This window comes from Ruditapes philippinarum, unplaced genomic scaffold, assembly GCF_026571515.1.
Source record: "Ruditapes philippinarum isolate M1 unplaced genomic scaffold, ASM2657151v2 ctg1957_1_1_1_1, whole genome shotgun sequence".
Classification (NCBI taxonomy): domain Eukaryota; kingdom Metazoa; phylum Mollusca; class Bivalvia; order Venerida; family Veneridae; genus Ruditapes; species Ruditapes philippinarum.
Window position 1 is genome coordinate 206,267 of NW_026857326.1, and position 66,361 is coordinate 272,627.

A 66,361-nucleotide genomic window follows, 5' to 3' on the forward strand; every position below is an offset into this window, starting at 1 on the left:
ATCATAGTGTCCCACTTTATGAAGAACACCGACATCTTACAACATTCATCACGCCATGGGGAAGATACCGATACAAAACCGCCCCACAAGGCTTACATTGCCTCAGGTGATGGTTACACAAGACGCTATGATGAGGTTAGTTACAGACATTCCAAACAAAACCAAGTGTATTGATGACGCCTTACTCTGGGCAAATGACCTAGAAGAAAGTTTCTTCCAGGCAGTGCGTTGGCTTGACGTCTGTGGAAGAAACGGTATAACACTAAACCCAGAAAAGTTTGTCTTTGGAGCAGATGAGGTCGAGTTTGCCGGCTTTGAAATCACTCGTGATGAAGTCAGACCCTGTCAGAGATACCTGCAAGCCATCATGGACTTTCCCACACCAAAAGACATCACAGACGTGCGTTCATGGTTTGGCCTTGTAAATCAGGTGTCATATGTTTTCAGTATGGCAGAGCGCATGTTACCATTTCGGGATCTCTTGAAGCAAGGCACTGTTTTCCAGTGGAATGAACATCTTCAGACATTATTTGAGGAGTCAAAAGCACAGATTGTAAAAGAAATAGAAGAAGGTGTTCGCATCTTTGACCCTGGTAGACCCACATGTTTGACAACTGACTGGTCTAAATCAGGTATCGGCTTCTGGCTCCTTCAGAAACACTGTAAATGTGATAAGACAGAACCTTTTTGTTGTCCATCTGGATGGAAGATCACACTTGTTGGCAGTAGATTCACTCATTCAGCAGAATCTCGCTATGCACCTATCGAGGGTGAGGCACTAGCAGTTGCAGATTCCCTGGACAAGGCCAGATACTTTGTATTAGGATGCAAGGACTTAACCATTGCGGTTGACCATAAACCACTTCTTAAGATCTTCAGTGACCGATCTCTTGAGGACATTTCCAACAATCGTCTGAGAAACTTAAAGGAGAAAACACTAAGATACAAATTTCGTATGGTCCACATCCCTGGCGTCAAAACATCGTGCTACAGACTGCCTTTCACGCCATCCTATTAGTGATGCAGAAAAACTTATCTTACCTGATGATGTTGCGCAAGTGACCAATCACAGAACTCCAGAGAGCCTCCATCTGGAAAATTCAAATACTCAATACATTCAAAGAAGTGGCAGAGACGGAAACATGATTTCAACTGCTGTTGCATCATCGAACACCATTGGCATGAAGTCGGTGACCTGGGATAGAGTTCGTTTAGCTACAGCCAGTGACCAGGATATGCTTCTACTGAGTGAGATCATAGAAGGTGGAATGCCACAGCACCGTCATGAAGTACCAGAATCTCTACGACAGTATTTCCAGTACCGTGAAGGCTTGTCAACCACTGATGGGGTTATTCTGTACAAGGACCGTGTAGTTATCCCGCAATCACTCAGGAAGGAAGTTCTAGATGCCTTACATTCAGCTCACCAAGGTGTTACATCCATGATAGCTCGAGCTGAGGACATCTGTGTTTTGGCCAGGAATCACGCCTGACATAAACATTCTTCGTGCAGGATGCCAACAATGCAACCGCAATGCACCGTCCAACCCGAGTGCTCCACCAGTTCCACCAATGAGCCCTGAGTATCCTTTCCAGTGCATCTGTGCTGATTACTTTACTTACAAAGGTAACCATTACCTGGTGGTTGTGGACCGCTACTCAAACTGGCCCATCGTAGAGCAGTCAGCCGTTGGAGCTCAAGGACTGTTAACTTGCCTCAGGCGCATCTTTGTTACATACGGATACCTGATGAACTTGCATCTGACGGGGGACCAGAATTCACAGCTACAGCTACAAGGCAGTTCTTAAGTGACTGGGGTGTGCATCATAGATTATCCTCAGTAGCCTTCCCTCACAGCAACTGCAGAGCAGAGATTGGAGTCAAGACAGTCAAACGCCTTCTAATGGACAATACTAGCTCTTCTGGCGACATTGATACAGACTCTTTCCAGCGAGCCATGCTACAATATAGAAATACACCAGACAGAGACACGAAGCTCTCCCCAGCTGTATGCATATTTGGTCGACCAATCAGAGATTTCATCCCAATTCCACCTGGGAAATACAAGCCTCACTCAACATGGCAAAACACATCCCTTGCCCGTGAAGAGGCATTGCGCAACAGACATATGCAATGTGCAGAAAGACTGTCGGAACATACACAAAGACTACCTCCTCTTTCTGTTGGAGACCACGTTCGGATGCAGAACCAAATTGGCTCATTCCCTCGCAAGTGGGATAAGACAGGAGTAGTAATTGAGGTGCGCCAGTTTGACCAGTACGTTGTGCGCATTGATGGTTCTAGACGTGTCACTCTGAGGAACAGGAAATTTCTTCGCAAATATGTTCCAGTTCAGTTGCCGCCAAAGCGGCTTAGCATAGACACTGACACTACGCTACATCGACCATCGTTTTCTGTTTCCCCTACTGTTACTACGGACACAACAGTGAAGCCTGGATTAACAACTCCAACGAAAACAGTCACAGTGCCAGAACAATCACCCGGGCCTGCATGCCCGCCTGCCATGGAAGCCTCACACGAGACACCTACTTGCACCCAGGTACAAAGCCCATGTCGTCAGCTCACATACTCTGAACCAAGAACTCAAGATGCCATCTCTCACTGCCAGATGTTTGCCACAGGCCCACCTTGTGCTAAAGCAACCGTTGTTCCATCGCCAACAGTTGAGTCTACTTCCACACCGCCACGACGGTCCAGCCGCATAAGACATGCCCCAGAATGGCAAAAAGACTTTGTTTGTGAATAAATGCACACACCATGAACTCTACTATCAGTGTATAAAGTGAATAAATGAAGACTTTCAACAGTCAATATTCTATAAGACAATGATAAATCATTGGTTATTAATATTATCATGTGTTTCTTTACTTTTAAGTTAAATATCAGTCTTTTTCATTCAGTTCATTATGTTCATAAACTAAATAGATACTGCCTGCCAAAAGACTTGGGGGGAGATATAGGATTATTGTCATAGTTTATCAGTTTATTATAGTTTCTGTTCTTATCATTTTCAGATCTTGATCATTGTGTAATACAGTTGAATAAAGATACTTACAAATAGATAGAACTCTTATTTAAATAATTGTTTATGTTATGCCATATATAGAAATGCTATCATTTTAATTCCTCAAAAACTTTATTTTTGGTATTTTGTTACAGTTTTTTTTAAACCCTAACTCATTTTCAACAAAGATGAACCATCGTTTACCTGTTTGCTCTCTCGGCAAGGGGTGTAAAATCATAGTGAATAAATATATTGTACGGAAGTCAAAATACCACTTTGTTTACATTTTTGCGACTTTTATGGTACATGACGTAACTATACTGGGCATTCAGCGCTACTTTCTTCAGTTGTTTAACCTATAATGCTCTACATACATTATGAAACACACGTTCGACATTTCTTTAAGAATTAAAAAAGAAATATGGATTTCTGAGGCATAATGTGTCTTTAAGATCATTTTTCTCAACTATTAATTAGCCTTCTTGTGACAACTGCATGCTTCCACTAATGCGACCAAGATAAACCGGCACACCCGTGCCCCTCCCCTGAATCTTAGTCTGAACTGTTCGCTATTCAGTTAATTATTACGTAATTTATTTTGAATTTTTGCCTAAAATGATAAAGATGGGCAAGTCCATCTAAGATATTAAGGGTGGTAAGATTAAATGAAGTTGACAATACTCGTCATTCATTGAAATTATAAGTAAGAATTATTCAGCCAAGACATTTAAGTCTGTCATGTGAGTTACATATTTCTTTGGGTTGAAAGCCAGAGAGTTAATGGTTGCAGAATTTTTTTCTATGCGGCAATATTTTCATAAAATGTGTGTTGCAATTTCTGGTTGCATTTCGGGAAATGACGAGAGCTACATTTGGAAAATATGTACCATCGGAATCGGCAAATATTTGCCTGAAAAAAAGGTGTAAGGTTTTACCAATCAGTAGCGGTAATAAAGGGGAAATACTCCTGTTAAAAAAATTGCTAAACATGGCGTAGTTGCCTCTCTTTATAAATGAATTTTTATGGTATATATTATGAAAGCATTTCTAGGATATCCAAACATCAACAACGATCATCTTTTAATTTATGTTATTCAAAATGAATGGTTATAAATGCCACCGAATATCTACGTAATATCTAAACACCTTAATTGCGATAAGAGACGTCAAAATACAAATGAGCCGCGTCATGACAAAACCAACATAGTGCGTTTGCGACCAGCATGGATCTAGACCAGCCTGCACATCCGCACAGTCTGATCAGGATCCATGCTGTTCGCTTTCAGTTTCTCTAATTGTAATAAAGGGAATCGTAATAGGGTTTGTAGGTGAACAGCATGGATCCTGATCAGACTGCGCGGATACCGGGATTCCTCGAATGTTAGCGCATCGCTATTTATCTTTGTCTACGATTCCTGACTCTTTCAGGCCTGAAGTTAAACGGGCTCCACTGAGTTTTATTGTTAATATGACGGGGCTTAAAAAAATCCAAGATTTGTATACCATTTGTTTAATGAATGTCTGGACCCATAACTTGTATGCAAGTTTTCAGCTCGTCCCCTCACCTTTTTTTCCTGAATAATCATTTTTATTGTGCAAAATGACCCAAAAAATGAAAGGCGTTGCAACGCTTTTCACTCAGACATGGCTAAGATTCGCACCAAAAATCAATTCTTAATTTAACCTAGGTATATTTCTTTGTTATCCTGTACAGATTTTTTTCCATTTTAATTTCTTCATTTGATATTTGTAAGATTTTCAATGTTTTTAGGTCTTTGGACCTGAGTGGAGTTCCTAAGTGTTGGGAAAATGGAGGAGGTGTTGGGAAAATGGAGGCGGTATGGGAAAATAGAGGAGGTGTTGGGAAAATGGAGGAGGTGTTGGGAAAATGGAGGCGGTATGGGAAAATGACGGAGGTGTTGGGAAAATGGAGGCGGTATGGGAAAATGGAGGAGGTGTTGGGAAAATGGAGGCGGTATGGGAAAATGGGGGAGGTGTTGGGAAAATGGAGGCGGTATGGGAAAATGGAGGAGTTGTTGGGAAAATGGAGGCGGTATGGGAAAATGGAGGAGTTGTTGGGAAAATGGAGGAGGTTCGTCAGAAACGTTGATACTTGCTTACTGACAATGTCATTGAATACTCCCTTATGTTTAAACTATACCCTGGGTGGATATAGGTGAAAATATGTGGCCTTCAAGACTTCAAAACATTTGTATTAAATTCAAAGGTTCTATTTTTATTTCTGTTACTCTACCATCCTGACTTTTCTCTGTATCTAACCATCTATAAATCGGATTTTCATGCCGTCTTCGTGGAGATATTCTTTCCCCTCATGGGCTCTTGTGACCGTGTGTACGTATAATGAATACGTCGAAGAACAGACTCCAAACACAAAGTATTCTGCAGAGAGGAACTGAGGTGTGCCGTGGACAGACAGCTGCGGGAGATGTCACATGACGGGCTACAACACGTGTTCGAGTCATGAGTCGAGAGATGGGACAAGTGCAAAACGTGCATGGGACGTTACTTTGAGAAGAAGTAATTTTAGGTACTTGAATTAATTAAATCATTTCCCCGCTATTGAATTAGTTCACGAATTTATTGATGCACCCTCGTAAACTCATTTCAAGTCTATTATATACTTATTGTTACACAGTCATTTATAGATATACTACACAGTCATTTATAGATGTACTACACGGTCATATAAAGATGTACTACACGGTCATTAATAGATGTACTACACGGTCATTTATAGATGTACTACACGGTCATTTATAGATGTACTACACAGTCATTTATAGATATACTACACAGTCATTTATAGATATACTACACAGTCATTTATAGATGTACTACACGGTCATTTATAGATGTACTACACGGTCATTTATAGATGTACTACACGGTCATTTATAGATGTACTACACGGTCATTTATAGATGTACTACACAGTCATTTATAGATATACTACACAGTCATTGAAAGATGTATTACACAGTCATTTATAGATGTAATGCACAGTCATTTATAGATGTACTACACGGTCATTTATAGATGTACTACACGGTCATATATAGATTTACTACACGGTCATTTATAGATGTACTACACGTCATATATAGATGTACTACACGGTCATTTATAGATGTACTACACGGTCATTTATAGATGTACTACACGGTCATTTATAGATGTACTAGACAGACATATATAGATGTACTACACAGTCATTTATTGATGTACTACACAGTCATTTATAGATGTACTACACAGACATATATAGATGTACTACACAGTCATTTATAGATGTACTAGACAGACATATATAGATATACTACACAGTCATTTATAGATGTACTACATAGTCATTTATAGATATACTACACAGTCATTTATAGATGTACTACACAGTCATTTATAGATGTACTACACAGTCATTTATAGATATACTACACAGTCATTTATAGATGTACTACACAGTCATTTATAGATGTACTACACAGTCATTTATAGATATACTACACAGTCATTTATAGATGTACTACACAGTCATTTATAGATATACTACACAGTCATTTATAGATGTACTACACAGTCATTTATAGATGTACTACACAGTCATTTATAGATGTACTACACAGTCATTTATTGATGTACTACACAGTCATTTGTAGATGTACTACGCAGTCATTTATAGATGTACTACACAGTCATTTAAAGATGTACTACACAGTCATTTATAGATGTACTACACAGTCATTTTATAGAGGTACTACACAGTCATTTATAGAGGTACTACACAGTCATTTATAGATGTACTACACAGTCATTTATAGATGTACTACACAGTCATTTATAGACGTACTACACAGTCATTTATAGATGTACTACACAGTCATTTATAGATGTACTACACAGTCATTTATAGATGTACTACACAGTCATTTATAGATGTACTACACAGTCATTTATAGACGTACTACACAGTCATTTATAGATGTACTACACAGTGATTTATAGATGTACTACACAGACATTTAAAGATGTACTACACGGTCATTTATAGATGTACTACACAGTCATTTATATATGTACTACATAGTCATTTAAAGATGTACTACACAGACATTTATAAATGTAGTACACAGTCATTTATAGATGTACTACACAATCATTTATAGATGTACTTCACAGTCATTTATAGATGTACTACACAGTCATTTATATACGTACTACGCAGTCATTTATAGATGTACTACACAGTGATTTATAGATGTACTACACAGACATATACAGATGTACTACACAGACATTTAAAGATGTACTACACGGTCATTTATAGATGTACTACACAGTCATATATTGATGTACTACATAGTCATTTAAAGATGTACTACACAGACATTTATAGATGTAGCACACAGTCATTTATAGATGTACTACATAGTCATTTATAGATGTACTACACAGTCATATATAGACGTACTACACAGTCATTTATAGATGTACTACACAGTCATATATAGACGTACTACACAATCATTTATAGATGTACTACACAGACATTTATAGATGTACTGCACAGACATTTATAGATTTACTACACAGCGATTTATACAAGTACTACACAGTCATATATTGATGTAATACACAGTCATTTATAGATGTACTTCACAGTCATTTATAGACGTACTACACAGTCATTTATGGATTTACTACACAGTGATTTATAGATGTACTACACAGTCATTCATAGATGTGCTACATAGTCATTTATAGATGTACTACACAGACATTTATAGATGTACTACACGGTCATTTATAGATGTACAACATAGTCATTTTTAGATTTACTACACAGTCATTGATAGATGTACTACACAGTCATTTATAGATGTACTACACAGTCATTGATAGATGTACTACACAGTCATTTATTGATGTACTACATAGTCATTTATAGATGTACTACACAGTCATTTATAGATTTATTACACAGTCATTTAATGATGTACTACACGGTCATTTATAGATTTACTACACAGTCATTGATAGATGTACTACACAGTCATTTATTGATGTACTACACAGTCATTTATAGATGTACTTCACAGTCATTTATAGATGTACTACACAGTGATTTATTGACGTACAACACGGTCATTTATAGACGTACTACACAGTCTTTGATAGATGTACTACACAGTCATTTATAGATGTACTACACAGTCATTTATAGATGTACTACACAGTCATTTATTGATGTACTACATAGTCATTTATAGATGTACTACAAAGTCATTTATAGATTTATTACACAGTCATTTAATGATGTACTACACGGTCATTTATAGATTTACTACACAGTCATTGATAGATGTACTACACAGTCATTTATTGATGTACTACACGGTCATTTATAGATTTACTACACAGACATTTATAGATGTACTACACAGTCATTTATAGATGTACTACACAGACATTTATAGATGTACTACACGGTAATTTATAGATGTACTACACGGTCATTTATAGACATACTAACAGTCATTGATAGATGTACTACATGGTCATTTATTGATTTACTACACAGACATTTATAGATGTACTACAGAGACATTTATAGATGTACTACATAGTCATTTATAGATTTACTACACAGTCATTTATAGATGTACTACACGGTCATTTATAGACATACGACACAGTCATTTATAGACCTACTACACGGTCATTTATAGACGTACTACACATTCATTTATAGACGTACTACACAGTCATTTATAGATGTGCTACACAGTCATTTAAAGATTTACTACACCGTCATTTATGATGTACTACACGGTCATTTATAGATGTACTACACAGTCATTTATAGATATACTACACGGTCATTTATAGATTTACTACACGGTCATTTATGATGTACTACAGGGTCATTTATAGATGTACTACATAGTCATTTATAGATGTACTACACAGTCATATATAGATGTACTACACAATCATTTATAGATTTATTACACAGTCATTTAATGATGTACTACACGGTCATTTATAGATTTACTACACAGTGATTTATAGATGTACTACACAGTCATTTATTGATGTACTACACAGTCATTTATAGATGTACTACACATTTATTTATAGATGTACTACACAGTGATTTATTTACGTACTACACGGTCATTTATAGACGTACTACACAGTCATTGATAGATGTACTACTCGGTCATTTATAGATTTACTACACAGACATTTATAGATGTACTACACAGTCATTTATAGATGTACTACACAGACATTTATAGATGTACTACACGGTCATTTGTAGATGTACTACACGGTCATTTATAGTCATACTACACAGTCATTGATAGATGTACTACACGGTCATTTATAGATGTACTACACGGTCATTTATAGACGTACTACACAGTGATTTATAGACGTACTACACAGTCATTTATAGACGTACTACACAGTCATTTATAGATGTACTACACAGTCATTTATAGACGTACTACACAGTGATTTATAGATGAACTACACGGTCATTTATGGATTTACTACACAGTGATTTATAGATGTACTACACAGTCATTTTTAGATGTACTACACAGTCATTTATAGATGTACTACACAGTCATTTATAGACCTACTACACTGTCATTTATAGATGTACTACACGGTCATTTATAGATGTACTACACAGTCATTTATAGACGTACTACACAGGCATTTATAGATGTACTACACAGTCATTTATAGACCTACTACACTGTCATTTATAGATGTACTACACGGTCATTTATAGATGTACTACACAGTCATTTATAGATGTACTACACAGTCATTTATAGACGTACTATACAGTCATTTATAGATGTACTACACAGTCATTTATAGATGTACTACACAGTCATTTATAGATGTACTACACAGTCATTTATAGATGTACTACACAGTCATTTATAGATGTACTACACAGTCATTTATAGACCTACTACACTGTCATTTATAGATGTACTACACGGTCATTTATAGATGTACTACACAGTCATTTATAGATGTACTACACAGGCATTTATAGATGTACTACACAGTCATTTATAGATGTACTACACAGTCATTTATAGACGTACTACACAGTCATTTATAGATGTACTACACGGTGATTTATAGATTTACTACACGGTGATTTATAGATGTACTACACAGTGATTTATAGATGTACTACACAGTCAGTTATAGATGTACTACACAGTAATTTATAGATGTACTACACGGTCATTTATAGACGTACTACACAGTCATTTATAGATGTACTTCACAGTGATTTATAGATGTACTACACAGACATTTATAGATGTACTACACAGACATTTAAAGATGTACTACACGGTCATTTATAGATGTACTACACAGTCATTTATAGATGTACTACATAGTCATTTATTGATGTACTACACAGACATTTATAGATGTAGTACACGGTCATTTATAGATGTACTACATAGTCATTTATAGATGTACTACACAGTCATTTATAAACGTACTACAACAGTCATTTATAGATGTACTACACAGACATTTATAGATGTACTACATAGTCATTTATAGATGTACTACACTGACATTTATAGATGTACTACACAGTCATTCATAGATGTACTACACAGACATTTATAGATTTACTACACAGCGATTTATAGATGTACTACACGGTCATTTATTTGATGTACTACACAGTCATTTATAGATGTACTACACAGACATTTATAGATGTACTACACGGTCATTTATAGATGTAGTACATAGTCATTTATAGATGTACTACACAGACATTTATAGATTTACTACACAGCGATTTATAGATGTACTACACAGTCATTTATTGATGTACTACACAGTCATTTATAGATGTACTACACAGTCATTTATTGATGTACTACACGGTCATTTATAGATATACTACACTGTCATTTATAGATGTACTACACGGTCATTTATAGATGTACTACACAGTCATTTATTGATGTACTACACGGTGATTTTATAGATGTACTACACAGTCATTTATAGATGTACTACACAGTCATTTATAGATGTACTACACAGCGATTTATAGATGTACTACACAGTCATTTATAGATGTACTACACAGTCATTTATAGATGTACTACACAGTCATTTATTGATGTACTACACGGTGATTTATAGATGTACTACACAGTCATTTATTGATGTACTACACGGTGATTTATAGATGTACTACAAGGTCATTTATAGATGTACTACACAGTCATTTATTGATGTACTACACGGTGATTTATAGATGTACTACACAGTCATTTATAGATGTACTACACAGTCATTTATAGATGTACTACACAGTCATTTATTGGCTCATTATAGTCAAGTATAGACTTATTACACAGGTAATTATAGACTTATTACAGTCTATCAGCGGTGTCATTGACTGAGTGGTTACGGTCTTTGACTTTAAACCACTTGCCCTTCACTGCTGTGGGTTAGAATCCTGACAGGGACTTTGGATTCTTTCATATGAGGAAGCTATTCAGCTAGCTTATAGAATGTTGTTGGTTCTACTAAGGTGACTGTTTGTGCCTGAAATAATGCACAGAAGGGCACCTTAGGTCTTCCTCCACCAGTAAAGCTGGAACGTTGCCAAATTACCTATACGGTGTCGTGTGATATAACAATCACTCAAACAAACAAACAGTCTATCATATACTTATTACACAGTCAATTTAAGACTTCTTTCACAATCAACTTCAGACTTTTTCTCACAGTCTGGATAATATAGACTTATTACACAGTCTATTGTATACTGAATATAATGCAGTCAATTATAGTTTTATCACACACTGTTATTCCCGGCCAGGTTATACCACACAGACAATGTTGGACTTATTACACAGTCTATTGTATACTGAATATAACACAGTCAATTATAGTTTTATCACACACTGTAATTCCCAGCCAGGTTATACCACACAGACAATGTTGGACTTATTACACAGTCTATTGTATACTTAATATAACACAGTCAATTATAGTTTTATCACACACTGTAATTCCCAGCCAGGTTATACCACACAGACAATGTTGGACTTATTACACAGTCTATTGTATACTTAATATAACACAGTCAATTATAGTTTTATCACACACTGTAATTCCCAGCCAGGTTATACCACACAGACAATGTTGGACTTATTACACAGTCTATTGTATACTTAATATAATGCAGTCAATTATAGTTTTATTACACACTGTTATTCCCGGCCAGGTTATACCACATTACACACTGTTATTCCCGGCCAGGTTATACCACACAGACAATGTTGGACTTATTACACAGTCTATTGTATACTTAATATAACACAGTCAATTATAGTTTTATCACACACTGTTATTCCTGGCCAGGTTAATACCCACACAGACAATGTTGGACTTATTACACAGTCTATTGTATACTTAATATAACACAGTCAATTATAGTTTTATCACACACTTGTTATTCCCGGCCAGGTTTATACCACACAGACAATGTTGGACTTATTACACAGTCTATTGTATACTTAATATAATGCAGTCATTTATAGTTTTATCACACACTGTCATTCCCGGCCAGGTTATACCACACAGACAATGTTGGACTTATTACACAGTAAATATTACCAAGTTACCACACAGATATTGGACTTGGGACATCCGTGGCCGAGTAGTTAAGGTCGTTAACTTCAAACCACTTGCCCATCACCGCTATGGGATCGAATTCTGACAGGGACTTTGGATTCTTTCCTGTGAGAAAGCACTCCAGCTAGCAAACAGAACGTCGTTGGTTCTACTCAGGTCACTGTTCGTGCCAGAAATAATGCACGGAAGGGCACCTTAGGTCTTCCTCCATAGTAAAGCTTGAACATTGCCATATGACCTATACTGTGTTGGTGTGACGTAAAACTTCAATCAAAACAATATTGGACTTATTACAAGTAAATATTATGAAGTTACAACAAGCTTGGAGTCACATTTATCAGGCTTTATTGTTATATTTTTTCCTTTTCCAAAAAAAAGACTACCAGATTTTTACATATGGCAATCTCACGAACATAGATTTCACTATTTTATAAATAAAACACTTAATTTATAAAACACTTAAGTTCAAAATGCACTCAAAACTTTTTCTTGAAAAAAAAAAAAAAATGAATAAAGTTCAATACATCTTTCTTTTTGGTTATCTTTTTAATTTGGGTTCTTTTATTTCTATGCCAAATGTATGAGATTCCATGTCTGAGATAAATATTTCAATATCTTAAATTTTTGTTCTGGACATAAGTGACACTTTACATGTACTTTTCTTTTGAAATCTAAATCATTAAATTAATAAAATTAACATAAATTCACTAAGTTTAAAAAAGACTAAAACAGCATATTATACTCACTAGGTACATATTGTATTGATTCACAAACGAATACTAAATAATTAATTCTTGAATAAGAATTATTTCACTTAATGAATTGTACATGATCTTTGTATATTTGAATTTCATTTTTTCAAATAATAATAACATTCTTTATCGACTGGTAAATTCGCTGATGAAAATCAATATTCTACATCTCAATATGGGATATATACTAGTATTGTATTGAACTTGCAAACTTATTAAAGGGACTCCACTGATATAAAATATTAATTATTATTGTATTGAACTTACAAAAAAATCATAATGAACAAAAAATAAAGCGTTAAACCTTTTAAACTTGAATCAGATTCAGAATCACAACTAAAAGATTTTCAATTTAGTCATGATTAAGTTTTTTTTATTATCTAATTACCATTTTTCTATTTTAAGTGCCGCAAGTCATTTATATAAAATTTCAAAATTTGAATTTTTTTAGTCCGCAGTGGACCACAGTGGAGATCCTTAACTGCTTATACTTCAAGATAATACATTCCTATGTAATAAAAGCAGATTATGATTTAGATAATAGGTAGCACACTACTAAATTCAATACGAGAAGTTGAGCATACAAATTTTAGTATTTTCCTCACCTATAAGTCATTCTTTAACTGGTTTTTTTAAAACGTCAAATTACAAAAATCTTGTTCTTATAATAGGTATAAAAGTTAAAATATTCCTTTAAAGAAAACAATATTCATTTCTGCAATAATTACACTTACAATAATTATGTCATTAAATGCAAAAGCTTTAAATTTTCAGCCATATGTCTAGAAAATTGGCTTAAGTGGTGACTACCAAATGACATACCCGACTTATAGAAGAGACCATCTTATAGAAAGCACTGACTTACAGCTGAGAAAACAAATAACTCTCTACAAGGATAAAATTACATTAAGGCAAAATATAGATTGAGTTTGAAATGTCATGCATCTACAAAATATATATGTGGACAAAATGTATCAAATAAATATATTTACACAAACAAAATTTGTGAAAAAAAATGGAAGATTTATAAAGTATAAAAAAAATGAACAAATTGGACAATACATATATATATAAAAATCACAGGTAAATATCATGAGTTATGTATCTTAACATTTTTTTTTATTGATTTCAAAATTTGCAACGGTTTAACACAATGATAAAAATGTTTATTTTTCTATTTACTCATTATTTTCAATAACATAAAAAAGCTAATACATAACTGTATACACTAGGCAGCAAAATAAACAATAAGCAAAACTAAAAATAATAAAATTTAAAAAAAAAACAAAAACAACTTGCCTCTAAGTTTTAAATGTCCTAATAAAGCACCAATAAACAAAATTAATCAAAACTTGAATGCTAGGAAAAATTGTCTTCTGCTAAAAATTTTGTCTACTTCAAATTTTTTATTCATCAAATTTTTTTTTTTCAAAATCCAAAAAAAAAAGAAGGGGGAGGGTGCTTCAAATAGCCTAATTTTGAATGGTCTAGTGCTTAAGCTTGGCAGCAATATGTCTGTCTGTTTAACACCAATTTTAACATATTTTTCAGTCATACCTTGCCAGTTTATCAACCTTTGTTGCTTTCCTGGATGGCTTACCGGTATTAACCAGTTTCTCTGCAAGTGACCAACTACTATTCTCACATGATTTCTAAATCAGTGGTGTGAAACAAATGACCATTACACTAAATGTCCAAGGTCAAATGTGATGGAGAAATTACGCTCGGCCTGAGCATTGAACCTACGATCATTGGATATACGTATATGGCCATGCATAAATTATTGTTTGCATTTTAAACCCTACCCAAGCAGCTTGGGGGATATATGTATATGCTTACAGCCTTTAAAGCTTAAACATAGAACCTATCAAAAAATTACAACATTATCCATTATCACCATCTATGGAATCACTTAAACCCTTAAAAACCATGCTTTATATCTGAAAATAGCCTTGTCCAGTTTTGTTTTTTTTCCATCTTGACAAAACCGTTCAACATTTTCAGTGAACATTTCAAAATATTTACCGAATGAATTGCAGACCAAAACATAGCAGACCAAAATCCTATGATAATGAATGTGCCAGCTAATCTTTGCACTGGTTTCATTTTTATAGAGTAAAGTAAACATAGGCTATTTCAAATGTATAATTACATCATAAGCAAACCCTGATTATATATGTGAAAAATTGATCCCGGTTATAGAACTTCACAAGGATCCTTACGTCTAAAAAGTTTGTTCCATACAAAATCGAATGACACTGATGGACCAAAAACTATTAAAAAAACTTGTGTATACACTACAGTCAAACCTGTATTAAAGACCACCTCTGAATGAATATAACCCTGCAAATAAAGGCCACTTTCTAAAAACCCTTCCGTGAAAAAATGGAACAAAGTAACCTCTAAATAAAGGTCACTTGTCTATTAAGACCATTACTTGTCACTCCCTTGGGTGACCTTTGTTGACATGATTGACTGTATATAAAAACCACCTCTGCATAGTTCTTCTTCAAACATCTGTCTATAGATGTAACTTTTAAAAAAATAAACAGGAAAACAATTCACATTAAAAAAAATTTAAAATGACTGAAAAAATTAAAACTACAGTAATTTTGTTTTAAGAAAATAATTGAAAAAAACTGAAAAAATAAACAGAGAAATTGTTTTAAAATTACACAATCAATGTGTCATATCTAATACCTATCATAAACAAGAGAATCCAGGATATATAATCTTTTTTCTTGATTAGGGGCGTGCAATAACCATTACAATATATTTGATATCGCAATTATATCTTATTTGGTATTATAATTATTATATCACTATTTCTTCTATATTGCAATATATATCAAGAGTATGGACTTTTCATCAAAACCCTAATGTTCTATTCAAGTTAGAAATATTCTCAACTTGTATATAGCTTGAATTCAAAATGGCATTTGCATAAAGTTGCTCAAACTCCATCATATATAAATGCCACTTTTAACACATTGTGAACTTTTATAAAAGGGCCAAGCCTCTGATGTAAACAGTTTCATTTGAACACAATTACATAAAAGGATAAACTATTTAATTCAACATTTTGTACGTCTAACCTTTGCATTTTAAATAGTTCATACAAATGTAATATATTTTAATATGAATGAATTTTCTTTGCAATACCCAGCCCTATTCTTAAATATACATATCTTAGTACAGTATCAGGTTAAATCCTATTTAGTTATATTAGAAATTAACCCGTTACTGTACTAAGGTGATGATATCTTGTTTATCAACAGGTAAAATACAGTTTGTTACGCTGATTTTCATTGGACAACAGTTCTGCCTCTTGTTACGCTGATTTTCATTGGACAATAGTTCTGCCTCTTGTTACACTGATTTTTATTGGACAATTGTCCTGCCTCTTGTTACGCTGATTTTGATTGGACAATAGTTCTGCCTCTTGTTACAATGATTTTTATTGGACAATCATTACGTCTGTATCTGTTATCTTTAAAAGATGGCTTACTATTGGGTAGAATACATAATGTCTAGGAAAGTAATGAAATTTATTGCAACTGTATTCACACACACGTAGACAAGTATGAAAATTATATAATTATGTCTGTGTAAAAAATTGACTAAATTTGTTCTAGACTAAAAGTGTGACTGGATTTTTAACGTCTATACATCTCCTTTGATCCCAACTCTGTTTCGTCTTGCTGAAAAACAAAACAAAAGAAAACAATGTTGATTTCCTTGTCCATCATTCTTTTTATATAATAGCGTATAATCAACCAAAGACTTTTAAAGTTAGAACTTCACTTGTGCAAAACAATCATTTAAAGTGATATTAATCCTATGGACACTCAAACGAGTCATTTTTCAATGACCCGCCTATAACGTAACACAAACATTAGCGCGCTTTAACCTAATGTTTATATATAGCGCAAATGACCTCCTGTTAAAGTATTATTACACTAGTGTAATATCGTTTTTATTAAATGGCTTTATTAAACTCCTGCATTGCGGTTTATGTTATAACAAGAGCTGTCCGTAAGACAGCGCGCTCGACTTTTTTATTGCTTGCCAATAAAAAAAGTTTTTGCAGTAAAAGGCAATACAAGAATCTCTGTATTTTTAAAGTGAACAATGGCCATGAGCATTAAGATATTTAGTGAAGAATTATTTTACTGAATTGTGTGATACCCTTGAACACTGCAGCAAAGTTTGAAATGTTTAAGTCAAAAGAGGGCTGGTAAGAAAGAAAAAAAAACTGAGTTGAGCCTTAAATAAATTTAATTCTAAGTCGATAAAAGGCCTTAATTTTTAAAACAAATCCTTGACAGAGTTACCTTCTCTTGCGTACAGATGGGGTAATGATGTGAAATAGCATTAAAAGTTTCAAAGCAATATCTCAAAGGGTTAAGGCAATAAGTGGATTTTACCCATATTCAATGTATTTTCTAAGTCAAAAAGGGGCATAATTCTGTCAAAAACCTTGACAGAGTTATGTCCTCTTGTCTGTTGATGAAGGTCGTGATGGTAAACAAGTATGGTCAGTTTCAAAGCAATACCTCCAATGGTTTTGAAATAAAGTGAGGTGGTACAAAAAACTTAACCAAGCTCAATACACTTTCTAAGTCAAAAAAGGGCCATAATTCTGTCAAAAACCTTGACAGAGTTATGTACTCTTGTCTGTAGATGGAGGTTATGATGGTGAACAAGTATGGTAAGTTTCAAAGCCATACTTGTAATACTTCTGAAATAAAGTGGGGTGGTACGAAAAACTTAACCAAGGTGTGACGCCAACGCCGACGCCGACGCCGGGGCGAGTAGGATAGCTCCCCTTTTCATAGAAAAGTCGAGCTAAAAAACTGAGTTGAGCCTTAAATAAATTTAATAGTATTAAACCCACTTTGAGAGAATAAGGTATTTTTACGTCACTCAGAACACCTTGGTAAATGACATAATAACATAATTTTTCAAGAAATCTATGCCAAGGAAGCAGTATATTTTTGTACAATCAGCATAATATATAGATTTGACTTTGTATGTGAAAGTATTATAGTTACCTTATAATACAAGTAATAGATTTTACCCATATTCAATGTATTTTCTAAGTCAAAAAGGGGCATAATTCTGTCAAAAACCTTGACAGAGTTATGTCCTCTTGTCTGTTGATGAAGGTCGTGATGGTAAACAAGTATGGTCAGTTTCAAAGCAATACCTCCAATGGTTTTGAAATAAAGTGAGGTGGTACAAAAAACTTAACCAAGCTCAATACACTTTCTAAGTCAAAAAAGGGCCATAATTCTGTCAAAAACCTTGACAGAGTTATGTACTCTTGTCTGTAGATGGAGGTTATGATGGTGAACAAGTATGGTAAGTTTCAAAGCCATACTTGTAATACTTCTGAAATAAAGTGGGGTGGTACGAAAAACTTAACCAAGGTGTGACGCCAACGCCGACGCCGACGCCGGGGCGAGTAGGATAGCTCCCCTTTTCATAGAAAAGTCGAGCTAAAAATGGATATTGACATAGGTATGGTCTGTGGTTAATCAATATTTGAAATGTTTTAAAATGGACAATAACTTGGCATCTTGCCCAGAAAAACTCATTTGTATGTCTATTTATAGTAACATACACAGTAACATTCTGTTGCTTTTTTTTTAAGTACTTCAGTAATCATGTATCATTGAAAGACTTAAACTGGTAGATCCTAGAATAAACCAGTTTAAAAAAACATCCTTATGTTTGACGTGTGTTCTCTCCTTCTCTTGATTTACTTGTTTTGTTTTTTTTTCCATTTCACATTCAGCACTACTTTCTTTTATAATTAAATGTTATAAAACTCATGTTTGCCCTCTTTACAGAAGGAAATATTCTATTTAATTTCTGAGGCATTATGTGCCTTTAAAATAAATTCTGTATTTACGTAAAATCAAATGCCATAACTATAACTATACCATTTATTTCATAACTCAGGCAACTGATAACTTCCCTGCATAACTCATCAGATACAACAGTATTTTAACATCAATCCTATCAACACTTTTGCCAAGTTGTCTAACAATAACTTTTCCACATAAAAGTGAATGCCAAAAGTTATAACTATATAACAATATATAATATACCCATGTATCTATTTTCTTTCATCAAAGAGTGACAAGTTTTGAGAGCCTTTCACACTAAAGATGAAAGAATAAAATAGGAACTATACTGTCCTACAAAGTATCAAAAAATTTGAATGACTGCAGTGTGTATGGGGCCAGGGTTAATTGGTGATGTGGGTGGGTTGGGGTTTAGGGGTGAATGGAAAGTGTGTGACCCACTTGACATTGAACTTTGTCCCTGTGACCTAACACTTGGTGAGAAAGGTAGTGTACACACCTGTGCAATGAGAATGCAGTGTTTGAATTAACTACTGTTTTATGACCATGGCTATTATTTAGAGGTAAGGTGACCTTGACCCAGTGACCTCTGAGTGTGTATTACAGGTAAAGGACATCAAGGTGCCTACATTTGAGAAATGTGAAGGCTCTGAATAAAAGGACCACTTGTCTGATGGCCACTATTAAAATTTAATGTTTATAGGTCACAACCACTTCCACCTGTGGGTATAGTGAAGTGCCATGCTCATGTGAAGTTAACTTTGACGCATGACCTGTAAGTGAATTTAACAAATCCAGTGCATCCAGTTGCATGTACTTATGATTTTTGGATACTGTCATTTGTGTAGGGACTTAAGTGTTATGATCAAAGTTTATGTTTGGTGACAAAAAAACAATCAGACAAACAAACAAACAAACCGACAGACAGACCATAAACAACATGCCCTCCTCATCTTATGACACAAAGGCATAAAAATAATATAAACTAATGCTTACTCTGATCGTAATTGTCCTGTAGTTTTGCTGTTACTTTAACTCGGGTCTCTGGGAATTCAAATGCCAATCCGAGAGTCATAAGTTTTTCATTCTCCTCTACCAGTTTTATAATTTTGGTCTCTATTTTATTACCAAGTACCTCTTGTTTCTGCAAAGGAAAAGATGTAAAATATATATAGATATATATATAATATATAAAAGAATTAAAAAAAATTAAAATCTTTTTACGTTTTTTATGTTTTTAGTAATACCTGAACTGCACTGTTTCTTATACTGAGCCACAACCAGTATAGAGCCTGGTCAGATTGTAAAGATCAGATGTGCTGGCTGGCCTTGGCTCTATACCGGTGGCAAAAAGGCTATTCACTTGCAGTTTCAGCAGATTCGGGGTCAATCACAGAAATACATAAACCATTTACACTTTTACTTGTTAATATCTTCACTTGAAATATTTCAATGTTTCACTGAATAGATTTTGACCAACAAATTCTTGCCTGCAAGTGATTCAAAGCCTGCTCAAGGTCATGCAGGTCTTAGATCCAAAGCATGCACCATGCTGAAGTTCACCTCAAAGTTGAGCATGTCTAAGATTCAAAGCCTGCCACCTTCACCTCAAGGTCACGCAGGTCTAAGATTCAAAGCCTGCCACCTTCACCTCAAGGTCACGCAGGTCTAGGATTCAAAGCCTGCCACCTTCACCTCAAGGTCACGCAGGTCTAAGATTCAAAGCCTGCCACCTTCACCTCAAGGTCACACAGGTCTAGGATTCAAAGCCTGCAACCTTCACCTCATGGTCACACAGGTCTAGGATTCAAAGCCTGACACCTTCACCTCATGGTCACACAGGTCTAGGATTCAAAGCCTGCAACCTTCACCTCAAGGTCACACAGGTCTTACATTCAAAGCCTGCGACCATCACCTCATGGTCACACAGGTCTAGGATTCAAAGCTTGCAACCTTCACCTCATGGTCACACAGGTCTAGGATTCAAAGCCTGCCACCTTCACCTCAAGGTCACGCAGGTCTAAGATTCAAAGCCTGCCACCTTCACCTCAAGGTCACACAGGTCTAGGATTCAAAGCCTGCAACCTTCACCTCATGGTCACACAGGTCTAGGATTCAAAGCTTGCAACCTTCACCTCATGGTCACACAGGTCTAGGATATTCAAAGCCTGCAACCTTTCACCTCGGCAGAGGTTTTAACCTGTAATCCTTATATTTCAAATCTGATGCTCTCCATATTGTGCTATGCAGAAGAGGCTCTATCAAAATGTTAATTATATTGACATACCTGGTTAGCTGCACGAAATTCCGTGCATGTCTTATGTACATTTATTGCTTTCAAGATTTCCACGATAAGTTCTCCAGTTACGAAATTGGACTCTATATTTAACTTTTTCAATGTTTTGTTTTCTGACAGACCCTCTGCAAGTTTCTGAAACAAAATATAAAATGTGCATAGTAACTTTAAGGGACTCCACTGAGGTGTGTTCAAAAGATGGGACTTGAATAGTTTTTTTGGAATTATTTTCCATTTGACATAAGTTTTCACCAATAACTTTTGTGCAAAATTTCAGATCATTTGATCATTCCGTTTTTCAAGAATTATTATTCTTTAAATAGTGAAAAATGGCCCCAAATACAAATCAGGCTAAGAATAGCAAAAAAATATGATTTATAGTTAATTTCTTAATCTTCTTTTCCATATCCTTAGCTTAAAGTGTCCCAGCTGATCTTTGCAAGAAATACAAATTTTCAGTTTTAGGCTTTTGCACCTCAGTGGAGTTCCTTTAACATCAAATCGACAAAAAGTAAGAAATTAAGAAAAATATCAACCATTATGACCTGCTAAATTTCTCAAGTGGACTTGTCCCATTTCAGTTTTATTTTAATTGCCTGAACTACTCTGAAGTTGTCCAAAATATTTCAGTGTTTCAAACTTGTACTTCACGTTATATAAATTGACTTGTTTATTTGGTCTTCACATCAGACATGCATGCAGTGTCACAAGCCTTGGATCGATGTAACAAATAAATGAAATGTGCTCTCTAAACTCTGCCTATTGCATTGTAAAAACAACTCTCTGGAAACCATTTTTCTATTTTTAGTAACAGTGCCCTTGACTCTAAGCCAGATCTCCACAGAAGCTTGCTGTATACTAAGATTCATTACAATATCTTGTTGCAAACTCTAGTTATCGAAAGGAAACCACCTGTTTGATGCCAACCTGACAGACTGGAATTGGCATTTTCCAACTAATAACCAGGGTTTTCAAAATTTAACCCCCCCACCCCAAAAAAAACACAACATATATCAATAAAGCAAAAATATCTTGGTTACCTTGGCAACTCGATCAGTCATAGCAACACTGGCCATTTCAAGGATTTCTAGGTTTGTGTTTGTCTTCAGACCCTCGCAGATGGCCTCCAATCTCTCAAAGGAAATATTCTGAAAAATCATGAACAACAAGTTACATTAACATACAGCAAAAAAAGGAACATAATTTTAGTCTATATTCATACACATTGCTTGACAATGTGACCTAATAAACAGAGATAGCCAAGTTTATCCGACAAGGCTTTATCAAGCACACATATTAGGACATAACATATTGACGATAGCAGGATAAAAAGTTCTGAATGCAAAACAGTTGTTTATCACACACCCATGCCCGATTTTGTGACTCCGTAAATTAGGTATTGCACGGCCGTGCATATATTTTGACGTGACGTCATAAGCGATATACAAACATAGTGTAAAGACGCGCTAAATGTTATCGTTATACTACAGATGCGTCAATGAAAAATGACTCTCATTTCACTTTAACAATCTTTATTTTGGGTATGTGATAAATAGAATATTAAATTCTTGTAATTTCATTACTAAATTTATTGCAATCGTTGAATAAAATAATATAATGCTCGCCAGAGGCTCGCATAATATGATTTTATTCAACTTGTGCAATAAATTCAGTATTGAACTTACACTCATTCAATATCCTCTGTATTTCTCTTTCATATTTTAACGGTTACAACTGTTTCATTTCAAACCTTTAACTTCTCTGAGAGGTCAGATTATATGTATCAATATAACATCCAGATTGAGTTCCAGCAGTACAAAGGTCAAACATAAAGGTCAAGGTTATATTACCTAAATTTCAGCTGAACAAAGGTCAAGGTTATATTTCCTACATTTCAGCTGAACAAAGGTCAAGGTTATATTACCTAAATTTCAGCTGAACAAAGGTCAAGGTTATATTTCCTAAATTTCAGCTGAACAAAGGTCAAGGTTACATTTCCTACATTTCAGCTGGACAAAGGTCAAGGTTATATTTCCTACATTTCAGCTGGACAAAGGTCAAGGTTATATTTCCTACATTTCAGCTGGACACAGGTCAAGGTTATATTTCCTACATTTCAGCTGGACAAAGGTCAAGGTTATATTTCCTACATATCAGCTGGACAAAGGTCAAGGTTATATTTCCTACATTTCAGCTGGACAAAGATCAAGGTTATATTTCCTACATATCAGCTGGACACAGGTCAAGGTTATAATTCATACATATCAGCTGGACAAAGGTCAAGGTTATATTTCCTACATATCAGCTGGACAAAGGTCAAGGTTATATTTCCTACATTTCAGCTGGACAAAGGTCAAGGACACAGGTCAAGGTTTATATTTCCTACATTTCAGCTGGACACAGGTCAAGGTTATATTTCCTACATTTCAGCTGGACAAAGGTCAAGGTTTATATTTCCTACATTTCAGCTGGACAAAGTAAGTCAAGGACAAAGGTCAAGGTTATATTTCCTACATTTCAGCTGGACAAAGATCAAGGTTATATTTCCTACATTTCAGCTGGACAAAGGTCAAGGTTATATTTCCTACATATCAGCTGGACAAAGATCAAGGTTATATTTCCTACATTTCAGCTGGACAAAGATCAAGGTTATATTTCCTACATTTCAGCTGGACAAAGGTCAAGGTTATATTTCCTACATTTCAGCTGGACAAAGATCAAGGTTATATTTCCTACATTTCAGCTGGACAAAGGTCAAGGTTACATTTCCTACATTTCAGCTGAACAAAGGTCAAGGTTACATTTCCTACATTTCAGCTGGACAAAGGTCAAGGTTATATTTCCTACATTTCAGCTGGACAAAGGTCAAGGTTATATTTCCTACATTTCAGCTGGACAAAGATCAAGGTTATATTTCCTACATTTCAGCTGAACAAAGGTCAAGGTTACATTTCCTACATTTCAGCTGGACAAAGGTCAAGGTTATATTTCCTACATTTCAGCTGGACAAAGATCACAGACAAAAGTCAAAGTTATATTTCGTACATTATCTTACCTTTATGTTATTCAGGTTGAGGTGTTTAAGGCTTGAGTCATTGTCCTTTATCTTTTGCAGACTTTCCTCTACGTCTGTCATGTTTGGTGGTTCAAAAGGGATTACCCGGAGCTGTTCTGACTTTGCCATTCCTGTAAGTCGGGGGACAAAAACAAAGAAATTTTATTGGTATTACCAAATTATTGCCAATAGCAAAGTTACTGTGGCAGATATAACATTTTTACAAGATAGTAACAATTTATTACAAATGCTTTGAATAAATTTTGCAACATTCTTTTCTTTCTCTCTCTTTACTAAATATTCTTAAAGTGTATGTGTAAGTATACAGATTCAACACAAAATAACAAGAGCTACTACTAGGATCGTAGGCTCGACTATTTTCAGTGCTTGATAGTAAAACAAGAGCCTCTTGAAGTTTAAAAATTGTCATAATTCTCATTCTGGCAAAATCTGTTAGAGTTATGGGTCTTGGACAGTGACCTCCTATTACAATAGTACAATAGCTCTCCATATTCTTCAAACAGTCAAGCTAAAAATTACTGAATATTCTAGTTCTGATATAAATTTAATAATAAAATGTTTTTAATTGTAAGACTGGTTTACAACTCTAAAAAAAACCCTGAATATGTAACCTTTTAAGATTGGTTTACAATTTTGACAAAAATGAGTATGATATCCAAAACAGCCAATAATATGTTTATAATGCTTGACTGATTCACAATTCTCACAAAAATGAGCATGAGTTCTAAAAGAGCCAATAATATGTTTGAAATGTTAGACTGGTTATGAGCATGTGATCTCTAAGAGCCAATAGAATGTTTTAGATTTAAGACTGGTTTACAATTTTAACAAAAATGAGCATGTGATCTCAAAGAGCCAATCGAATGCTTAAGATTGCTAGACTGGTTTTACAATTTTGACAAAATTGAGCATATGTTCCAAAATAGCCAATAGAATGTTTTAGATTTTAGACTGGCTTACAATTTTAACAAAAATGAGCATGTGATCTCAAAGAGCCAATTGAATGCTTAAGATTAATAAACTGGTTTTACAATTTTGACAAATTGAGCATATGTTCCAAAATAAGCCAATAGAAATTTTAGAGTTTTTAGACTGGATTTTTCGTTTTAACAAAAATGAGCATGTGATCTCAAAGAGCCAATCAAATGCTTAAGATTGCTAGACTGGTTTTACAATTTTAACTAAATGGAGCATGTGATCTCAAAAATCAAAATAGCCAATAGAATGTTTTAGATTTTAGACTGGTTTTACAATTTTCACACAAAAAAAGTCTTACCTGCGAATCCACCTCCCTCAAGTTTCTCGTCTCGTTCCGATGCATAAAACTGGGTCTGATTCAACATGCCATGAAAACCAAGAACGGCTGAAATATAATATGAAAACAGTTGTTACGATGATCGCACTTGAGAAAAAAGAAAGATTGTTGACCTATTTTTTAAGGCCTGGAAGGTTGGAGCCTGTGTAATAAATGTGACACTGAAGCACTGAATGAAATGGAATCATTTCTTCATACAAACTTTTTTTGTTGTTGTCAAAATCTCGTTTGAAATTCACGAACATGTTTGAATTGTTTGGTTTGTTGACACACCAACACAGTTTAGTGTCATATGGCACCAAAACAGGAAATATGATTTTGGCTAATCTCTGGTGTTACGAACTTACAGCAACACCTGGGTCACAACCACCTCACCTGCAGGAGCCAAGAGATGCATAGACTCCAGTAATTCAAGCTCATTTTGTCGCCTCATATGATCATGAAAAGTGAAAAAGGTGGTTGCAATTCTGATGCCTAAAACTGTTTAAGGCAACCCTCAGCCACATGAGGGACAAACTTGTATAGACAACAGTTAAAGAGCTACTGGTATGATTGACTGTGACAGCAAATTTTCATAATGGTCTTTTAACTTTGGAAATGAAGTTATTTTACAGTTTTACTACAGAATTTTTTTTTATTTTGTCTATTATTATCCAGTCAGTTGCAGCAGCCTAACACACTATAAAGAATATGACATAGTAAAGAAATAAGATACCTGCCAAATCGACGAGCTCGTCTTCTGTAGCCTGTTGTAGAATATCGTCCCATTCCGTGTCGATCTCTTCTTCTTCTTTGGTTTTCTTCACTTCCTTCGGTTTCCATGGTTTCTCTGAAACATCGTTTGAGTCACCTGTAGATAATGTAGAGACATGCGTAGGTTAGTGTGAGGGGCATGCACAAAATGCACATAGGGGGAAAATCATGTGACAAGTCATGTGACTGCAGTATCACACAGTTATTATATACAATGTCATGTTAAAATGCAACATTGTGTAAACAGGTAAAAAAGAGTTCAAGGCTAAATATTCAAACAGGTTAATTAACAAGCAAGCATATAAATACATGTATATGACTAATATCACACAAAGCTATATTGTTGGACAAACACAGGTAAGGGAAGGGCAAATATGTGATATTTACACATGTACATCAGCAAGCGAATTGGTCTTATCCTACATGTAACAAGGGCAAATAACTATGTGATATTCACACAGGTAAATCAGCAAGCATGTTGGTCATATCCCACAAGTAACAAGGGCAAAAAGTGATTTTTACACAGATTAATCAGAAAGTGTGTTCCTCTTATCAAACTAGTACAACAAGGGCAATAACTCAAGTAAATATATAATAACTTTTCACACATACAAAATGAGCCGTGTCACGACAAAACCAACATAATGGGTTTGCCACCAACATGGATCCAGACCAGTCTGCGCCAATGTGAAGGATGGTCTGGGTCCATGCTGGTCGCAAACCAATTATGTTGGTTTTGTTGTGACGCATCTCAAATGATAATACAGACATTGAACAATGGTCATGCAGTTATATCTGAAGATCATAATACTAAATCATTTTCCAATGCCTAGGATTACAAATGAAATGAATACTGCATAATTATACAGTTTGTTTACTGCAAAAGCTTATGTCAATTATACTCTTAAATATGCTTACGAGTTATACTACTTATTAGGAGCCACATGTAGAACATAAAATGAGCCATGTCACGACAAAACCAACATAATGGGTTTGCGACCAGCATGGATCCAGACCAGCCTGCGCATCCGCGCAGTCTGATCAGGATCCATGCTGTTAGCTTACAAACCCTATGACAAGTAGAGAAACTGATAGCGAACAGCATGGATCCTGATCAGACTGTGCGGATGTGCAGGCTGGTCTGGATCCATGCTGGTCGCAAACCCATTATGTTGGTTTTGTCGTGACGCCGCTCAAATATTTCTTATGAACATTTAACTTTTATCTCTCATGTACATATAAAATGTGTATTTGTATGGTACACATAAACCATCTTTTGATTTCAAATTATAAATCTGTTGTTCACAAATAACTTTCGCTTTTATACAAGTTAATTATCTTTTGTGTACACAATAATTATCTCATTTTTAAGTCCCTTTTTTTGCACAAATGTATTTTCTTGTAAATAAACTCATATACATGTAGTAATGCAGCTCCATATTAGACTATATTCATGCTTTGATTATTTTTTTAATTTGAAACAAGCTGAACTTATAATAATCTTCAACAATGCATGCATGGTTAAACACAAATTATACTCATATCATTCACACTACATACTTCTACATTACCGGTATTAGTTAAACAGATTTTTTTCAGTGGTTATATGGCCCTATATAAACAATTGTTTTGCATTATATAGCCCAAACAACTATATAACCTATTAAGAATCTTAAGAACGAATTTAATAATAATACAGTTAACTTCGTTTATTTGAAAAGAAAAAAGTGAAACTTCTTCATAAATGAACAGCTGCCGGGTTGATATGAGCATCAAGATCCAATGAAAAGCAATGTTACAAATGTGCAGAATAACAAAATATAAATCTGTATAGTTAAACTGATGCACAATGCAGGACCAATTGTTAGTAACTTTATTCATGAAATAAATTATCAATACAGTCATATTACCAAAGTTAAATTTTGCAATTTATTTTCTAAAATCCTCTCATAGTGAAAATAAATATTTTTCATAAATTAACGGGACTCCATTGAGGTTTTTTGACATGACTGGACTTGGAATATCTTTCTGAGATTTGAATACTAATCGATGTTAGTCTGGAACAATAACTTGTGTTAATTCCTTCATCTCTTTTTCCATGATAATCATCTATATTGTTGAAAATGATCCAAAAATGAAAATTGTTGCAAACACTTTTCAACCAATTGAATAAAATGAATTGAATAAAAATCTATTTCCTATTTAATTCTGAGTATTTTACTTTGTTATCCTTTGCAGTTTTTTTCCATTCTAAATGATTCACTTCATATTTGTAAGATTTTCAAATTTTATGTTTTTAGGCCTTATGGACCTCAGTGGAGCCCCTTTAAGGTACACTAGAAAACATAACTAGATAAGATATATGTGATTACTTGTTAATGATTTGTTTCAAAAATAATATTGAGAAGAAAATATGAAAAACTTGAAATAATTTTTATTCGGTTAAACATATCACATAAATGCTTTACATTTTTAGTAGACTATGTTTTATACATTCATGATTGTAATTTGTTTAAAATTTTTGTTTGCTCAGTCTGAGTCACACTTTCTTGTTAAATACAATGTACATTATATACTTAACCTTGCTTACGGCAAATTAATCTGTTCATAACACCATTGCAAAAAGCCACCAGTTGCAAAATATAGGTCAGGTAATTAGTGAATGAGTATTATTAGGAAAATATTTTAGGACACCAAAATTTACTAAAGAAGCTTTTGAGAAATAAAAATGAACTCATTTCAGGGGGCATAATGGGCCTTTGATTAGAAAACAGATTTAGGTCTACATTATGTTTATTTATATTTTGTTTCTAAAAATACTGTTAAAACTTAAATGTGTCAGCTGATCACGGACAACACTGGTTGAATTGGTCATAGACACTTGGATCAGACCCTGACCACCCAACATGATACGCCCCTGTCAACACTATCAAAAATCTTTGAACATTTAAAAAACTGAATGAAGCATCTATTACAATGATAAAACTGGCTTTCAATTTTTGAATAAATAGAAAAAATTCCCTTTACCATCAATTGAGAATTGATGACTTGCTTACTGGTTTGAGTATATAGTTACATATATATATAATATATATATCTTTTCTATCTTAAAGAGGTGGGGCAATTCACAGTGCTTTCAAATTTAAGAACCCCAGGGCCTTTGATGATGGTATATATGTAGAGTACTGTAGATATAAATAAACCTTTCATCTGTCGCTTAAAAATATACAAGATTTTATGGACTTGAACCAAAAAGAGGCAGGGCATTGAAAGTGCAGCTAAGTTTCTAATCTTAAATCACTTGGCGAAAGAACCCCAGGCTCTTCAGTAATTGTACTTATGTTGTTATAAAGAACTCTTACAGTTTTAACTAATATCATTATATCAATGTCACTTAAATTCATCATCATCACTTTAGGGTAAGTGTTTAGTTAATTAATATGAACTTTTATTAACACCTGTTGTATACCTCTAGTAACTGTTGTACCAATGCTTGCATTTGTTTGTTACAAACAGTTTATAGATAAAGTGACAGTGAAGCTATATTAGCCAGTGTTGTATTGCATTTTATCGTGTTTTTTATGATTCATAGAGGATAAGAAATTAGTGTAGATTCAATACTGAATTTATTGAACAAGTTGAATCAAATTATATCATGCGAGCCTTTGGTGAGCAAAATATTTCATTCAACGAGTTCAATAAATTCAGTAACGAACCTACACAAGTATAATATTCTATTTATCACATATCCGAAACAAAGACTGTATAAAGTGCAAAACAATCAATTTTCATTGACGCGCCTATAGCGTAACTTTAACATTTTGGGCGCCCTTATGCTATGATTGCTTTAACTCAAATGACGTCATATCAAATGAATGCTCGGCCGTGCAAAACCATTTTTACAGAGTCGTAAAATCAACACGAGTATGTGAAAAAGAGAAATATGTACTCTTTATAGAAACTGCTTTTGCATACAATCATTCAGCAACCGACATTACCACCATGAAGATGATGGTCGCGGAAATTTAAATTTTCTATCTTGACATTCCCAAAATTAATAATAGAAAGTTCTAAAAATAGAAGCTTAAGAGAAGTCCATTTAAGAAATTCAACTAGTTCAACACTGGCCTATGACATAACATACCTGGAGCCTTTTTCACGTACTGCTTTATGTTTTCCCAATCCTTCTCATCCTTGGCCTTCTTTTCGAGAAAGTCGAGCAGTTTCTTACGACTGAACGGTCCGGATGGGCTCTTATCCGTCTGAGACTTCATACGCTCCGATGGTGGCAGGAAAGAGTTCTGAAAACAATTTGCTTAAAGATTATAATACACAAATTAGGCCGAAAGTTGATATTTGAAAATACTGATAATTGTTTTATAGTACCTTTTTAAATGTAATGTCAGATGTGTGTTTAACCGCCTCCGTGGTCAAGTGGTTAGAGTCGATGACTTCTAATCCAGTTACCTCTCTGGCATAGGTTCGATCCCTGGGAGATGCTTTGGTAGTTTAACGTGGAGGAAGGTGGTCTAGCACTGGTGTAACTCTCCAGGTACAATGGTTAGGCTATATGACTGAAATACTGTTGGGAAAAGGCATAAAATGAAACAAACAAACAAAAAAAACAAAAGTTTACAACATAACAGGTAAACACATTATTACTACATAATTATAGTGTCAGTAAAAAAACTGGCAGTTTTGTTTTGTTTTTTTCTTCAGAAAGAACCAAAATTAACATGACCAATAACATGGATTGCAGCTTCCAAATCAAAGTATGCACATTCTATCTTTCAAATTCGACAATTTCAGTAAGAATTTCCTAGATTTCAATAAATTTCTGCAACAAGAATTTTTACGCAAAGATGATCAGAGATTACTTTATCTTTAAGCTTTAAAGGGTCATTTCAAAATGCAGGGGAATAGGTAAATATAAACTTATGTTGGTATCCCGTATACCTTAATGTAGTAACAAAACAGAACAGGACTTTATTTTCTCTCAGGTACTCAAGTAATGATCAGGAGTTCAGTGATAAATTAATATCACCCAGTATAATACAGTACTTCTGACATACAAAAAATGTATCCAAAATATTAACCAATACTGATCACATGTGAGAAATGATTCTTTTTGTTGTTGTTGTTTTTGTTGTTGGGTTTACCATCCCATGAACACACTATAGATCATATGGCGACTTTTCAGCTTTACTGGTGGAGGTAACCTCAGACCCATTTCTCTACATTACTCCTATTTTAGGCACAAACAGGAAACCTCACTCCGAGTAGAAGCACTGACGTTCTGTAAAGCTAGCTGGATAGCTTTCTCACATTGTCACATAAAGGATCCAAAGACACTGGCATGGCTCGAACCTACAGAAGTGAGAGGCGAGTCACAGGTGACGAATGAACTTAATATATATATATATTGGCAAGACTTGTTAAATGCAATAAACTTTACACAAATTAACAAAAGTCTATCGTCAAAGTATGTTTATATAAGTAGGTGGGTAGTGTTGGGGATGGGTGGGGTTTGAACTGTCATTATTTAGTCACACAAGGCATCAACAAAGTCAAAGAACAAAAGAGACATAGAAACAGGGAAAAAACTTGACTATTCTCAGTGCTTAATAATTGATACTAACAGTAAAACAAAAGCCTGAATTATAAATGTAGAGTTTTTTAAGTTCAAAAACGGTCATAATTTATTAAGTCAAAATACATGTAAAGAGTTATGGGCTTTGGACAGTGAACTTCTATTATGTTTTCAAATAAGTGTGTGAAGTTTCAATCTATTCCCGCCAAAAGCTTTGGAAATACTACAGTAACTTGCACTCAAAATTTTATGACCCCCAGAAGTGTAATTACGACACTTGGGTGAATGTAATTACTGATTATAATAAATGTTTTAATTATTATAGCGCCCCCTATACTTTGAAAGGTCGAGTTAAAAACCGAAATATTTGGCAGCCAATTAATTAAATAGCATTGTTTTGAACCACAAGCTTCTTCAGCGTACCACAAGAAAAAATATCGTAACTTACGTCAGGGTCGAAATCACCATTCAACTCATCTAACTCCTCTGCCGTCAGCTGAGCCAGTAAATCATCCAAGTTTTCAAGGTCGACATCCACGTCCTTGCTAGTAGACCGCTGCAAAAATTCTACGTCAGACATTGTGATCGAGCGTTATTCAAACTGAAATCAGAGAAGAAGAACAAAAATCATGTTTTACGTGACATTCCAAGATAAACTTTTTGTTTGTATAATTGTAATGAACATGTCTTTTACAGTACAAGAAGGTCTGACAATATAATGACATCTCTCCCTTGCAGAACTTAATTTAAAATTATTGGCTTAACCACTTTTGGTTGGGGCAGATTAGTTTAACACTGCAGGCTTGTAACATTGCTTTTCAATAGATAAAACCAGAGACATAGATAACATATCTATGTCTCTGATAAAACTTAAAAGCCACAAAATAATAAGAATAAACACCCAAAAGGTTTAACATAGAATAAAATTCCGCTACATTCACAAATGAAACACAAAAACAATTTTTGAATAAACTTATAATAAACACTCAGATGAAAACACACTGTCTTATTCCCAATCAATTATAATAAACTTCCCAAACATGAAATAAACAACCAAAACACATTAATTCCCAAACAATTGAAAGTAACTTCCCAAACATACATTGTAAATATACACACAAAACTAATTCCCAGTCAATTAGAATATTAAACTTCAAAACATAAGAAATAAACACTGTACACAAATTCCCAAATAATAAGAATTAACTTCCCATACATAAAATAAAAACCCAAACACACTAATTCCCAAATATTTAGTATATTAACTTCCCAAACATGAAATAAACACCAAAAACATACTAATTCCCAGTCAATTAGAAAAAAAATTCCAAAACATGTGAAATAAACACTAAAAATACACTATAAGAATAAACTTCCCAAAAATAATAATATACACACAATACACAACAAAATGGGGTAAAGTCAACCTGTCTGTAAACGTGTTATCATGTCCTATGTAATAACACGTTTACAGACACGGTGAATATATTATGCCAGGCCTTGAAAATGCTTTTACTGCTAGGTAATGAATGTCATCATAAGATACTTGTACCTATGTTCCCTTCCTATCCCATATAATACAAATATAGAGGTGTATATATATACATGTAATCATATATAAACCTTGGCACAGGAGTGAAAATACAGCCATTTTTAATAATCAAAGTACTTGAGGTTTGTTTTTTTACTGATGGACGGCAATTTACACATTCTGACTTCTTCAATATTTTTAGTTCACATTTGTTGGCAACCATTTACTGATGGAGTGCATTTTTTTCACATTCTTAAAAGTAATCTTCAATAGTTTTTTTAGTTCGCACTCGTTACCTATATGCAAATATTTTTCGGGGGAAATCCGTCCAAATAAATTACATAATTATTATAATCAAATAATTTAGCTTCCTGATTTTACAATCTAGCCTCGGCCTACTGACGTAATAAACAGAAAGTTAACTACTGTAGACTTTATGCTTGATTGACAGAGGATAAATATATAATTTGGAATACATATGTGTAACCAAACAGTTTTAATAAACATGTGTTGTAGTAACTTAAAGCAGCATGCCGCCAGATTCATGCTTATGTTCATGAAAATTTTGAAAATGTATATAACAGCATAATTTTGTGAAGTAACCAAAGAAACAATTTACACATTATCAATGGCACTTACAAACCACGTAAATTACCAAGAAGTGGTCAAAATACGCTTAAATAGCCTTTACTGCGTAACGCCGTAGAAATATATTTGTAAATTACTGAAAAATCAGTCATTAATCGCACATAATATGTAAAATATTATTGTCAGAATCTTGAAACTTTTTAATTTACCTTACTACTAGTACATTTTTCTCAAGTTTGATTCTATTGAAATATTTTGACTCATATGGAGGCATGTACATGTAGCTTTAAGTCACCATCTTAAAAATTAATGATGTATATGTACTGTAGCAGACCCTATCAATCAACTAGCTAATATTAATTACCATTAATTAATACATCATTTACTTAATTTTACATGTAATTAACACATCATTTACTTACTGTTACATGTAAATCAATGGACATAATTAACATAATCACTTATATATGTCAGCCAATTAATTAGGTTACTAAGGTACCCTTCTGCTTACATAGATGTTACTATTATTTCCAAATTCAAAAGGCTTGTCCTAAGCCTCCCAAAAATATTGCGAAAAAAAACTACAGGCCAATAATCATTTAGGCCTAAGAAATACTACCGTTTTTATTTTTCAAAAACTGTTTGGTATTATTTGTTACAATTTGTGCGATTTTTGACCAATTTTGAAGTATTTTTCACCATATTAAAATTTTCTACTGCAATTAGTAACGCAGTAATTAAGGGCTATTTTTGCACATTTTGACTTCTTTTTGTTGATTTATAATTATGGGTTGTACTTGCAGCTGCTTGCAACATGAAATATATTACCTTCGTTTTCTTCATAATATTTCACCTTTTTATGCATTTTCTCAATTTTCATGAAAATAGCATGTATCTGGAGGCGTGCTGCTTTAAAGGGACACAACTGAGGCCTAAAAGTTTCAAAAGAAAATTTGAGCCGCATCACGACAAAACCAACATAATGTCTTTGCGACCAGCATGATCCAGACCATCCTGCGCATCATTTGTTCGCTTACAGACCCTATAACAAGTAGAGAAACTGATAGCGAACAGCATGGATCTTGATCAGACTGCGCGGATGCGCAGGCTGGTCTGGATCCATGCTGGTTGCAAACGCACTATGTTGGTTTTGTCGTGACGTGGCTCATTAGATTTTCTGACATAGACCTGCTGAGGCACTTTCGACAGAAAGATATGCAAAAGATAATAAAGAATTAAATAAACTCAGAAATAAATTGGAAATCGCATTTTTGTGCTATTTGTAGCCCGGTCTTGAGTGAAAAGCATTTCATTTTCAGTGTCTATTCTAGGATTTGAAAAGCAGGGAGGATTTTTTTCAAAAAGATACTACATTTTGTTGATTTTTTTCCTTCTTTCTCTATGTAAAATTGTCCCCCTGCCTCTGAAAAAATAGGGAGGAAATTCAAAAATATTGGTGAATCCCCCCTCCTAGAATAGACACCGCATTTTTCAAGGTTAGAATAATTATTCTAAATAAATGAATGTCAGCATAGGATCTGGAATTTTGCACACAATTTATTGGTCTGGACCTTCATCAAATAGAACATTAATCTCTGTAAAGTATTTCAAGTCCAGTCATGTCAAGAAACCCCAGTGAAGTCCCTTTAACAGTGTTTAAGGGTTAAAAAAAATAATATCAATGAAAATGAAATTTTTACAAACCTTTCAAAAGATCAAATATTCACAAATTCACTCAACATACATGTACATAAATAAATATTCTCAAATAATCCACAGCATTTATTACTATCCACTCTGTTATATCTATAATTATATCAACAAGCAAGAAATAACACCTTCAAGATGTGTTAAACATACTCAATATCTGGCTGTGCTTATTGTACTATAATAAACCATTAATCTATAAATAGTAACAAGGCATTTACCTGTGTAACAAAAGGTATGCCCATGCTGGTTATAGGTCCAACATGATAATTTGACCAATAGAAACTGATTACAGAATTGATGAGTATAGGTACAACATGATAATATGACCAATAGAGACTGATTACAGATGTGTATAGGAAATTAGGTCCAACATGATAATACGATCAATGTCGACTAATGACTTAAGAACTATATTAGGATTCCTAATTAATTTGTTGAATAGTGAAACTGAAAGTTAGCAACTTTGTTATCAAGTAAAGCTCCATGCCTCCAGATGAGCCAAAATATTTCAAAAAAATCAAACCTCAGAAATATGTACTAAGATTTTAGGAAAAGTAAAAAAAATCCAAGATTTTCTACTTGTAAAAATTATGTAATATATTTCATTTTACTAAAATATTGAATTCATGATCATTGGTTGTGAATTATTGAGTATCACATTATGCATATACATGTATACTAATCACGAGACGCGGATTACGTTGATATTACAATGAAGCCAATAAAATGAATATATGATAATGTGAAACTGCCTTTCATTTACAACACCGTGGATTTCTTGCAATAGATATTTCAAGCGAGTGAGGTTTAACAATATACACCATCATTAGGAAGGGGTGTGTATCAGTCAGAATGATTGATACCATGTCCAAAATATCATTTGATATTTTGTTATATTACCAACAGTTACTGTGAACAATTCAGATCAATAAAAATATAAAAGACCTCCTTAATTTTTTTTTGCATTTTTATATTTAGTGGTTTAATACCTGGTAAGTGAATTGTAAACAATTCTAACACTATCGGAAATTTTTCTATATAAACAAAGAAGGCCCGAAGCGTGCATTATTCTGCAACAATGCACTCGCCGTTCTTATTATCTCCCTGTGTATTTTCACATTAAGGGCGCCATTTTGTTTGAAAAATCTGGTAAATTAAAACAATTTTTTGTCGAATTTTGTTGTGAAAACTATCTAGAATGAAAGAAAATGGTCTTACTAAGAAAATAAATCCAAACACCAATATCTTTAATTTAGTCGTTAACGCTGTACAGACGTTTAAAGTGTTGTTTACGTGACGTCACAATGTAGCGCCAAACAGCACGTGCAAAACAATCAAAATCAAGTAAGCTATTTTAACGTCGCAGACGAGTTAAGTTTTACATTTATTTCACTTTTGATAATTTGTATTTCGCTTGGAAAATTATAGACTGAAATAAAATAACCAAACAAAGTTTTATCAACGTTTTCAAAATTCGTTATTCTCAAAATGTTTCTATACACGGTAGATTTAACGACAGTTTTTTTTCAACCCACTGGAACAGCCTTTAAAGAACGTTTCTATTGGCAACTCTGAGGCGAAAACAAATTTAACCACCAAACATAAAGTCCAACTTTATAATAATAATTATATTTTTTCTTGACGTGTTAGAATGGAAATAGATATTAATTCTTCGTGCATTATTGTATAATAATGCACGTTTTTCGTTCAAATGCTTTGTAATTAATCACTCAGGCCTATCGGCCTTCGTGATTATATTACTACGCATTTGAACTCAAACCGTGCATTATTCTACAACAATGCACTCAGAATTGATATCTATTTCCTAAATATGCACATGCAGGTTTTTTTTCTCCAGGATTTTGGGAACATGACCCATACCCATGGAATTGAGAATTTCAGCAATGTTTTGTTAAAAATTGGTAAAAAATGCATGACTGAAATTTTGCAATGATTAAATGAATGCATGTCTAGGATGGCAGACTTCCCGAAAGTTGAAAAAAACTGTCAGACATTCGGTCTGACAAACCATGAAAATCTGTCGGACCGAAACAAAATCTGTCGGACCAAATAAAATTGATCAAAATCAATGAAAAACTTGTGTTTGTATTTCTAAGACACTTTTTGTTTTTTATTTTTTCGCCGTAAAAATCGGCACAATCCGTACTGTGCATTTTCATCTCCTCCCTGTCATACACCAATGATTCATGGTTCTGCTTCCATTTTTCATTAAATTTTGTCTCAGGTCTATTCTTTTCATCCTTTTATTGCTGTTCTGCGCACTTTTCTGACATAGATTTTCGTTTTTTCCCAGGTTTGGCACTTTTAGCGACGCCATTTTGTATACATGCGGCTTGGATAAAAGCCGGACAGTCGGACCGATCCGGAATAAAAAATTGTCGGACCTGATCAAAATTTATCGGACATGTCCGTCGGACCGACGTATTTCGGGAAGTCTGGGATGGCATCTCCACAGAATTAAGCAATATAACAGTGAAGAAGTTCTTATTTTCAAAGATTTTAATATTTGTTATTCAATATTTTTATTTCGTAACTTTCATTTGGGAATATTTTCCTGTGGTTTGGGAAAATAATATAATATTATCAATTGGAAACATGACCGAATATACGCTATAAAATAAGGCAAAAAGATCCCTGCATTACTGTGAGATTACATAGTGAACTTTTGTTACTTATACCAGCATAAGAAATTAGGATTTGAATCCACTAGACTGGTTGGACTACCAGAGTGAAATATTCACTAGCCCAAAAGACATTTCACTAGCACGATTCATTTGTTCTAAACAGCTGTTTATATTGCCTCTGAAAATACAGTAGCCTGGCCGGGCTTGTTACTGTGAAAAGTTGGTAGCCCAAGGAGAAATTTAGTAGCCAGGGGACTACTGCTAATTTCGAACACTGCTATACCAACTTATTTTAGTAACAATTGTTATTTAAATCTTGTGCATTAAATGTCTTTGATCTTCATAAAAAAATAACATATTTGAAAAAATGCCTTTGTAAATAATAAATTTTGAACAAAAATCCTATTATTTTAAATCATCCCATCAAAGTTATTTTTTTGTCATCAAACTTTTGGAATATAAACATAATTATAATAGCTAGGGAACCTTGTCTCAGATTATTTCTATCTTTTCTCAAAAAAATATTACATAACGTCAAACATTTTATGCAACTTTTTTCACCATACATAACTCGTTTGTTCTCTCTCGGACCCCTGCGTTTCACACTAAATTATTGCATAACGCGCAAATATTACACCAAAGGGGCCACAAGATACGGTAACATATTCTAACAACTTTTTATGACCCAGTGACATCTGACCTATTAAAATTCAGCTGATTAATATCATTTTATAGCAGAAATTTCTTCAAATCTTAATGTGATATACTGTCCGTCTGGTATCTGTCTCAGATGTCACATGACTATTGGAAAAATTTGAGGCACTCTATGGGGGGAAATGGATTGCATTTAACGTGCGTACAGCCAGTGGGATAATTTATTTGTTTCACTTTCGAAATTTATTATTATCATCATCATTATTATATTATATTAGTGTCACACTGCCTCTGTATTCATGAATGAAATTCTGTTAAATATTAATTAAAATAACGAAAAACTGAGCTAAAGTCTGTGGTACAATGTACAAATATTAACGGGATATTATATATTTTTGTTCGACCAATTCATATAATTATAACAGCCTGACATATTTTATAGAAATAAAAGGTATCACTCAATCAATATGATCTGACCTTGATTTTAATTATCATGAATATTCATCTATACACGGCACAGATCTCGATTCAGTTTCTTCTAGGACACAAAATGAATTTCATACTTTGTCTCAGTGTTCGATTTACTGGCAAACATTATATTCAAAACCTTCACTAAAAATATATTTCCATATCTGTCCGATTTTTCTATGGATTCATAAAAAAATATCATCCGCAGATTATCATAAAATATTTTAGAAATTTGTCATCCCCACTCATTCAGGCATTTACATAAAAAATGTTGTCTGTTTCATTTTATATTGTAAGAAAACGAGGTTGAAACGAGAAAGCTATTTGATTCGTACAATTGTCGATAAACTCAATGTAACGACTTACGTCTATCAGATTACAGGACAAACAAATTATTATTTCAAACATTATTGATATAACAGGCAGCTACATAGTTTTTACCATCACATTGGTCGTGTGATTTGCCACTATTCTAAATTATTTATGTTACATCTTGGCCGACTATTTCTTTATTTATAAAAAGACTAAATAAAAGTTAGATGATAAATGTCAAGATATTCATAAAAGTTGTACAGTATTTCAAATTTTGTACGATACATGTATTACAAGTAGTATGGCCCAGTAATTCACGGATGTAATTATGAAACTACCGATTTCCCTAATTGATGCCTCAACAGGGGACGGAGAATAATCGATAATTGACAGGTTATGCGAATAGCAGATAAAAATATTATAGGTACTTTTTTAAAATGTTTAAAAACACATTTTTTTTACTAACTGCTTCCAAAATTAAATCACAAGTGTGTTCAGAAAAGGTTGATTAATCTACTAAGCAAAAAAAACTCATTTTAAGTATTTTCAGTGATAATTGACTCTGTTATCGAATTACAGTCAACCCGGCCTCAAGTTAACCCGGCCCCAAGTCAACCCGGCCTCAAAATTGGTCAACCCGGCCCCAAAATTGGTCAATCCGGCCCCACAGTATTTTTATTTGGTCAATGCGGCCCCAAAATTGGTCAATGCGGCCCCAAAATCGGTCATTCCGGCCCCAAAATATATATTTTCAAAGAAAATTATTTAAGTCATCTTGTTGTATGATGGAATAAAAATGATTTATTATTAATTGTACAAAATTTAACGATTATTTGCATGTTATTTCACTGTAATCCAGACAAAAAAAAACCACTTACTTTATAAAATATAAGTCATATAATGATATTTGATATCTTCTGTTCTTCACGGATATGATTTTATATATAAAAAAAAACAAAAACAAATATAACTTATAACTTTTTTATTTATAAACCAAATTTAACGACATATTGCATATAAAATCATTTTATTATTAATCAAGAAAAGTTAATAAAAAAATAATCAATTTATAAAATATAAGTCATATTCGGTATCTTCTGTTCGCTACGGATATGACTTTTATAGAACATAATTCGAATATAACTTATAACTTTTTTATTTATGGACAAAATTTAACGATATTTTGCATGTAAAATCATTTTATTATTATAAAACATTGTATCAAGAAAAAATAATAAAAAATAATTACTTTGTAAAATATAAGTGTTTATATTTTAAAGCAAAATAAATAATAAAAAAATGGGGCCGGGTTGACCAGAAATAACATTGGTTTGGGGCCGGGTTGACCAATTTGGGGACGGGCTGACTTGGGGCCGGGTTGACTTGGGGCCGGGTTGACTTGTACCGCCGTTATCACATTAACGGTAATTGTTTGTAATTGAGAAGTAATTAAATTGTTAACAGACCTTGTGTCGTAAATAGTTATGACAGATCATTACAAAAATCATGCAACTTCAAAATTGCTTGAAGTTTGTTATAAGCAGTTGCTCATTCTTTGCCCTAGTCACCCCGTCACCCCTTAGCTCAAGCTCAAAATCTATGATTTTCAGTGAAGTGGACCAATTAGATTCATCTTTTTTGGAGAGTTTGGGTTTTAAGCTGTATAATATCCTCCATAGAATCTCAGAAATATTTGAAAAAAATCTTAAATTATTTTGTTATAGATCTAGATCTATCTGATAATCAAAAATATGATCAAATTATCATTTATTTTTGACAGTTTGCCAGACTTTTCAATACAAATATGACAGTATTTCTGTGTTTCTTTACAAAAATTAAGAATCCAATAGATTCCTTACTTTAAACATTATCATATGATAACACTTAAAGTATTTTATTCAGCCAAATAGCATGCAATTTTAAGAAAATTAGATATATATTTACCTATTTCGGTATTTCCGGAAGTTTCAATTGACCTTGACCCTTGAAAGCGGTGTAATAGTAAAACAGCAATCGCATCTTCTCGGCCCTTTTCAACCAAATTTCGATTATTGATAATAGCCGAGATGGTCCGATTAGTAAAACAGTATGACTAAAATATGCAACGGAGTTTTTTTCGGCGCAAGGACGCTACGGAGTTAAAAGTTAGAAATTCCACTTATTGCAAGAACTTTAAAGGAAATTTCGTGTTTGTTTGAGTAAATGCCGAATATTCAAATACTGTCTAAATATAAAAATTCATTAAAAAGTAACGCTATTGCTGTAATATTGTTCTTATCTCTGTTGCGCCAACCACGGAAATTAATTCGTGCGCCAACGAACGAGATTTTTTTTCAAAAACGGACACACACACATTATATTTATGAATTTCAATAATCAAGCAAAACGTTAGTATGCCTTTTTATGAGCATTAGGAAAATTTTAGATTTAAAATTCATGAAAATATTTGTAATTTTGATTGTCAAAGGATTACATAATTATGTTGGTAAAATTGACATATTCGTGGCGCAACGGAATATATTTTTGAAAAAAAAAAACGGGTATAATTAATGTTTATAGATGAAGTAAATCAAAAAGGCAAGAAATAATACTTATATATCATTATATGATCTAAATATAGCTCCTCTCTCATTTGTCCAAACAGTCAACAGAACAAAATATGAAATCATATTCACTGTGTGTAGTATCAAATTCACTGGCAGAATTGGATTTTCCCATGTAAATATAGATTGTTATTTTAGATTTAATACTGATTTAAACTACAGAATAATTAAAAGAGGACACACTGGTAAATATAATCAGTTTTGTGTTTTGCGGTTTTGTGTATTAAATTGATTTAAATGGATGAATTCAAATGCAGTTTAGGATAATGTGGACGACGTCTTAATTACCAACGCCTCTGCCTGTCCAGATCAACATAACGCTATTGTCAGCTAGAAAACGTCATTTTTCAGATACTGATGATACGGATCGATGTGTCGAAACAAAGTTAACCTTTTCCCTGATATAGACGTGTTTCGACGGCTTTTTGTCCCCCCTTTTGAGGCCTCAAACAGTGAAAAAATTACCTATTTAGGCCCCAATCACTGTTTTTGTTTGAGAAATGTTGTTAAAAAAGTGCCCCCTTTTGTTGGGGGTTTGAAGGGGGCGGTAGCCCCCTCATCGTCAAGAAAATTTTGGACATGTGACATCATAAAAATGGCCTCAGGTCGATCTTAGGTTAACTAGTAACCGACACCGAAAAGCCTTTTACTCTATCTGAATTCATTGAGAAGTTGCAGCACTTTGAAATCAGTTTTGATGGAAAATTATGCAAAATATTGATTTTTGGCAATTTTGAGACGTCCCCCCGTTGCCATGGTAACAGGAAGTTTACATTTGAGCATGCTGTTACAGAGGCTATGGTCTAGTCAACATTTGTGCCATGTTTCATCAGTATTGAAGCATTTTTCATAGTTTCATAGCAGTTTGAACTTGTTACAGGAGGCTTTTCAATGAAAACGGCCAATTTTCGCAACATGCTAATGGGGTAAAAGGTTAAACAGGAAAGGCAGCTCGTGTTATGGGAAATGCAAGGAGGACTCTATATGGTAAAACACCTAACAGATGACTTCAAATCAGACATACAAACAACAGTGTAGTGAGTAATTTCAATTTTGACACAATTTTGAATAAGTTAAAAGGGACCAGAGATGAGATAAAATCATAGATAATAACAGTGTTTTGATAAACTTAAATCAGATTTAGAAAAATATAGTCTATTCGAGAAGTTATCAGACAGATTAGCTCAATCTTGCTCGGCGGCAGACAAACGCATGAATATTGAGAAGAGAATAACGAAATCCACGGATGAAAGGATTGATACCCTTTGTACTAACATAAATGGTGAACTTGACACTTTGAGCAGTAAAGTTAACTCTTTAACTGACATGGTCCAAGTTTTCGAATCAGAAAGGTAAATTACTGATGACAGGTAAAAAGATATAGTCATAAGGAAATTACTAGTTTCTGTGAATTAAAATTGTTTAAGTAAGTTAGTTTTAAGGATTTTGAATACTTCAATTTCAAAATTATTTTGTATCTAGATTTACAAACATTGCTCCAGTGGTTCCATTTTTTACAATTGTTACATTGTGTTCCTTTTGCTGGACAACGCTGTTTGTCAGTATGTTGATTTCCACATCTGTTACATTTTGTACTGTGTGAACGTTCCCCAATGCGACCTGGATTGCTTCCCAGCCAGCATGACTATATCGGGCCGATATAGGATTAATGTCGGCATGTCGGCAAAATATGCCGACTATTTGCCGACGTCGGGCCGCTGCAGTGCCGACATATTGAGTATTTTGAAAAAATTTAATTGCAATGGCATTGTTTACTTAATAATGTGAATAAATTATCCTGTGTATGATTTCAATTACTGGAACCACATTAACCACATTTTGTGTTATATCAAAAAAGATACATCGGGTCTGCGTCGGGCCTACATGACCTATCAATGCAACTATTTTGTATATCGGATTGACATCGGTACGATATTGCGTTTTCTGTTGAATTGAAAATCATGCAGCAAATAATTGTACATTTTGATATGAATTTCTAAAATAATCATAGTTGAGTTTGGAGATGATATGTGGTTTGTAATTAAATTCAATATTTATGTTTTGACTACTTAAAAATCACTCTTTTATTATATTTTAAATGAAAAGCTTGAAAATATTCACTGCAGTCCTACAATTAACAGATTAAGCGCCAAAAAGAAAAGCTAACAAAGGAAGGTGATTGCATGTTTTTTTTAGTGTAATGATGATTCAACAAATCTGTAAACGCTGTTAATAATTTGATTTTTACACTTAAAATTATTGGAAAAATACAATTTATCTGTTTGTCTCTTTTTAAGATGTAAAATTATGTTTGAAATAAATTGTCACATGATTTCGCGACATGCATTAGCATGGTAGTGATTGTCATTTGCACATTTAAGTTAAAATATATGTCTTTATTATCTCATTTTGTAAAATAATTATCTTCTATTTTGTGTTTTTGCAGGATATGCCGAATGCTTGCTGCTAGATGTCATCAACATGCTTGCATAAGGATGATACCTGGTCGATATAGGACCGATATCTTTCTATTGTTGGCTGACATCGCACCACTATTGTTTTGATGTAGGCCCGATGTCGGCAAAAAATATCGGGCCTATATCGTTAAGATATCGGGCCTATATCGTTAAGATATCGGCCCGATATTGTGCTGCCGATGTCGGGCCAACATCATTCCTATTTGCAGCCGAGGTTAAAGCCGACATCGGGCCGTCATAGAAAACCATGTCAGTTTGATGTCGGGCCGATATAGAATGTTGGCTGGGTTGATGTTTCTGTATATCGGCCTGGATTCATCGATGAAGGGTTCCGAAACGAACGACCTTGGATGCCCGATGAACGGCTAGGCATCCGTCCCTTCGGTCTTGATACTGCATGTACCGGAGCACTTTCTTGGACGTTATTGAACATTTTTATTTGAGATGCAGCATATTCAAATTCCTGGCAAATTTTTGTTGCCTTGTCTAATTTCAGATCTTTCCCTACTTGCAAAAGCCTTTCTCTTAATTTCGTGGATGACACACCAAATATAATTCTATCTCTGATCATGTCATCTTTCATTGTTCCAAAATCACACTCTGCAGCCTTGTTTTTTACTATTGTGATGAATTGTTCCATTGTTTTTTCGCCTTGTGTGATATTATTGAATTGATAGCGGCTAAATACTGGGAGCGATGTGTTCTCGGACTTTTTGGAAGATCTTTTTTGTTTCTTTTCTATCTGCATTAGAAAATTTGGCGGCTCTATATATTATATACTTCTCTTCCCTTTGCACCCATATAAAGCAATTGCACTGTAACGTGGACATCTTCTTCTTGATCTTTCAAGGGTCCTTTAAATACTAATTCACAGTGCTCTTGAAATTTTGCGAATTCTTCTACAAGATTGGTTGATGTCCAGTCCATTTGAGGTTGCGGGATACCACTTAAATTCATTTTTTTTATAATATTCCAGCACTTAAGGAAATGGTAATGTAATATTCCAACAAGAAGGAATTATAGTTTATTTCTGTCCTTTTTTAAAAGAATGTTATTGCACATTTATTAATATTCCGTCATTAGGAATGATTTACCTTTTTATATAATATTATTTCCTTAGGAATTATAAATAAACTATTTAAAATATTCCGTCTTTAAAAATTATTATCTTTCCAGTTCTGACACCATGTTACGTCATGGGTTTATGAACGACATAAATATATGTGCTCTAACTACGTTTATTATCTAAACTATATTATATGATACATGTGTTTACATATCAGTGTCCGTGATGGTAGTATCTTAAGATCTAGGGAACTCTCTATTATAAAGGAGCTGTACGCACCTAGAGTATCATGTTACAGTTTACTCATCATGCTACAATAATGATTTAATATAAATCTTATACACAAAGACATTTGTTTTACAGGCATTCTTACTTCATTTACATCAAATACTTAAAGTACTTAAATGTTCTTCACATAGTTATGCTTGTTTAGTCACAATGGTATAAAGATGGTTTTAAAATTTCAATTTTCTTTCGGACTGTATAAAGACACTCCCTGTCATATGATAATGTGACATATTCTAAAGGTCCCTTAGAAAGTCACACATGACCGTCTCGACTGTACATAGAATTTATAACTCCAATAGCAATGGCAATATAATGCCTGAATTAGTAATAGCTAATTACAGAGTGAAGAGGAATGTAACAAAGTACTAAATGCAAGACCTTTACTGAGAGAAACTCCATATAAAGATGTGTTTATTCATCCGGATCAATATACGGAAGAACGTCTAGCCAATAATTATTTCACAATGTTGGTAAATGCGGTAAACAAAGGTGGATTACTAATTGTTAGAGGCAATAAAGTGTTTAATTCGTTCCTTATAAGCAGAATGCCAGTGGAAAGGAAACACCGGGCGATAGTGTCCATTATAATGGATCAAATCAAAATCAAACAATGAGACAGTAAATTATGGAACAAATATTTCAAATAACTCATATATTCAAGTGGCAAAACTATCCCTTACATTTTATTATAGAGCTATCCTTAAATTTTATTTAAGAATAGTAAGAACTATCCTTTACATTTTATTTTAGAATGGTTAGAACTGTAATTGGAGAGGTCATCAGACCTCTCCACAGTGTTCAGATTGATTGCTGGCGGCATCCATTTTTGCATATCTGATTGTAGTGAATGAATCTCATTTATAACTTAAAACCATTAGGAGCAGTCTACAAAATTTGTTTTGCGCATGCTCCGTTTCAAAATACGACTTAACTTAAACGAAAAACAAGGTTTAACAAAGAGGAATATGAGTATATATGAAGATGCATGTAAACAGATAGAATGAAGTCCCTATGTCTATGCACATTTACTATATGGCCTGTTGACCTTGACCAAAAAAATGTAAGATAGGTAGAATTCATAAAGATGTCTCTTTATACGAAGTTAAGTTGTAATATGTTATTTAGTATTGGAATGAGTGACAGACACAAGTCCTATACAGGAATATATTACTGAAGAACTCTCTTGGGTGTGGGCGAATTTAGATTCATGGGGCATGATTAACATTTGATTTGTACAAGTTCTCAAGGAATTGGTACATATTCAATATTTAAGCTGGAGGCATTGAATTTTATATCAATAAGACTTAAACATATTTTCCCTAAGCATTTTAATAAAAATTATGTCCACTTCAATTTGGTATGTGAAACATTTTAAACAAATGGATATGATGTAGATACATGAACAAAAGTTTAAAGTGGTCAACAAGGCAATACCACATGCCAAAAATTTAAGGTTTAGGCATTAATAAGGTATAAAGGTTGCGTATGTGTTTCTATATAAGACGTGTCCAGAAGAATATGAACAACTATGGAAGAGGACTATTGTAGTGTGGTTAATGTGCAGTCTTTGGTTTCATAGATATCATTTAAAGAGAAACTAAATTACACATTAGGGACAACAGATAAATAGGGATCCCAATTCCTGTTTATGCTCACCAGAGCACATGCAAATTGCTCATAGTCAGCATAAAGGGGAATTATATTGTAAGAGGGCTTGGTATAATGATCGATCATCTCCTGTATAAAGATTCAACGACAATAATCAACACAAATATAGTTTATTCCTTTTCACTATCCCGGTTCCCGGGATTTCCCCCAACCCTAAATACCGGAAAGGAAAAAAAGAAAAAGAAAAAATGCACAGAACCAGATATACACTTTTGATAATTAACCAAACGAAAACTTACTACAGAGAAAACAGGTGAAATCGCTAAATCAAAAGTCAGTGTAAATATCATTTATGGAAAAGAATTCATGAAAACAAACATTTTAATCATCATTATATCTTTGCGCCCAAAGCAATACTTGCTGCTTTTTAAAAATGGCGTGAAAATTGAAGGTTTTTTGACGCTATGTAAGATTAAATTTGATTGGCTAAATAATTTTGGATTCCAGCACCGACAGATAAATTTTGTAGAAAGCTGGAAGCCAAGCTTCGATTAAATTTTTGGATGGATTCGGAGTTTTAGGTTGTTTCTCAGTAAAATCCTAACGTAATACCGGCTCGCCGCATTAACGTCGAAGTGAACGAATCGGTACATAAAAAAATCGGAAAATATCATTTACGTTACTTAGCGCTACGTGGAAGTTTCATTCCGTTCTAATCTTTTAAAATGTATAAATCGATTACAGTATTGATTTCTGAAAAGCATTTTACTATTTCATGTTCCGATAAATAGTAACAGTGACGATAAATAGTAACAGTGAACATTATAGCAACAATAACACCATATGCACTATTATATGACCGAGTGAACCGTGTACCGAAATTTTCCTGCTCCTTAAACTTTTGAACCGGTATGACTAAGTAATGCAACGGGGATTTTTTTTGCGCAAATGGCACAAATTTGACACACGTTTGATGTTCTTAAAATTTTGTGTTTGGAGGCATGCAGCTTCATATTCTGTTTATTCCAATCAAATGATATAAAACATTTTTATGTAAATCCTGGACTTAAAATTGTCTGATTAATATACTTTATGCCCGTTTTGGAAAATGTAGAGGAAATGTTTCCAAATACTTACCAAAACATTAACCGAAAATTTGCTTATTGAATTTTACAAGAAAATTTTATTTCAATACTACTTTTAATATACATATTATTTATTTTAATTTAGTTCCCTTTGTAGAAAACGTATCCCTAATGCGCCAATAAAAGTCCATTTCTCCGGCATATAATCTTTCAAAACATAAAAAAAAATGAAGTGTAAAACAAACTTTCATTATGATACTATATATTCAATTGATATAATAAATTCTATTTTGTTAAATAATTATAATTTATAACCATTCATTGTGTCTTTTTTCCAAATATTTTCAAATTAAACAAATCCTCTACAGCTACAGCAGCAAAAAGACCTCTCGCATGCTTCTTTTTATAGAAGCAAACTTGTTTACATTTTATTTTAGAATGACCAATGAGATTCACCGATTTCAGTTCCTGATTTTGAAATGACCAATGAAAATTCTTCTTATATTCAGTTCTTCCCTGTTAATTTTACAGAAAGTAAAAAAAAAACTTACTAAAACTGATTGGGGTTAATCTTTTAGTAAAAGAGGGATTGGTGTTACCAAATTGCATACTTACCTAAATGGTCGTATAGTTTACAATTGTACACTGACTTGGTCACGTCCTGTACTATATACTATATAATGTATTGATCATATTCTACAATCAAAGTACTGATGGGGAAGGCTTTGCTCAGAATTGTAGACAGAATGTTTCAGACTTACGCTTTCTTTTCTTTTTGCTTAAAATGTGCTGTAATTTTAAATACCAAAATTAAAAGATCTGGCCATTGCGCCATTTATCATTACTGTTGTATGTATATCCATTCATAAGGTTAATATGGTGGACTTATCATTTTGTCAATATTTCAGATTTTTTCATTACTACATTCGGACTGTTATTCATGCAAATTTTGAAGGCATACATGTAAACTGTCAATATTAAATGAAATGCCAAAAAGTTCATCATACAAGGTATGACGACTGCTCATTATAAGATCACAAAAAACCATTTTGCAACTGACGATTACTTATCACAATGAATGATTTCTAGGACTGTTTATCATGCCAGCATAAATACTTTGTCATTAATTATATCATTGAATGATGAAAACAACTACAAATTATGCAACAATTTATTTCACCATAAAGATATTTATATATAACATAATTGAGATCAATAAAAAGTACTGTTTTTGTCATGAATATCAATAGTCAAGCTTTATGCACAAAAAGTTGTCTTCGCTGGAAGCATTCCTTGAATGAAATCACGGAAATATAATTAAAAAAAATTCCTATTTGAATTGTAATAGTCATTACTCGTCGCTGACTTTGACAGCTTCAAATATCTATTTAAGCTAAATATTTCTTTAAAAAAATAATATCTGCAAAGCTTATTCAAAAATTGAGTCAATTTAAGGGAAAATCAGAAGTTTATTTTTAATGCACCACACTTACGGTATAAACTGAGGAATTTTGCAAAATCATATTACCGTACTGCCACAGGTCCGATTTTGCTACATTCTTTTGTAGAACTACACCAATAAGAATAGAGACATGCAGATATGAACGCCTACCAGTAAAGGTAAGGCTTTAATTGTTCCTTTTGTAATGACAAGGTAAAAGTGAATTTTACGCTGTAATGGGATGTTTTATGTATAAGATATTCGTGAACGTGAGTGTGTAGACTGGTCACCCGCACACTTCAATGGGAACCATAATTGGACAGGGAACCAGAATAACGGAAGTTGTATATAAAATATCGAATGATAGTTTTAAAACGGAAAATGTAAAATGAAAATTGAACGATTATTTTAACCGACATTTCCCGTACATAGGCTTTGCCTGATTTCAATTAATGTACATTTACCTCAAACAAAACAATAATAAGAAAAAAATAATAATAAAAGGGCGGAGCCATATTTAACACAGTACGTGTGACGTCACACGCACTCGTCGTCTGCATTTGTAACAATTACAGTCGAGCCGATTCGTTCTTTTTTCCTGTAAATTAAGGTAATTCACGTAGCATAAATGATAAAATACATTAATTTCATTCATTTAATAGGTCAGGGAACCAGAATAAACGGAAGCAGTGTATAAAATACCGAATGACAATTTTAAAACGGAAAATGTTAAATAAAATTAGCGATTATCTGGGACATGTGATAAGTTATCGTATATCCCAGCGATTATATAATACTATTTCACGTTAAAAGTACATCGAGCTCGCTTTGAGGCTTTGCATTTTTCATATTAAACTAAATCAACTGCTTATATAAAATATCTCAAGTAATTAGTTTCGGTTATCAGCTGTAATAAAAAAAAATATTTTCTTACGATACGCACAAAACGATTAATAATATTAGAGGGTAATCACTTTCGGACATCCCTTTCCTGGAGGAGGCGGAGTTTCGAAGTCACATGCTTATGACATCACAGAAAAACAAGATGGAGGCTTCCAAAACTGAGGCGCGGGAAATTGTCCAGAAAAAATACCATTTTTCTGGTTCAAACTCCCTTCAAAAATTGGGAGACATCATCTTTCAACACGAGAAACAAACCAACTCTCTTTTCGTGTAAGTAAAGACCCGTAAATAAGCTTAAGATACCCTGTATGTTTCATTCTATTATTGTCAATTTTGTTAGAAATTATACTGAAAAGCGAACGGAACAAATACGCGGAAAGTGTTACGGGACACACAGGGACCCCTCATGACCTCCCCACTCACAGGCACTAGACACAATTATTTTACCCATATACGCTCATATTACTATATACAAAGAATATTCTTTATATGTAGTATAATGAGCGTACTGGTTGGGGACCACCAAAACCGGACAACCACCAAACCCGGACAGCCCCAAAAATGCTTAATTTAGTATTTTTTTGTTCAGTGGTTGTCAGTCACTTTTTTATCAACAATAAGTGCATGTTTCTTTTAAAATTAAGAAAATAAATTTATTTCAACCTCCGTAAATGGTAATATTTTAATGTCTATTTCAAGAATGTTGACGTTGAAATTTGGGGGTCAAGAAAGCAATGCCTGACCTCATATACCAGCTATAATCATATGCAGAGTGAATAATAGAATATCCAAAACTTCAGCATTTGTGGCTGACATATTGTATATCATGTTAGAAATCAAAAATCAAAACACCCAAGCTTTTATCTGAATTAAATCATATCATGTACATATCTGTCCGGACACTTGGTACTGTAGTGTAGACAATTTAGGTAATTTTGATACCCTCCTTGCCGAGCCTCAGATATAAGTGTCAATACAATCAGAAATAAACAAACTAGTTTGTTAGTTAGGAGAAGAACCTAGCTGAACTGCGTCAAATTTTTTGGTCTCTAGGTTAAAAATTAAGAAATCTGTATGGAAAAATGCCCCAAAAGTGTCCGGTTGATGGTCTCCGACCAGTATATATTTTGGGTATAATAATTGTGTCTAGTGCCTGTATCCCCACTGGCACTGTAGAGAGCTGTCTGTATTTGTGCGATATTTTGCAGACAGTTTCTCCCCATTTTATTGTTTTAAAAAGATCGTTTTTTTCTTATTTGATAATATGAAAAAGGCAAAGCCTCAAAGCGAGCTCGATGTACTTTTTACGTGAAATAGTATGAAATAATCGCTCATTTTTATTTCAAATGCAGTATCTAGTGCGTGTGACGTCACACGTACTGTGTTAATTATGGCCCTGCCCCTGTCGTGAAATGAATAACAAGTTTTGAAAACGTTGATAAAAATTTGTTTATTTTATTTCACTCTATAATTTTTCAAGCGAAATAAAGATTATTCAAAGTGAAATGTAAAACTTAAAACGTTTGCGACATTAAAATAGTGTACTTGATTTGTTTGTTTTGCACGTGCTGTTTGGCGCTACATTGTGACGTCACGTAAACAATAGTTTAAACGTCTGTACAGCGTTAACGACTGAATAAAAGATATTGGTGTTCGGATTCATTTTCTTAGTTAGACCATTTTCTTTCATTTTAGATAGTTTTCACAACAAAATTCGACAAAAAATTGTTTTTATTTATCAGATTTCAAACAAAATGGCGCCTTCGATTTTCATTTTTTATACACAGCCTCCGTTATTCTGGTTCCCTGTCCAATTATGGTTCCCATAGACGTGCGCGGGTGACCAGTCTACACATCCGTTTTCAGTCAGAATTCCTCAGTTTTTATCGTTGTCTTTAAATTCGAAAGGTTGCGATGTGTCCAATTCGGTACTTTGGACAAAAGTTTTCAAAACCATCACTTAGCAGGTACTCGCGTTACCGTAAAGCTCGCTTTGCGAGCAGGCCCTTCGGGCCAGCTCGTCGAGCTCGCTATAAATGGGTTGACGTAGCCTACAGAGCCCCCTCTTGACTAGATCTACAGGGTTGAGACAACTCGGCCCTATACCTGTATACCAGCTCGGCACGGGTCAACTCGGCCAACTTAAAAAAAAAACAGCATTAATTGTGTTCTGATTACTTGCATGTTATCAAGACCATCTAATCACAGGAACCTGAAATTATATCCAGGGTTCTCATTAAGAAAACACTCTTTGTTATGCATGATAAAGACAGAAATGACCGCCTCAAGTTCAAAACAAACCTTCTGCAAAAAATGTTAATGACAACCCTGTATATCCAAAACAAAAAAAATAACTAGTCTTGGGTATAGGACTCAAAAATCACTATCGATAATCGGACCACCACAATCAATAGTCTGCCGATAGTATAATCGAGTTTCGCACTTATAATGGACCTATTTTTGTTTAAGGTACCAATCCTTGTATATATTTTTATGCCACCGCAGCATCTGCGATGCGGTGGCATATAGCGATTCACCTGTGTGTGTGTGTGTTTGTTTGTGTGTGCGTGTGTGTGTGTGTGTGTTATATAGATTATATAGTGAACTTAAAAAATCTTCTTGTGAAAAACCAGTAGTCCAGTTTCAACCAAACTTGGCAGGATTGATCCTTGGGTGAAGGGCTTCCAAAGTTGTTCAAAGAATTTCATTCCATGCAGAAATCTGGTTGCCATGGCAACCAAAAGGAATTATAAGAACAAATTTAAAAAATCTTCTTGTAAAGACCCAAAAGGCCTAGAGCTTAGATATTTTGCATAAGGCATTGTCTGGTAGACCTCTACCAAGATTGTTCAAATTATAGCCCTGGGGTCAAAATCGGCCCCGCCCCGGGGTCATTGATTTTCACTATATGTACATATAGTAAAAACTTAAAATACCTTATTGTAAAGACCCAAATAGCCTAGAGCTTAGATATTTTGCATAAGGCATTGTCTGGTAGACCTCTACCAACATTGTTAAAATTATAGCCCTGGGGTCAAAATAGGCCCCGCCCCGGGTCATTGTTATATAGATTATATAGTGAACGTAAAAAATCTTCTTGTGAAAAACCAATAGTCCAATTACAACCAAACTTGGCAGGATTGATCCTTGGGTGAAGGGCTTCCAAAGTTGTTCAAAGAATTTCATTCCATGCAGAAATCTGGTTGCCATGGCAACCAAAAGGAATTATAAGAATAAATTTAAAAAATCTTCTTGTAAAGACCCAAAAGGCCTAGAGCTTAGATATTTTGCATAAGGCATTGTCTGGTAGACCTCTACCAAGATTGTTCAAATTATAGCCCTGGGGTCAAAATCGGCCCTGCCCCGGGGTCATTGATTTTCACTATATGTACATATAGTAAAAACTTAAAATACCTTATTGTAAAGACCCAAATAGCCTAGAGCTTAGATATTTTGCATAAGGCATTGTCTGGTAGACCTCTACCAAGATTGTTCAAATTATAGCCCTAGGGTCAAAATCGGCCCCGCCCCGGGGGTCATTGATTTTCACTATATGTACATATAGTAAAAACTTTAAATGCCTACTTGTAAAGACCCAAAAGGCCTAGAGCATAAGGCATTGTGTTGTAGACCTCTACCCAGATTGTTCAAATTATAGCCCTGGGGTCAAAATCGGCCCTGCCCCGGGGGTCATTGGTTTTCGTTATATGTATATAGTAAAAACTTTAAAAAAATTTCTTCTAGCAATTGACAAATGCTAGAGGTTAGATATTTTGCATGAAACATTGTGTAGTGAACCTCTAGCAAGATTGTTCAAATTATAGCCCTGGGGTCAAAATTGCCCCCGCCCCGGGGGTCATTGATTTTCAATATATACATATAGTAAAAAATAAAAAAATCTTATTGTCTGTAGGTACAAGGTACAAGGCTTCAAAAACTTAAAATACCTTCTTGTAAATGCCCAAAAGGCCTAGAGCTTAGGTATTAATGCGGTGGCATAGCATTTTTCTCAAATGCAATCTTGTTTTATACAGTAGTGACAACATTTTGAGAATAAATAAGCTTGTCTCCAAGATTAAAGTATGATTTGCTCTTTGAATTCAAAATAAATGACACAAATACCTAATTAATACTACTTTGAACAGGGTATTATCTGAAGATGGAATAATTTTTAAACCTGGAATGCACTTAAATAACTGCTGCAGGGGTTTAGTTGAACTAAGGGGGGTTAGTTGATGCCAAACATAAGAAATTGAGGGTTAGTTGAACTAAGGGGGGTTAGTTGATGCCAAACATAAGAAAATGAGGGTTAGTTGAACTAAGGGGGGTTAGTTGATGCGGCGCATCAACTAACCCTGAATCTGATCTAAGGGTTAGATGATGCGGCGCATCAACTAACCCTGAATCTGATCTAAGGGGTTAGTTGATGCGGCGCATCAACTAACCCTGTATGTGATCTAAGAGGTTAGTTGATGCGGCGCATCAACTAACCCTGAATCTGATCAAAGGGGGGTTAGTTGATGCGGCGCATCAACTAACCCTATATGTGATCTAAAGAGGTTAGTTGATGCGGCGCAACAACTTACCCCATTAGATCACATATAGGGATAGTGCTTTATAAACATAGCACTGAGAACTTTGTATACTGCAAAAATCTGACTTCTGAAGAGTAATTTTTCACATACAGACATAATTTTTTTGCTTTATTTGATCCTGGTGACAATGAACGTCTAGTTCAATTAAAAAGATTGACAAAACAATAAAATTTAGTTAGCTTTCTATATATTTATTTACACATAAATTTACTTTAACATTTTAGTTTTTCAATAATCAAATTCTTTTTTTTTAACCAATTGTAAATAGAACAGGGTCATAATTATAACCCACATTCGCTCACCTTTTAGCAAAATATAACTTTTCTTAACTAGAAAATGTCACAAACTAAATATAAAAGCACAAGGCCTTGTCTTGGAGAAGAATTTTATAGGTTTTATAAGTATATGAAAAGTAGACAGAAGAGCCATGGTTAGGAAAAACTTGGTAGTTGTCCACTAAACATGCTACACTCAAAATATATAATTTCTAAGCATTGGGGGACTTCCTATATATATATATGTCATAATGTGGGTACAGGTTTTCAGGTATTTGCCTAAAGTTCAGGTTATTTAATACTCCTTAAAGTATACTTCCTAAAGAAAACCTATAAATATTATAGTAAATTCAGGTATTCTTGCACCCATATATATAAGACTTTGTAAAACTTACTTGTCCAGGGTCAGGGTCAATTTTGACCTGTGGGGTATGAATTAAATAATCACAGTTATGGTCCAATATACATTGCTATATACAACTAGAAATGTGTCCATAGGACACTGATGCCCCCACACGCCACTGTTCTGTCAATCTTATGACTCTAGGTCAAATATTTTTTGGACTACATGTGCCACAAGTTGAAAACTAAAAATCAACAAAGGGCCATAATTCTGTTAAATTTGGTCGCAGCAAAAAATCCTTCCTTTACTACGATCTACACCTTAAGGTTGTTAATCCCTGTAAGTTTAAGCAAAATCTGCCATCCGGTTTAAGAGGAGTTGCATTCACAAAATTTCTACATAGTATATAGTGAAAAAATCAACAAAGGGCCATAATTCTGTAAAATTTGGTCGCAGCAAAAATTCCTTCCTTTACTACCATCTACACCTTAAGGTTGTTCATCCCTGTAAGTTTAAGCAAAATCTGCCATCCGGTTTAAGAGGAGTTGCGTTCACAAAATTTCTACATAGTATAGAGTGAAAAAATCAACAAAGGGCCATAATTCTGTTAAATTTGGTCGCAGCAAAAATTCCTTCCTTAACTACCATCTACACATTAAGGTTGTTCATCCCTGGAAGTTTAAGCAAAATCTGCCATCCGGTTTAAGAGGAGTTGCATTCACAAAATTTCTACATAGTATATAGTGAAAAAATCAACAAAGGGCCATAATTCTGTAAAATTTGGTCGCAGCAAAAATTCCTTCCTTTACTACCATCTACACCTTAAGGTTGTTCATCCCTGTAAGTTTAAGCAAAATCTGCCATCCGGTTTAAGAGGAGTTGCGTTCACAAAATTTCTACATAGCATATAGTGAAAAAATCAACAAAGGGCCATAATTCTGTTAAATTTGGTCGCAGCAAAAATTCCTTCCTTTACTGCCATCTACACCTTAAGGTTGTTCATCCCTGTAAGTTTAAGCAAAATCTGCCATCCGGTTTAAGAGGAGTTGCGTTCACAAAATTTCTACATAGTATCTAGTGAAAAAATCAACAAAGGGCCATAATTCTGTTAAATTTGGTCGCAGCGAAAATTCCTTCCTTGACTACCATCTACACCTTAAGGTTGTTCATCCCGGTAAGTTTAAGCAAAATCTGCCATCCGGTTTAAGAGGAGTTGCGTTCACAAGATTTCGGGACATACGGACGGACTGACGGACGGAATGACGGACGGACGGACAAGTGCAACGCTATATGCTCCCACATTGTGGGGGCATAAAAATTGATAGTTTGATGAAATTTGGCTTATTGGTTATTAAGAAGATTTACCATAAACAATTTGGTTGGTTAGACAAGTCAATGATAATAAAAGCTGACTATTCGCACCATCTTTTATATGTTATACATGTCTTAAGTGGACAACACCAAAGTGACTCAGAGTGACTGACCTTTTACTAACTGACCTTAAGAGCATGCAGTAACTTAAAAACCATAGAGTACCAGTTTTTGTGCACTGCACTTCATCTCGATGAGACCTATCATCCTATGAAGTTTCATGCCCAAAGCTTTTATAGGTTAGGAGAAATGGCCAGGATAAAAATAAAGTATGAAAATTAAATAAAGGACAAAAACTCAAAACATAAGGAGTGCAGAGTATCAGTTCTTGTGCACTGCACTTCTTCTTAATGAGATCTATCATTCTATGAAGTTTCAAGTAAATAGCTTTCATTGTTTAGGAAAAATGGCCCGGACAAAAATAAAGTATGAAAAGTAACAAAGGGCGATAACTCAAAAAATAAGAAAAACAGAGTGCCAGTTCTTGTGCACTGCACTTCTTATTGAGATCTATCATCCTATGAAGTTTCAAGCCCATAGCTCTTATAATGAGAAATAATTAATCATGAGAAATGGCCCGGACAAAAATAAAGTATGAAAATCAACGAAGGGCAATAACTCAAAAAATAAGAAATGCAGATTACCATCTCTTGTAAACTGCACTTCTTAATGAGATCTATCATCCTATGAAGTTTCAAGCCCATAGCTTTTATAAATCATGAGAAATGGCCGGACAAAAATAAAGTCTGAAAATCAAAATGGCAATAATTCAAAAAATAAGAAAATGCAGAGTACCATTTCTTGTGCACTGCACTTCTCCTTAATGAGGTCTATCATCCTATTAAGTTTCAAGTCCATAGCTTTTATAATTGAAGAGAAATAGCCCTGACAAAATAAATAAATATGAAAATTAATTAATACTCAAAAATTAAGAAGTGCAGAGTACCGGTCCTTGTGCACTGCACTTCGGGTTATTAAAAGAAGCATGCACACAAAGTTTGAAGTAAATCAGATTTATTGTGACTGAGTAAAGCTCAGGACAAACTTTAGGGGCCGCCGACAATGACGTGGTTGACAAAAGTAACCCCTATATATCACCTTTTCAAGGCGACATAAAAAAAATAATTGTAATTTGTTTTAACAACTTTGGTAGAGCTCCTTTAAATGATACAACAAACCAAACAATAAAACTCTTGGCCAGAAAATATTTCGATACATGCATTTTAAAACCCCTTTGTTGTTTGGTTTCTATGACCCACATAGGCAACCAACTGGAAACATTTGGACAGCTTTGATAAGAGACCACCTATGGAATTTTCCTGTGAAGATTGGTCCAAATACAGTCATGTTTTCAGAAAATATTTTTTTAGTAACTGGTTACAATGCATGACAGACAAAAGGCCATCACAAAAGCTCAGCATGAGCACATTGTGCTGAGGTGAGCTAAGAAACAAAGTTTACATTCTTACAAAAATAAATTGAAAAATCTTGGCAGACTGAACTAACATTAAACAAAGAGTTCATCTCCTGGTACAATGTATTCGGTTTCTGCTGTGTTCCTTCATTGCATTTGACAATATAAAAGTCCTAAATTCTCAACAAAATATTACCTATCTTTTCTATGACAACAAATTTATAAAACTGCTACACTAAAGGCCTTACTCAGTCAAAATTCACATCAGAAAATAACAGTATTCTACCTTTCCTGGAATAATTCAGGTAATAAATTAAGACAGTGTGCGAAATGGCAATGAATGCTTCCAAACACTAAACTGAGTATGTGAAGGAAAATGTAAAATCTCTATTATTCTTGCAATTGACCTCAACAACCCCAACTTAAGTTAGAGAACTACAGAAGAAATGTTCTTACCAAACATGAAATGCTTTTTTGTCAATTAATAATGGTTGTTCAAGCAAGTGTAGAATATTCTTTGCACTTGTGACCTTTACCCTAGTAATCTCAAACTCGCACAGAGTTACTAAAAGGACCATAAAAAGTATCTACCTATCAAATATGAAAGATATTGGTCAATAAATAAAGTTAAAAGGAAAAACTGTAGGACATAATTGCGACATAATTAAAGGACAAAGCAGCATCTATATGCTTTGCAAATGTTTTCAGGAAGCATCAAAAGGTAGAATACTGCATAAGGAGATCTTCACTTTAAATTAATTTTAGGTAATTGCTTGTTGCTGCATTGTTTTTTCAATCACTATAAAACATTATCGACATTGTCCCAAAGGACATTTAATTCAATGAGATCTTGACTGTCAGAATTGTAAGAAGCTACACACTCTCAAGTAATTTTTAAGATATACGCAATTAACTTTTCCCCCATTGTGTAGGTTTTTCAAAAGTCTTGTAATTTCTGACATTGGATTTGTAAAGTTCAATTTCATCCTCCTGGTACAAGTGACAAGTTATGGCTAATTTGTCAGGCACTGCACTACTTTATGTCCAATATGTGACAGTGTCAGGCTCTCTCATTGATATGAGGCACCAACAGTTCTTTTGGAAATAGCTACATGTTTCCAGTATCCAAGGCGTAACTCACTCCATCCTGAAATCAGTAAAACCACAGTATTAACATATTTTCCTTCATTATCAATGATAATATTCATGTCAATGAATTTGGTATTTTTTGTTTGTTTTTTTTAAAAATGAATTTGCATCATCCACCAAAAAGCAGTCAACACTGTAACACTAGTCAAAGTAAGTCATCTGTTTCTTACTCAAGTTAAAAAGTTTATTGCAGATTATTGTGCAATAAATTTGCATTAAAATTTCATGCATAAGAAAGAAATTATTTTTCCTTCGGTAGAAAGAGCAATAAAATCCACCATGCTGGACCTTTTTTATTCATAAAACAAAAACATCAGATGAATATTATTGTAAAGAATATTACAAGAAAAAAACATTATTTTAGCCCCACTTCTTTTTAAAAAACATAAATAAATAGAGGTATTGTTACAGTCATTTTGGCATTGCCATACGCAAACTTGTACCTTGATTATATCTTTTTAAGTTCTTGGTGTATTGTCTTCATACTTGGGACCAAACTAACCTTGACCTTCATTGACTTTGATATTCAAAGTCAATTATCTAAGTTTTGCTTGTTTTTTTTTTTTTTGCTATTAGTGGCTTTAACTTCGTTATTTATGAATGGACTGTCTTTAAACTTGAGCATCATAAAGAATATACTATCAAGTTTACCACCTTGAAGGTTGAATAATTGATTTTTTTACTACTTTTTGCTTTAATTGACAGTAACTTGGTAATTAATAAATGGATCATCTTTATACTTAAGAAAACAACATTTTGAACAAGACCTTCTAAAAGGTTGAAGTAACCTTGATGACCTTGACTGTCAAATTATTGAATATCATTATTTTATTATTTATGTACAGATTTGATTTAAACATGGACATGACAAGACTTACAACCTAACAAACACATTGAGTAATTTAGATGTGACCTTGTACTTAAATTAACCTGGAATGTCAATGTTAAAGCTGCTGGTCTCCAAGATGAGCCAAAATATTTCACGAAAATCAATATTAAGAAAATGTACTACAATTTTAAGAAAGTAAAAACATTCAAGATCCAAGATGCAGTATTTTATCACCATTTTTCTAACACGTTACTAACACAGTAAGGGCTGTTTTTGCACGTTTTTCTAATTTTCTTGGATTGTAAGTGCTGATTGCAATATGTAAATTACTATTTTTGTTCACCTCAAAATATTTTACTTTCAAAATTTTCATGAAAGTTAACATGAATCTGGATGCAACTTGCTTTAAATTAATGAAATTATATAACTAGCTATAAGCCTATAACTTTGTTATTTATAAATGAATTCATATTAAGACATAACATATCTTAGGTCAGGACCTTCATGTATATCAAACTCAAATTGACCTTTACTTATGTTTGACCTTGACCTTGAAGGTAAATTATTTTATTTTCTCTGATATCGCTATAATTGGCTGTTATTCTGTAATTTATCAATGGATTTTTTTTTCATACTTTAGAAAAAATAAACTTGAATATGACATTCTTAAAGGTTGAACTGACCTTGACTTTTAAATGACCCTGACTATCAAATTATTGAATTCTTTGTCATTTATTAATGGAAAAGATTCATACTTGGACAAAACAAGTGTGACTAGACAAAAAAAAAAGAAAAATACATTATTTTTCTTCTTTTATTTTCTTTTTATTAAACTGTTTATTTGTTTGCTTTTAGCATTGCCCCTGCCCCCGCCCAGCAGCTGCTCTTATCTTGTACAAAACATAATTAAAGTTTCATATCTGACCTTGTCTGACTGATCTTTTTAACCCCAGGCAAACCATATTTTAACTTGAACAAAAAATCAACATTAAACATTTTTTTTGGTATTATAATAAACATTAAATTTTTAAGATTGCAAAATTTTTATGCCCCCACAATGTGGGTGCATATAGCGTTGCACTTGTCCGTCCGTCCGTCCGTCAGTCCGTCCGTCCGTACGTCCCGAAATCTTGTGAACGCAACTCCTCTTAAACCGTATGGCAGATTTTGCTTAAACTTACAGGGATGAACAACCTTAATGTGTAGATGGTAGTAAAGGAAGGAATTTTCGCTGCGACCAAATTTAACAGAATTATGGCCCTTTGTTGATTTTTTCACTAGATACTATGTAGAAATTTTTGTGAACGCAACTCCTCTTAACAGGATGGCAGATTTTGCTTAAACTTACAGGGATGAACAACCTTAATGTGTAGATGGTAGTAAAGGAAGGAATTTTTTGCTGCAACCAAATTTAACAGAATTATGGCCCTTTGTTGATTTTTTCACTATATACTATGTAGAAATTTGTGAACGCAACTCCTCTTAAACCGGATGGCAGATTTTGCTTAAACTTACAGGGATGACAACCTTAATGTGTAAATGGCAGTAAAGGAAGGAATTTTTGCTGCGACCAAATTTAACAGAATTATGGCCCTTTGTTGATTTTTTCACTATATACTATGTAGAAATTTTGTGAATGCAACTCCTCTTAAACCGGATGGCAGATTTTGCTTAAACTTCCAGGGATGAACAACCTTAATGTGTAGATGGCAGTAAAAGGAAGGAATTTTTGCTGCAACCAAATTTAACAGAATTATGGCCCTTTGTTGATTTTTTCATTATATACTATGTAGAAATTTTGTGAACGCAACTCCTCTTAACCGGATGGCAGATTTTGCTTAAACTTCCAGGGATTAACAACCTTAATGTGTAGATGGTAGTAAAGGAAGGAATTTTTGCTGCGACCAAATTTAACAGAATTATGGCCCTTTGTTGATTTTTAGTTTTCAACTTGTGGCACATGTAGTCCAAAAATATTTGACCTAGAGTCATAAGATTGACAGAACAGTGACGTGTGGGGGCATCCGTGTCCTATGGACACATTTCTAGTTTTAGATGGCAATATCAAACGACAACATGACTCTATTCATCACAAAGTCTTCATATGTCACATAGTGATTGGTCATAACTAGTAGATGACCCCTATTGATTTTGGGGTCAAAGGTCAAGGTCACAGGGGCCTTGAATGTCAAAATGGTTTCCGCTGATTATCTTGAAAAGTATACATCACACAGTCTTCATATTTCACATAATGATTGGTCGATGACTAGTAGATGACCCTATTGATTTTGGGGTCAAAGGTCAAGGTCACAGGGGCCTTGAATGTCAAAATGGTTTCCGCTGATTATCTTGAAAAGTATTCATCACAAAGTCTTCATATTTTCACATAGTGATTGGTCATAACTAGTAGATGACCCCTATTGATTTTGGGGTCACTAGGTCAAAGGTCAAGGTCACAGGGCCTTAAATGTCAAAAGGGTTTCCGCTGATTATCTTGAAAAGTATTCATCACAAAGTCTTCATATTTCACCTAGTTATTGGTCATAAGTAGTAGATGACCTCTTTTGATTTAGGGTTCATTAGGTCAAAGGTAAATGTCACATGGCATTAAATGTCAAAATGTTTTCTGTTGATTTTTCCATAATTGAACACTTCCATTACCCATTTTTTGGCAAGTTTCAATGTAATAAAATTACCAATTATGTGAGTCAATGGCTAGAAAGGGGGGTATATGTGTCGTTCGACATTCTTGTTGTTTCTTGTCCAACACCAGTTTTCCATTGATTATTATCATATATTTTATTAAAATGTAGGCCTGTTTTAGTCAATCCTCCAATGATTACACTGCTTTGTATTTTAGCTCACCTGTCACAAAGTGACAGGGTAAGCTTTTGTGATCGCTTTTCGTCGTCCGTCCGTAAACTTTTGCTTTTAAAATGACATCTCCTCATAAACCACTGAGCAAAATTTCATCCAAACTTCACAGAAATGTTCCTATGATGGTCACCTTTAAAAATTGTTCAAAGAATTTAATTCCATGCAGAACTCTGGTTGCCATGGCAACTGAAAGATAAATCTTTAAATATCTTCTTTTAAACAACCCTAAGAGCTAGAGCTTAGATATTTGGCATGAAACATCTTTCTAGTGAGTGTCTACCAAGTTTATTCAATTAAAAGCCCTTGGGGGTCAAAATTGGCCCCGCCCCAGAGGGTCATTGATTTTTCCCTATATGCATATAGTAAAAAGTTAAAAAATCTTCTTTTAAAGAACCCAAAGAGATAGAGCTTAGATATTTGGCATGAAACATTTAGATATTTGGCATGAAACATCTTCTAATGAGTGTCTACCAAGTTTGTTCAATTAAAAGCACTTGGGTCAAAATTGGCCCGCCCCAGGGGGTCATTGATTTTCCTTATATGTGTATAGCAAAAACTTAAAAAATCTTCTTTGAAAAAAAAACAAAATAGCTGGAGTTTAGATATTAAGCATGAAACATCTTCTAGTGAGTGTCTACCAAGTTTGTTCAAATAAAAGCCCTGGGGTCAAAAATTGGCCCGCCCCAGAGGTGTCATTGATTTTCCTTATATGTGTATAGTAAAAAAACTAAAAAATCTTCTTTTAAAAAAACCCAATGAGCTAGAGCTTAGATGTTTAGAAATGAAACATCTTCTTATGGGTGTCTACCAAGTTTGTTCAAATAAAAGCCCTTGAGTTAAAATTAGCCCTGCTGGGAGGGGGGGGAGGGGGGAGAGATCGTTGATTTTCATTATATGTGTGACATAAAAACTTGACACATGAAACATCTTCTAATGGGTGTCTTTCAAGTTTGTTCAAATAAAAGCCCTGGGGTTTAAAAACTGGCCCCGCTCCAGGGGCCTATATACAGGTGAGCGACCTCAGGGGCCATCATGGCCCTCTTGTTCAAAAAGTCAAAGTTATGCATACTCTATTTTTTCAAGATTGATTGTATTACACATAATGTGGATAAAAGAGTAATAAAAAAAACCCATTCTCTTGAGTCTTGTTGATGATGACGTAAGAGATACCAGCGAAATGAATCAACATGTAAAGTTTTTTTCTAAAAGCCCATTTTCCTTGTGTTGCCTGATTTTGGTAACCACTTTTTTTTTGAATATCAAGAAATGCCTTCAAAAATCATATGTATATAGTGCTTTGACACTGTTGCAGTAAGTATTTCAAATTTTCAATGCTATACCTTATTGAATGTATTACACAATATTCACATTTCATTACTAAAAATATTTTATATATATATTATAAAAAACTGTTTCATTTATTAGAAATATTATCCAAAGAGTCTTGTACATAAATAGAATATAAAACTTGATAGATATGCACTTTTATTTACCTTTAACCTTAATCTGCTAAATTTCTTAAATGGACTTGTCTTGCCCTCCAAATTTATGCTGGATAAAAATGTTTTGTAAGTCAGCCAATAGCTTGGTCAGACGGCACACATATGCAGACTTGTCAGATTCTATACCCCTGGTTCCAGCAAGCTAAGGGTAAAACATGTATAAACAAGTTTTTTTCAACTGAAGATCACGAAAAATCTACAGAAGAATGTT

The 66,361-nt window shown here is 33.9% G+C and overlaps 1 protein-coding gene and 1 long non-coding RNA gene across 4 annotated transcripts; both read right to left on the bottom strand.

The window, feature by feature from the left end:
* Positions 1-13,089: 13,089 nt before the first annotated feature.
* On the bottom strand, positions 13,090-42,395 carry LOC132749393 (tropomodulin-like). Of its 3 annotated transcripts, none has more exons than XM_060739125.1 (10): positions 42,269-42,395; positions 32,865-33,017; positions 30,971-31,127; positions 26,789-26,902; positions 26,035-26,121; positions 24,738-24,868; positions 22,723-22,830; positions 21,674-21,817; positions 20,383-20,530; positions 13,090-17,214 (listed from the first exon to the last, which is right to left on the bottom strand). In XM_060739125.1, the coding sequence occupies exons 2-10, from the start codon at positions 32,994-32,996 to the stop codon at positions 17,177-17,179; spliced, it is 1,059 nt and encodes a 352-aa protein (XP_060595108.1). In that variant the 5' UTR covers positions 32,997-33,017; positions 42,269-42,395; the 3' UTR covers positions 13,090-17,176. The 3 variants fall into 3 exon arrangements, with proteins under 3 accessions (XP_060595108.1, XP_060595106.1, XP_060595107.1); XM_060739123.1 differs by having other exon boundaries at positions 26,789-26,923; XM_060739124.1 differs by lacking the exon at positions 42,269-42,395 and adding an exon at positions 36,240-36,375 and having other exon boundaries at positions 26,789-26,923.
* Positions 42,396-62,811: 20,416 nt separating this feature from the next.
* Positions 62,812-63,824, bottom strand: LOC132749386 (uncharacterized). Its single transcript, XR_009628410.1, has 2 exons — positions 63,633-63,824; positions 62,812-63,465 (listed from the first exon to the last, which is right to left on the bottom strand). It is a non-coding gene; the product is annotated as an uncharacterized LOC132749386 (long non-coding RNA).
* Positions 63,825-66,361: the final 2,537 nt, after the last annotated feature.

What these genes read in the sequence shown, in the direction of transcription:
- LOC132749393 (XM_060739123.1), bottom strand. Translation starts at nt 32,996, where the DNA reads ATGTCTGACGTAGAATTTTTGCAGCGGTCTACTAGCAAGGACGTGGAT. An exon ending in TGAGGGAGGTGGATTCGCAG is followed by an intron (nt 24,869 to 26,034) that starts GTAAGACTTTTT and finishes CCCGACTTACAG; the next exon opens with GAATGGCAAAGTCAGAACAG. An exon ending in TGACTGATCGAGTTGCCAAG is followed by an intron (nt 21,818 to 22,722) that starts GTAACCAAGATA and finishes ATTTTGTTTCAG; the next exon opens with AAACTTGCAGAGGGTCTGTC.